This window comes from Bos taurus, unplaced genomic scaffold, assembly GCF_002263795.3.
Source record: "Bos taurus isolate L1 Dominette 01449 registration number 42190680 breed Hereford unplaced genomic scaffold, ARS-UCD2.0 Leftover_ScbfJmS_2049, whole genome shotgun sequence".
NCBI classification, from domain to species: Eukaryota; Metazoa; Chordata; class Mammalia; order Artiodactyla; family Bovidae; genus Bos; species Bos taurus.
The window spans coordinates 1-51,748 of NW_020191141.1; the positions used below are offsets into that span (position 1 = coordinate 1).

General features: G+C 55.6%; 13 pseudogenes; 9 read left to right on the forward strand and 4 right to left on the reverse strand.

Annotated features, from left to right (window-relative positions):
- The first annotated feature begins 3,046 nt into the window (after positions 1 to 3,046).
- LOC112445581 (uncharacterized) lies at positions 3,047 to 3,166 on the forward strand (annotated as a pseudogene).
- A 3,413-nt stretch (positions 3,167 to 6,579) lies between these two features.
- Positions 6,580 to 6,699, forward strand: LOC112445590 (uncharacterized; annotated as a pseudogene).
- A 3,414-nt stretch (positions 6,700 to 10,113) lies between these two features.
- On the forward strand, positions 10,114 to 10,233 carry LOC112445591 (uncharacterized; annotated as a pseudogene).
- Positions 10,234 to 13,646: 3,413 nt separating this feature from the next.
- LOC112445592 (uncharacterized) lies at positions 13,647 to 13,766 on the forward strand (annotated as a pseudogene).
- Positions 13,767 to 17,179: 3,413 nt separating this feature from the next.
- Positions 17,180 to 17,299, forward strand: LOC112445593 (uncharacterized; annotated as a pseudogene).
- Positions 17,300 to 20,712: 3,413 nt separating this feature from the next.
- LOC112445582 (uncharacterized) lies at positions 20,713 to 20,832 on the forward strand (annotated as a pseudogene).
- A 3,412-nt stretch (positions 20,833 to 24,244) lies between these two features.
- Positions 24,245 to 24,364, forward strand: LOC112445583 (uncharacterized; annotated as a pseudogene).
- Positions 24,365 to 27,778: 3,414 nt separating this feature from the next.
- On the forward strand, positions 27,779 to 27,898 carry LOC112445584 (uncharacterized; annotated as a pseudogene).
- A 3,412-nt stretch (positions 27,899 to 31,310) lies between these two features.
- On the forward strand, positions 31,311 to 31,430 carry LOC112445585 (uncharacterized; annotated as a pseudogene).
- A 5,147-nt stretch (positions 31,431 to 36,577) lies between these two features.
- Positions 36,578 to 36,697, reverse strand: LOC112445586 (uncharacterized; annotated as a pseudogene).
- Positions 36,698 to 40,110: 3,413 nt separating this feature from the next.
- On the reverse strand, positions 40,111 to 40,230 carry LOC112445587 (uncharacterized; annotated as a pseudogene).
- A 3,414-nt stretch (positions 40,231 to 43,644) lies between these two features.
- Positions 43,645 to 43,764, reverse strand: LOC112445588 (uncharacterized; annotated as a pseudogene).
- Positions 43,765 to 50,706: 6,942 nt separating this feature from the next.
- Positions 50,707 to 50,826, reverse strand: LOC112445589 (uncharacterized; annotated as a pseudogene).
- Positions 50,827 to 51,748: the final 922 nt, after the last annotated feature.

The following is a 51,748-nucleotide window of genomic DNA, read 5'->3' on the forward strand; positions in this document are numbered from 1 at the left end:
GTGTAATCTATGCCTGGGAGTCGGACTGCTGAACCATACGCTACTGTCCACTTCTTAGTTCCTTCGGGAACCTCCAGTATCTTCCATACCGCTCTCACCCACGCCCATCGTCCTACTCACCGTGGAGGGAGAGTTCCCTTTTGCCTCCACATCTTCTCCCAGGCATTGGTTATTGACAGACATCGCAGAATGAGGCCCAATCGGGACATCACGTGAAGTCGTTAGATCCCTCCTTGGAGTTTGGAGGTTTGAGCCTCTCCAATCATTAAGTGACTGTGGAGCAAGATGACCTTTGGAAATGCAGATGCAATGCTGTCACCTCCCCTGCTCCAACGGCTTCGTATTTTCCCAGCATATTGAAGATACGACCACTCCCTTCAGGCTTGCTCCTCACGTTCTTCTCTGATGTCTTTTGCCTGGAATGCCCTCTGCACTCTTTGGCTTCCATCCCATAGGGCATTTTTCGTTTCTTGAATGTCCTAAGTTTCCCTGGTCACCTAGCCTTCCAAGATGCTATTTTCCCTGCCTGAAATTCTTCCTGCATCTCACCCTGGTTTTACCTAGGTTCAACCTATGGACCTCAACGAAATGGTGCCTCTGGAAAGCCTTCCCTGACACCCAGGTTTTGTGGTGAGGGAAGAGGCCCCTCTATAGGTTCTCAAAGGATCTGCCTGTGATGTATCATTAGAGTCGTCTCAGTGAAAGCAGGAACTCTGTGTCTTCTTCTCTCCGCCTTCTATTCCCTGAAACTTATTACATGCCTCCTAGCTCATCGTAGGTGCTCAGTATTTACTTAGTGTGTGAAAGACAGAAAAGCTCTTGGACGCCTCAAGGGGTCACTTGGCTCGGCACTTTTGATCTCTTTGTCTATTTGGCGAGTCAATTCTTTCCTTTCCTGGGTTGATGTGTACACTATATTCGAGGCACAATCTAAGGCATGAAGACATATCCATACATAGAGGTTCTTGCTTTCAAGGAACTCGTACAGCAGATTTCTACAAGTTAGGGCTTTTCAAATGCTCTAGAAGCATGGGAACGTTCAGTATGCTCCATTTTCATTTCAAAGAAAGATCGTTTGACTTCCATAGCAAAGGTGGAGACCTTCCAACGTTGAGTCCAAGACTTATACCTTGACCATTTCAGGCAAGTCTTGTGGTTCCTTCTGGAGGTGTGTGGCTCTTGCAGAAATGTGAAGATCTTCCATCGTCCTCAGACTTTGGTGTCATTTGCAATCATCCAGAAAGCTTCCAGGTCTAGGTTCCAGACCACCACCACACACAGTCAGTAGCCAACGGAGTGCATTCCAGGAATACGTGTTGTTCACCCGCATTACCGTTGATATTGTTGCTGCACACTCAATGCAGTGGGCAGGGCCTGGATTGTCCACTGGGTCTCATGTGGAATGGAAAGAAGGGCTCCCCCCCCACACACACACACACCCACCCCCACTGTTGACAGCCTTGTGACGAGAAACGGTCCCCGAAACAACAATCAGACAAACCAGAGAAGCCCAGATGATAGTCCTTGAGATGAAGGAACTAAGCAGCTGGTTGCGATGGCACCAAGGGGAAAGGTTGCTCTTTTTGTCTGCCCCTCTACTCCTTTCTTCCTGGACGCCTTAGGGTTTTGTCATGGAGATTTGAAAGAAAGTGCACAAAAGTCATATGTGTTGAATCAAGATTTTCCATTTAACCATCTCTCAAAAAGGAAGAGAGCTTCACCTGCACATGTTTCTTTCAAAACCGTCAATTGCTTTTCAATTCTGGCGTTTCTCTCTTGCCTTGTTCAGTTAGCCTTAACAGTAAAAATCAACGAAAACTACATAAAGATTCAAAGATACCAACAAAGGACAGCTTCTGTTTTTGAAATCATCTTTCCATTTAGTAGAACACGAGCTCTATTCTTTGTATTTTGCCTAGGGAATTAGCAATGTCCTGGTTCAGATGGCAAGGCATCCGTGCGCAGGAGACTGGGGTTTGATCCCTGGGTCGGGAAGATCCCGCCGGAGAAGGAAATGGCAACCCACTCCCAGTATCCTCGCCTGGGAAATGCCACGGAGAGAGGAGCCTGAGGGGCCGCAGTCCATGGGTTGTATTAAAGTTGGGCTCAACCCAGCAACTACGAACACAAGTATTTCCAAAGACCACACTCAAGTGTGTGTGTGTGTGCGTGTGTGTGTGTGTGTGTATCTCCTCTTGCCGTCTTGGAGTCTGTCTCGGAATCTTCATGTATTTCTGCCTCTGTATCTCCTGACAGCCAGCCGCCGGCCCGTTCGTCTTGCCCCCGCCTCTCCCAGGCGCTCTGGCTCTGGCTCAGGAGCTTGCGCAGGCCAGCTGTCTCCCTTGGCGTGGGTGCGTGCGAGTGTCTGTGTGTCTGTCTGTGTGCCTGCCTGTGGCTCGTCTGCTCTCTCAGGAAGGTCGAGGGCTTGGCGTGGGGTCAAAGGGGGGGCCTCGGTAGTGCGAAGGGGAGGGGCTGAGGCGCTCCGGTCGACCGCGCCTCCCTGGCTTCTGCTGGGTTTGGGCACCGGACAGGTGCCGGGCAAGTTGGGCGCTCAAGTTTCGCTGCGCCTAGGCCCGCAGGAGGTTCAGAGGCCCCTGGGCCGCGGGGGTTGGGAGGCGGCGGGCGCCGAAGACCGACACCTCCGGGGCCGCGCGGGCCTGAGCAGCGAATGGGATCCGGGGGAGGCCCCGCTCAGCCAGCGCGGCCGGGTCTGGAGTTGCCGCGGGTGGGAGGGCGCCGAGACCTCCGCACCCCTCAGCCCAGCCCCCAGGCCCCGCGCGCACGCACGCACGCACGCCCTCCCGGTCAATGGGGGCTCCTGGAAGACCCTCGGGCCCCCGGGCCCGGCCAGGCGCTTGCTGGTCTGGTATTGGCGGTGTTCGGGGGGCGGGCCGGCGTCAGCAGGCCGGAGTCCGGTCGCCGGTCTTGCGGCTCAAGTACAGCACGCCCCCCGACGAGAGGTGCGGCCCGTTGGCCCGACCTGCAGGGCAGAGCGAAAGGGAGGCGAAGCCCAAGGCTCTTAGGGCGCCCCGCGCCAACCGCCTCCGGCTCCGGCCCTATCAGCCTGAAGGCGCCCGATCTCGTCTGATCTCGGAAGCTAAGCAGGGTCGGGCCTGGTTAGGATCTTGGATGGGAGACCACCTGGGAATCCCGGGTGCTCGAGGCTTTTTGCCTACCAGAAGAGGTCCTTTAGCCCCCGCCGCGCGTCCCGATTCTTGGATCCCCCCCGCAGCCCCAGCCCCTCCCGGGCCGCGGGGAGCGGCTGGCCGGGGCCCCGACTCCCGCTGCAGACCTGGGTTGCCTCCGCGCGGCCCGCGAGCCCCTCCGCATTCGCATTCGGCTTCCAGGACACCCGACGACCGGCAGTCCCGTCTCCATCTGGGGCTCCTTTGGCTTGCCTCAGGCAATCCCGGGGCTTGCACGGACTCCAGCCAGAGCCCCAGCCCCCGCCCCACCCCCTGCCTCGCAGGCCATCGCGCATGCGCATGTGCGCACGCACGCACAGATAGATGTGCCCAAACGGGGCATCTATCTTGTTCACTTATACCGTGGGTGTATCTATGCCTGGGAGTCGGACTGCTGAACCATACGCTACTTCCACTTTTAGTTCCTTCGGGAACCTCCATATTCTTTTCCATACCGGCTCTACCCATGCCCATTCCTACTCACCGTGGAGGAGAGTTCCCTTTGCTCCACATCTTCTCCAGCACTGGTTATTGACAGACATCGCAGTGAGGCCCAATCGGACTCATGTGAAGTGGTCCCTCCTTGGAGTTTGGAGTTGAGCCTCTCCAATCATTAGTGATGTGGAGCAAGATGACCTTTTGGAAATGCAGATGCAATGCTGTCACCTCCCTGCTCCAACGGCTCTCGTATTTTCCCAGCATATTGAAGATACGACCACTTCCCTTCAGGCTTGCTCCTCACGTTCTTCTCTGATGTCTTTTGCCTGGAATGCCCTCTGCACTCTTTGGCTTCCATCCCATAGGGCATTTTTCGTTTCTTGAATGTCCTAAGTTTCCCTGGTCACCTAGCCTTCCAAGATGCTATTTTCCCTGCCTGAAATTCTTCCTGCATCTCAACCCTGGTTTACCTAGGTTCAACCTATGGACCTCAACGAAATGGTGCCTCTGGAAAGCCTTCCCTGACACCCAGGTTTTGTGGTGAGGGAAGAGGCCCCTCTATAGGTTCTCAAAGGATCTGCCTGTGATGTATCATTAGAGTCGTCTCAGTGAAAGCAGGAACTCTGTGTCTTCTTCTCTCCGCCTTCTATTCCCTGAAACTTATTACATGCCTCCTAGCTCATCGTAGGTGCTCAGTATTTACTTAGTGTGTGAAAGACAGAAAAGCTCTTGGACGCCTCAAGGGGTCACTTGGCTCGGCACTTTTGATCTCTTTGTCTATTTGGCGAGTCAATTCTTTCCTTTCCTGGGTTGATGTGTACACTATATTCGAGGCACAATCTAAGGCATGAAGACATATCCATACATAGAGGTTCTTGCTTTCAAGGAACTCGTACAGCAGATTTCTACAAGTTAGGGCTTTTCAAATGCTCTAGAAGCATGTGAACGTTCAGTATGCTCCATTTTCATTTCAAAGAAAGATCGTTTGACTTCCATAGCAAAGGTGGAGACCTTCCAACGTTGAGTCCAAGACTTATACCTTGACCATTTCAGGCAAGTCTTGTGGTTCCTTCTGGAGGTGTGTGGCTCTTGCAGAAATGTGAAGATCTTCCATCGTCCTCAGACTTTGGTGTCATTTGCAATCATCCAGAAAGCTTCCAGGTCTAGGTTCCAGACCACCACCACACACAGTCAGTAGCCAACGGAGTGGATTCCAGGAATACGTGTTGTTCACCCGCATTACCGTTGATATTGTTGCTGCACACTCAATGCAGTGGGCAGGGCCTGGATTGTCCACTGGGTCTCATGTGGAATGGAAAGAAGGGCTCCCCCCCCACACACACACACCCCACCCCCACTGTTGACAGCCTTGTGACGAGAAACGGTCCCCGAAACAAGAATCAGACAAACCAGAGAAGCCCAGATGATAGTCCTTGAGATGAAGGAACTAAGCAGCTGGTTGCGATGGCACCAAGGGGAAAGGTTGCTCTTTTTGTCTGCCCCTCTACTCCTTTCTTCCTGGACGCCTTAGGGTTTTGTCATGGAGATTTGAAAGAAAGTGCACAAAAGTCATATGTGTTGAATCAAGATTTTCCATTTAACCATCTCTCAAAAAGGAAGAGAGCTTCACCTGCACATGTTTCTTTCAAAACCGTCAATTGCTTTTCAATTCTGGCGTTTCTCTCTTGCCTTGTTCAGTTAGCCTTAACAGTAAAAATCAACGAAAACTACATAAAGATTCAAAGATACCAACAAAGGACAGCTTCTGTTTTTGAAATCATCTTTCCATTTAGTAGAACACGAGCTCTATTCTTTGTATTTTGCCTAGGGAATTAGCAATGTCCTGGTTCAGATGGCAAGGCATCCGTGCGCAGGAGACTGGGGTTTGATCCCTGGGTCGGGAAGATCCCGCCGGAGAAGGAAATGGCAACCCACTCCAGTATCCTCGCCTGGGAAATGCCACGGAGAGAGGAGCCTGAGGGGCCGCAGTCCATGGGTTGTATTAAAGTTGGGCTCAACCCAGCAACTACGAACACAAGTATTTCCAAAGACCACACTCAAGTGTGTGTGTGTGTGCGTGTGTGTGTGTGTGTGTGTATCTCCTCTTGCCGTCTTGGAGTCTGTCTCGGAATCTTCATGTATTTCTGCCTCTGTATCTCCTGACAGCCAGCCGCCGGCCCGTTCGTCTTGCCCCCGCCTCTCCCAGGCGCTCTGGCTCTGGCTCAGGAGCTTGCGCAGGCCAGCTGTCTCCCTTGGCGTGGGTGCGTGCGAGTGTCTGTGTGTCTGTCTGTGTGCCTGCCTGTGGCTCGTCTGCTCTCTCAGGAAGGTCGAGGGCTTGGCGTGGGGTCAAAGGGGGGGCCTCGGTAGTGCGAAGGGGAGGGGCTGAGGCGCTCCGGTCGACCGCGCCTCCCTGGCTTCTGCTGGGTTTGGGCACCGGACAGGTGCCGGGCAAGTTGGGCGCTCAAGTTTCGCTGCGCCTAGGCCCGCAGGAGCTTCAGAGGCCCCTGGGCCGCGGGGGTTGGGAGGCGGCGGGCGCCGAAGACCGACACATCCGGGGCCGCGCGGGCCTGAGCAGCGAATGGGATCCGGGGGAGGCCCCGCTCAGCCAGCGCGGCCGGGTCTGGAGTTGCCGCGGGTGGGAGGGCGCCGAGACCTCCGCACCCCTCAGCCCAGCCCCCAGGCCCCGCGCGCACGCACGCACGCACGCCCTCCCGGTCAATGGGGGCTCCTGGAAGACCCTCGGGCCCCCGGGCCCGGCCAGGCGCTTGCTGGTCTGGTATTGGCGGTGTTCGGGGGGCGGGCCGGCGTCAGCAGGCCGGAGTCCGGTCGCCGGTCTTGCGGCTCAAGTACAGCACGCCCCCCGACGAGAGGTGCGGCCCGTTGGCCCGACCTGCAGGGCAGAGCGAAAGGGAGGCGAAGCCCAAGGCTCTTAGGGCGCCCCGCGCCAACCGCCTCCGGCTCCGGCCCTATCAGCCTGAAGGCGCCCGATCTCGTCTGATCTCGGAAGCTAAGCAGGGTCGGGCCTGGTTAGGATCTTGGATGGGAGACCACCTGGGAATCCCGGGTGCTCGAGGCTTTTTGCCTACCAGAAGAGGTCCTTTAGCCCCCGCCGCGCGTCCCGATTCTTGGATCCCCCCCGCAGCCCCAGCCCCTCCCGGGCCGCGGGGAGCGGCTGGCCGGGGCCCCGACTCCCGCTGCAGACCTGGGTTGCCTCCGCGCGGCCCGCGAGCCCCTCCGCATTCGCATTCGGCTTCCAGGACACCCGACGACCGGCAGTCCCGTCTCCATCTGGGGCTCCTTTGGCTTGCCTCAGGCAATCCCGGGGCTTGCACGGACTCCAGCCAGAGCCCCAGCCCCCGCCCCACCCCCTGCCTCGCAGGCCATCGCGCATGCGCATGTGCGCACGCACGCACAGATAGATGTGCCCAAACGGGGCATCTATCTTGTTCACTTATACCGTGGGTGTATCTATGCCTGGGAGTCGGACTGCTGAACCATACGCTACTTCCACTTTTAGTTCCTTCGGGAACCTCCATATTCTTTTCCATACCGGCTCTACCCATGCCCATTCCTACTCACCGTGGAGGAGAGTTCCCTTTGCTCCACATCTTCTCCAGCACTGGTTATTGACAGACATCGCAGTGAGGCCCAATCGGACTCATGTGAAGTGGTCCCTCCTTGGAGTTTGGAGTTGAGCCTCTCCAATCATTAGTGATGTGGAGCAAGATGACCTTTTGGAAATGCAGATGCAATGCTGTCACCTCCCTGCTCCAACGGCTCTCGTATTTTCCCAGCATATTGAAGATACGACCACTTCCCTTCAGGCTTGCTCCTCACGTTCTTCTCTGATGTCTTTTGCCTGGAATGCCCTCTGCACTCTTTGGCTTCCATCCCATAGGGCATTTTTCGTTTCTTGAATGTCCTAAGTTTCCCTGGTCACCTAGCCTTCCAAGATGCTATTTTCCCTGCCTGAAATTCTTCCTGCATCTCAACCCTGGTTTACCTAGGTTCAACCTATGGACCTCAACGAAATGGTGCCTCTGGAAAGCCTTCCCTGACACCCAGGTTTTGTGGTGAGGGAAGAGGCCCCTCTATAGGTTCTCAAAGGATCTGCCTGTGATGTATCATTAGAGTCGTCTCAGTGAAAGCAGGAACTCTGTGTCTTCTTCTCTCCGCCTTCTATTCCCTGAAACTTATTACATGCCTCCTAGCTCATCGTAGGTGCTCAGTATTTACTTAGTGTGTGAAAGACAGAAAAGCTCTTGGACGCCTCAAGGGGTCACTTGGCTCGGCACTTTTGATCTCTTTGTCTATTTGGCGAGTCAATTCTTTCCTTTCCTGGGTTGATGTGTACACTATATTCGAGGCACAATCTAAGGCATGAAGACATATCCATACATAGAGGTTCTTGCTTTCAAGGAACTCGTACAGCAGATTTCTACAAGTTAGGGCTTTTCAAATGCTCTAGAAGCATGTGAACGTTCAGTATGCTCCATTTTCATTTCAAAGAAAGATCGTTTGACTTCCATAGCAAAGGTGGAGACCTTCCAACGTTGAGTCCAAGACTTATACCTTGACCATTTCAGGCAAGTCTTGTGGTTCCTTCTGGAGGTGTGTGGCTCTTGCAGAAATGTGAAGATCTTCCATCGTCCTCAGACTTTGGTGTCATTTGCAATCATCCAGAAAGCTTCCAGGTCTAGGTTCCAGACCACCACCACACACAGTCAGTAGCCAACGGAGTGGATTCCAGGAATACGTGTTGTTCACCCGCATTACCGTTGATATTGTTGCTGCACACTCAATGCAGTGGGCAGGGCCTGGATTGTCCACTGGGTCTCATGTGGAATGGAAAGAAGGGCTCCCCCCCCACACACACACACACCCACCCCCACTGTTGACAGCCTTGTGACGAGAAACGGTCCCCGAAACAAGAATCAGACAAACCAGAGAAGCCCAGATGATAGTCCTTGAGATGAAGGAACTAAGCAGCTGGTTGCGATGGCACCAAGGGGAAAGGTTGCTCTTTTTGTCTGCCCCTCTACTCCTTTCTTCCTGGACGCCTTAGGGTTTTGTCATGGAGATTTGAAAGAAAGTGCACAAAAGTCATATGTGTTGAATCAAGATTTTCCATTTAACCATCTCTCAAAAAGGAAGAGAGCTTCACCTGCACATGTTTCTTTCAAAACCGTCAATTGCTTTTCAATTCTGGCGTTTCTCTCTTGCCTTGTTCAGTTAGCCTTAACAGTAAAAATCAACGAAAACTACATAAAGATTCAAAGATACCAACAAAGGACAGCTTCTGTTTTTGAAATCATCTTTCCATTTAGTAGAACACGAGCTCTATTCTTTGTATTTTGCCTAGGGAATTAGCAATGTCCTGGTTCAGATGGCAAGGCATCCGTGCGCAGGAGACTGGGGTTTGATCCCTGGGTCGGGAAGATCCCGCCGGAGAAGGAAATGGCAACCCACTCCAGTATCCTCGCCTGGGAAATGCCACGGAGAGAGGAGCCTGAGGGGCCGCAGTCCATGGGTTGTATTAAAGTTGGGCTCAACCCAGCAACTACGAACACAAGTATTTCCAAAGACCACACTCAAGTGTGTGTGTGTGTGCGTGTGTGTGTGTGTGTGTGTATCTCCTCTTGCCGTCTTGGAGTCTGTCTCGGAATCTTCATGTATTTCTGCCTCTGTATCTCCTGACAGCCAGCCGCCGGCCCGTTCGTCTTGCCCCCGCCTCTCCCAGGCGCTCTGGCTCTGGCTCAGGAGCTTGCGCAGGCCAGCTGTCTCCCTTGGCGTGGGTGCGTGCGAGTGTCTGTGTGTCTGTCTGTGTGCCTGCCTGTGGCTCGTCTGCTCTCTCAGGAAGGTCGAGGGCTTGGCGTGGGGTCAAAGGGGGGGCCTCGGTAGTGCGAAGGGGAGGGGCTGAGGCGCTCCGGTCGACCGCGCCTCCCTGGCTTCTGCTGGGTTTGGGCACCGGACAGGTGCCGGGCAAGTTGGGCGCTCAAGTTTCGCTGCGCCTAGGCCCGCAGGAGGTTCAGAGGCCCCTGGGCCGCGGGGGTTGGGAGGCGGCGGGCGCCGAAGACCGACACATCCGGGGCCGCGCGGGCCTGAGCAGCGAATGGGATCCGGGGGAGGCCCCGCTCAGCCAGCGCGGCCGGGTCTGGAGTTGCCGCGGGTGGGAGGGCGCCGAGACCTCCGCACCCCTCAGCCCAGCCCCCAGGCCCCGCGCGCACGCACGCACGCACGCCCTCCCGGTCAATGGGGGCTCCTGGAAGACCCTCGGGCCCCCGGGCCCGGCCAGGCGCTTGCTGGTCTGGTATTGGCGGTGTTCGGGGGGCGGGCCGGCGTCAGCAGGCCGGAGTCCGGTCGCCGGTCTTGCGGCTCAAGTACAGCACGCCCCCCGACGAGAGGTGCGGCCCGTTGGCCCGACCTGCAGGGCAGAGCGAAAGGGAGGCGAAGCCCAAGGCTCTTAGGGCGCCCCGCGCCAACCGCCTCCGGCTCCGGCCCTATCAGCCTGAAGGCGCCCGATCTCGTCTGATCTCGGAAGCTAAGCAGGGTCGGGCCTGGTTAGGATCTTGGATGGGAGACCACCTGGGAATCCCGGGTGCTCGAGGCTTTTTGCCTACCAGAAGAGGTCCTTTAGCCCCCGCCGCGCGTCCCGATTCTTGGATCCCCCCCGCAGCCCCAGCCCCTCCCGGGCCGCGGGGAGCGGCTGGCCGGGGCCCCGACTCCCGCTGCAGACCTGGGTTGCCTCCGCGCGGCCCGCGAGCCCCTCCGCATTCGCATTCGGCTTCCAGGACACCCGACGACCGGCAGTCCCGTCTCCATCTGGGGCTCCTTTGGCTTGCCTCAGGCAATCCCGGGGCTTGCACGGACTCCAGCCAGAGCCCCAGCCCCCGCCCCACCCCCTGCCTCGCAGGCCATCGCGCATGCGCATGTGCGCACGCACGCACAGATAGATGTGCCCAAACGGGGCATCTATCTTGTTCACTTATACCGTGGGTGTATCTATGCCTGGGAGTCGGACTGCTGAACCATACGCTACTTCCACTTTTAGTTCCTTCGGGAACCTCCATATTCTTTTCCATACCGGCTCTACCCATGCCCATTCCTACTCACCGTGGAGGAGAGTTCCCTTTGCTCCACATCTTCTCCAGCACTGGTTATTGACAGACATCGCAGTGAGGCCCAATCGGACTCATGTGAAGTGGTCCCTCCTTGGAGTTTGGAGTTGAGCCTCTCCAATCATTAGTGATGTGGAGCAAGATGACCTTTTGGAAATGCAGATGCAATGCTGTCACCTCCCTGCTCCAACGGCTCTCGTATTTTCCCAGCATATTGAAGATACGACCACTTCCCTTCAGGCTTGCTCCTCACGTTCTTCTCTGATGTCTTTTGCCTGGAATGCCCTCTGCACTCTTTGGCTTCCATCCCATAGGGCATTTTTCGTTTCTTGAATGTCCTAAGTTTCCCTGGTCACCTAGCCTTCCAAGATGCTATTTTCCCTGCCTGAAATTCTTCCTGCATCTCAACCCTGGTTTACCTAGGTTCAACCTATGGACCTCAACGAAATGGTGCCTCTGGAAAGCCTTCCCTGACACCCAGGTTTTGTGGTGAGGGAAGAGGCCCCTCTATAGGTTCTCAAAGGATCTGCCTGTGATGTATCATTAGAGTCGTCTCAGTGAAAGCAGGAACTCTGTGTCTTCTTCTCTCCGCCTTCTATTCCCTGAAACTTATTACATGCCTCCTAGCTCATCGTAGGTGCTCAGTATTTACTTAGTGTGTGAAAGACAGAAAAGCTCTTGGACGCCTCAAGGGGTCACTTGGCTCGGCACTTTTGATCTCTTTGTCTATTTGGCGAGTCAATTCTTTCCTTTCCTGGGTTGATGTGTACACTATATTCGAGGCACAATCTAAGGCATGAAGACATATCCATACATAGAGGTTCTTGCTTTCAAGGAACTCGTACAGCAGATTTCTACAAGTTAGGGCTTTTCAAATGCTCTAGAAGCATGTGAACGTTCAGTATGCTCCATTTTCATTTCAAAGAAAGATCGTTTGACTTCCATAGCAAAGGTGGAGACCTTCCAACGTTGAGTCCAAGACTTATACCTTGACCATTTCAGGCAAGTCTTGTGGTTCCTTCTGGAGGTGTGTGGCTCTTGCAGAAATGTGAAGATCTTCCATCGTCCTCAGACTTTGGTGTCATTTGCAATCATCCAGAAAGCTTCCAGGTCTAGGTTCCAGACCACCACCACACACAGTCAGTAGCCAACGGAGTGGATTCCAGGAATACGTGTTGTTCACCCGCATTACCGTTGATATTGTTGCTGCACACTCAATGCAGTGGGCAGGGCCTGGATTGTCCACTGGGTCTCATGTGGAATGGAAAGAAGGGCTCCCCCCCCACACACACACACACCCACCCCCACTGTTGACAGCCTTGTGACGAGAAACGGTCCCCGAAACAAGAATCAGACAAACCAGAGAAGCCCAGATGATAGTCCTTGAGATGAAGGAACTAAGCAGCTGGTTGCGATGGCACCAAGGGGAAAGGTTGCTCTTTTTGTCTGCCCCTCTACTCCTTTCTTCCTGGACGCCTTAGGGTTTTGTCATGGAGATTTGAAAGAAAGTGCACAAAAGTCATATGTGTTGAATCAAGATTTTCCATTTAACCATCTCTCAAAAAGGAAGAGAGCTTCACCTGCACATGTTTCTTTCAAAACCGTCAATTGCTTTTCAATTCTGGCGTTTCTCTCTTGCCTTGTTCAGTTAGCCTTAACAGTAAAAATCAACGAAAACTACATAAAGATTCAAAGATACCAACAAAGGACAGCTTCTGTTTTTGAAATCATCTTTCCATTTAGTAGAACACGAGCTCTATTCTTTGTATTTTGCCTAGGGAATTAGCAATGTCCTGGTTCAGATGGCAAGGCATCCGTGCGCAGGAGACTGGGGTTTGATCCCTGGGTCGGGAAGATCCCGCCGGAGAAGGAAATGGCAACCCACTCCCAGTATCCTCGCCTGGGAAATGCCACGGAGAGAGGAGCCTGAGGGGCCGCAGTCCATGGGTTGTATTAAAGTTGGGCTCAACCCAGCAACTACGAACACAAGTATTTCCAAAGACCACACTCAAGTGTGTGTGTGTGTGCGTGTGTGTGTGTGTGTGTATCTCCTCTTGCCGTCTTGGAGTCTGTCTCGGAATCTTCATGTATTTCTGCCTCTGTATCTCCTGACAGCCAGCCGCCGGCCCGTTCGTCTTGCCCCCGCCTCTCCCAGGCGCTCTGGCTCTGGCTCAGGAGCTTGCGCAGGCCAGCTGTCTCCCTTGGCGTGGGTGCGTGCGAGTGTCTGTGTGTCTGTCTGTGTGCCTGCCTGTGGCTCGTCTGCTCTCTCAGGAAGGTCGAGGGCTTGGCGTGGGGTCAAAGGGGGGGCCTCGGTAGTGCGAAGGGGAGGGGCTGAGGCGCTCCGGTCGACCGCGCCTCCCTGGCTTCTGCTGGGTTTGGGCACCGGACAGGTGCCGGGCAAGTTGGGCGCTCAAGTTTCGCTGCGCCTAGGCCCGCAGGAGGTTCAGAGGCCCCTGGGCCGCGGGGGTTGGGAGGCGGCGGGCGCCGAAGACCGACACATCCGGGGCCGCGCGGGCCTGAGCAGCGAATGGGATCCGGGGGAGGCCCCGCTCAGCCAGCGCGGCCGGGTCTGGAGTTGCCGCGGGTGGGAGGGCGCCGAGACCTCCGCACCCCTCAGCCCAGCCCCCAGGCCCCGCGCGCACGCACGCACGCACGCCCTCCCGGTCAATGGGGGCTCCTGGAAGACCCTCGGGCCCCCGGGCCCGGCCAGGCGCTTGCTGGTCTGGTATTGGCGGTGTTCGGGGGGCGGGCCGGCGTCAGCAGGCCGGAGTCCGGTCGCCGGTCTTGCGGCTCAAGTACAGCACGCCCCCCGACGAGAGGTGCGGCCCGTTGGCCCGACCTGCAGGGCAGAGCGAAAGGGAGGCGAAGCCCAAGGCTCTTAGGGCGCCCCGCGCCAACCGCCTCCGGCTCCGGCCCTATCAGCCTGAAGGCGCCCGATCTCGTCTGATCTCGGAAGCTAAGCAGGGTCGGGCCTGGTTAGGATCTTGGATGGGAGACCACCTGGGAATCCCGGGTGCTCGAGGCTTTTTGCCTACCAGAAGAGGTCCTTTAGCCCCCGCCGCGCGTCCCGATTCTTGGATCCCCCCCGCAGCCCCAGCCCCTCCCGGGCCGCGGGGAGCGGCTGGCCGGGGCCCCGACTCCCGCTGCAGACCTGGGTTGCCTCCGCGCGGCCCGCGAGCCCCTCCGCATTCGCATTCGGCTTCCAGGACACCCGACGACCGGCAGTCCCGTCTCCATCTGGGGCTCCTTTGGCTTGCCTCAGGCAATCCCGGGGCTTGCACGGACTCCAGCCAGAGCCCCAGCCCCCGCCCCACCCCCTGCCTCGCAGGCCATCGCGCATGCGCATGTGCGCACGCACGCACAGATAGATGTGCCCAAACGGGGCATCTATCTTGTTCACTTATACCGTGGGTGTATCTATGCCTGGGAGTCGGACTGCTGAACCATACGCTACTTCCACTTTTAGTTCCTTCGGGAACCTCCATATTCTTTTCCATACCGGCTCTACCCATGCCCATTCCTACTCACCGTGGAGGAGAGTTCCCTTTGCTCCACATCTTCTCCAGCACTGGTTATTGACAGACATCGCAGTGAGGCCCAATCGGACTCATGTGAAGTGGTCCCTCCTTGGAGTTTGGAGTTGAGCCTCTCCAATCATTAGTGATGTGGAGCAAGATGACCTTTTGGAAATGCAGATGCAATGCTGTCACCTCCCTGCTCCAACGGCTCTCGTATTTTCCCAGCATATTGAAGATACGACCACTTCCCTTCAGGCTTGCTCCTCACGTTCTTCTCTGATGTCTTTTGCCTGGAATGCCCTCTGCACTCTTTGGCTTCCATCCCATAGGGCATTTTTCGTTTCTTGAATGTCCTAAGTTTCCCTGGTCACCTAGCCTTCCAAGATGCTATTTTCCCTGCCTGAAATTCTTCCTGCATCTCAACCCTGGTTTACCTAGGTTCAACCTATGGACCTCAACGAAATGGTGCCTCTGGAAAGCCTTCCCTGACACCCAGGTTTTGTGGTGAGGGAAGAGGCCCCTCTATAGGTTCTCAAAGGATCTGCCTGTGATGTATCATTAGAGTCGTCTCAGTGAAAGCAGGAACTCTGTGTCTTCTTCTCTCCGCCTTCTATTCCCTGAAACTTATTACATGCCTCCTAGCTCATCGTAGGTGCTCAGTATTTACTTAGTGTGTGAAAGACAGAAAAGCTCTTGGACGCCTCAAGGGGTCACTTGGCTCGGCACTTTTGATCTCTTTGTCTATTTGGCGAGTCAATTCTTTCCTTTCCTGGGTTGATGTGTACACTATATTCGAGGCACAATCTAAGGCATGAAGACATATCCATACATAGAGGTTCTTGCTTTCAAGGAACTCGTACAGCAGATTTCTACAAGTTAGGGCTTTTCAAATGCTCTAGAAGCATGTGAACGTTCAGTATGCTCCATTTTCATTTCAAAGAAAGATCGTTTGACTTCCATAGCAAAGGTGGAGACCTTCCAACGTTGAGTCCAAGACTTATACCTTGACCATTTCAGGCAAGTCTTGTGGTTCCTTCTGGAGGTGTGTGGCTCTTGCAGAAATGTGAAGATCTTCCATCGTCCTCAGACTTTGGTGTCATTTGCAATCATCCAGAAAGCTTCCAGGTCTAGGTTCCAGACCACCACCACACACAGTCAGTAGCCAACGGAGTGGATTCCAGGAATACGTGTTGTTCACCCGCATTACCGTTGATATTGTTGCTGCACACTCAATGCAGTGGGCAGGGCCTGGATTGTCCACTGGGTCTCATGTGGAATGGAAAGAAGGGCTCCCCCCCCACACACACACACCCACCCCCACTGTTGACAGCCTTGTGACGAGAAACGGTCCCCGAAACAAGAATCAGACAAACCAGAGAAGCCCAGATGATAGTCCTTGAGATGAAGGAACTAAGCAGCTGGTTGCGATGGCACCAAGGGGAAAGGTTGCTCTTTTTGTCTGCCCCTCTACTCCTTTCTTCCTGGACGCCTTAGGGTTTTGTCATGGAGATTTGAAAGAAAGTGCACAAAAGTCATATGTGTTGAATCAAGATTTTCCATTTAACCATCTCTCAAAAAGGAAGAGAGCTTCACCTGCACATGTTTCTTTCAAAACCGTCAATTGCTTTTCAATTCTGGCGTTTCTCTCTTGCCTTGTTCAGTTAGCCTTAACAGTAAAAATCAACGAAAACTACATAAAGATTCAAAGATACCAACAAAGGACAGCTTCTGTTTTTGAAATCATCTTTCCATTTAGTAGAACACGAGCTCTATTCTTTGTATTTTGCCTAGGGAATTAGCAATGTCCTGGTTCAGATGGCAAGGCATCCGTGCGCAGGAGACTGGGGTTTGATCCCTGGGTCGGGAAGATCCCGCCGGAGAAGGAAATGGCAACCCACTCCCAGTATCCTCGCCTGGGAAATGCCACGGAGAGAGGAGCCTGAGGGGCCGCAGTCCATGGGTTGTATTAAAGTTGGGCTCAACCCAGCAACTACGAACACAAGTATTTCCAAAGACCACACTCAAGTGTGTGTGTGTGTGTGCGTGTGTGTGTGTGTGTGTATCTCCTCTTGCCGTCTTGGAGTCTGTCTCGGAATCTTCATGTATTTCTGCCTCTGTATCTCCTGACAGCCAGCCGCCGGCCCGTTCGTCTTGCCCCCGCCTCTCCCAGGCGCTCTGGCTCTGGCTCAGGAGCTTGCGCAGGCCAGCTGTCTCCCTTGGCGTGGGTGCGTGCGAGTGTCTGTGTGTCTGTCTGTGTGCCTGCCTGTGGCTCGTCTGCTCTCTCAGGAAGGTCGAGGGCTTGGCGTGGGGTCAAAGGGGGGGCCTCGGTAGTGCGAAGGGGAGGGGCTGAGGCGCTCCGGTCGACCGCGCCTCCCTGGCTTCTGCTGGGTTTGGGCACCGGACAGGTGCCGGGCAAGTTGGGCGCTCAAGTTTCGCTGCGCCTAGGCCCGCAGGAGGTTCAGAGGCCCCTGGGCCGCGGGGGTTGGGAGGCGGCGGGCGCCGAAGACCGACACATCCGGGGCCGCGCGGGCCTGAGCAGCGAATGGGATCCGGGGGAGGCCCCGCTCAGCCAGCGCGGCCGGGTCTGGAGTTGCCGCGGGTGGGAGGGCGCCGAGACCTCCGCACCCCTCAGCCCAGCCCCCAGGCCCCGCGCGCACGCACGCACGCACGCCCTCCCGGTCAATGGGGGCTCCTGGAAGACCCTCGGGCCCCCGGGCCCGGCCAGGCGCTTGCTGGTCTGGTATTGGCGGTGTTCGGGGGGCGGGCCGGCGTCAGCAGGCCGGAGTCCGGTCGCCGGTCTTGCGGCTCAAGTACAGCACGCCCCCCGACGAGAGGTGCGGCCCGTTGGCCCGACCTGCAGGGCAGAGCGAAAGGGAGGCGAAGCCCAAGGCTCTTAGGGCGCCCCGCGCCAACCGCCTCCGGCTCCGGCCCTATCAGCCTGAAGGCGCCCGATCTCGTCTGATCTCGGAAGCTAAGCAGGGTCGGGCCTGGTTAGGATCTTGGATGGGAGACCACCTGGGAATCCCGGGTGCTCGAGGCTTTTTGCCTACCAGAAGAGGTCCTTTAGCCCCCGCCGCGCGTCCCGATTCTTGGATCCCCCCCGCAGCCCCAGCCCCTCCCGGGCCGCGGGGAGCGGCTGGCCGGGGCCCCGACTCCCGCTGCAGACCTGGGTTGCCTCCGCGCGGCCCGCGAGCCCCTCCGCATTCGCATTCGGCTTCCAGGACACCCGACGACCGGCAGTCCCGTCTCCATCTGGGGCACCTTTGGCTTGCCTCAGGCAATCCCGGGGCTTGCACGGACTCCAGCCAGAGCCCCAGCCCCCGCCCCACCCCCTGCCTCGCAGGCCATCGCGCATGCGCATGTGCGCACGCACGCACAGATAGATGTGCCCAAACGGGGCATCTATCTTGTTCACTTATACCGTGGGTGTATCTATGCCTGGGAGTCGGACTGCTGAACCATACGCTACTTCCACTTTTAGTTCCTTCGGGAACCTCCATATTCTTTTCCATACCGGCTCTACCCATGCCCATTCCTACTCACCGTGGAGGAGAGTTCCCTTTGCTCCACATCTTCTCCAGCACTGGTTATTGACAGACATCGCAGTGAGGCCCAATCGGACTCATGTGAAGTGGTCCCTCCTTGGAGTTTGGAGTTGAGCCTCTCCAATCATTAGTGATGTGGAGCAAGATGACCTTTTGGAAATGCAGATGCAATGCTGTCACCTCCCTGCTCCAACGGCTCTCGTATTTTCCCAGCATATTGAAGATACGACCACTTCCCTTCAGGCTTGCTCCTCACGTTCTTCTCTGATGTCTTTTGCCTGGAATGCCCTCTGCACTCTTTGGCTTCCATCCCATAGGGCATTTTTCGTTTCTTGAATGTCCTAAGTTTCCCTGGTCACCTAGCCTTCCAAGATGCTATTTTCCCTGCCTGAAATTCTTCCTGCATCTCAACCCTGGTTTACCTAGGTTCAACCTATGGACCTCAACGAAATGGTGCCTCTGGAAAGCCTTCCCTGACACCCAGGTTTTGTGGTGAGGGAAGAGGCCCCTCTATAGGTTCTCAAAGGATCTGCCTGTGATGTATCATTAGAGTCGTCTCAGTGAAAGCAGGAACTCTGTGTCTTCTTCTCTCCGCCTTCTATTCCCTGAAACTTATTACATGCCTCCTAGCTCATCGTAGGTGCTCAGTATTTACTTAGTGTGTGAAAGACAGAAAAGCTCTTGGACGCCTCAAGGGGTCACTTGGCTCGGCACTTTTGATCTCTTTGTCTATTTGGCGAGTCAATTCTTTCCTTTCCTGGGTTGATGTGTACACTATATTCGAGGCACAATCTAAGGCATGAAGACATATCCATACATAGAGGTTCTTGCTTTCAAGGAACTCGTACAGCAGATTTCTACAAGTTAGGGCTTTTCAAATGCTCTAGAAGCATGTGAACGTTCAGTATGCTCCATTTTCATTTCAAAGAAAGATCGTTTGACTTCCATAGCAAAGGTGGAGACCTTCCAACGTTGAGTCCAAGACTTATACCTTGACCATTTCAGGCAAGTCTTGTGGTTCCTTCTGGAGGTGTGTGGCTCTTGCAGAAATGTGAAGATCTTCCATCGTCCTCAGACTTTGGTGTCATTTGCAATCATCCAGAAAGCTTCCAGGTCTAGGTTCCAGACCACCACCACACACAGTCAGTAGCCAACGGAGTGCATTCCAGGAATACGTGTTGTTCACCCGCATTACCGTTGATATTGTTGCTGCACACTCAATGCAGTGGGCAGGGCCTGGATTGTCCACTGGGTCTCATGTGGAATGGAAAGAAGGGCTCCCCCCCCCACACACACACACCCACCCCCACTGTTGACAGCCTTGTGACGAGAAACGGTCCCCGAAACAACAATCAGACAAACCAGAGAAGCCCAGATGATAGTCCTTGAGATGAAGGAACTAAGCAGCTGGTTGCGATGGCACCAAGGGGAAAGGTTGCTCTTTTTGTCTGCCCCTCTACTCCTTTCTTCCTGGACGCCTTAGGGTTTTGTCATGGAGATTTGAAAGAAAGTGCACAAAAGTCATATGTGTTGAATCAAGATTTTCCATTTAACCATCTCTCAAAAAGGAAGAGAGCTTCACCTGCACATGTTTCTTTCAAAACCGTCAATTGCTTTTCAATTCTGGCGTTTCTCTCTTGCCTTGTTCAGTTAGCCTTAACAGTAAAAATCAACGAAAACTACATAAAGATTCAAAGATACCAACAAAGGACAGCTTCTGTTTTTGAAATCATCTTTCCATTTAGTAGAACACGAGCTCTATTCTTTGTATTTTGCCTAGGGAATTAGCAATGTCCTGGTTCAGATGGCAAGGCATCCGTGCGCAGGAGACTGGGGTTTGATCCCTGGGTCGGGAAGATCCCGCCGGAGAAGGAAATGGCAACCCACTCCAGTATCCTCGCCTGGGAAATGCCACGGAGAGAGGAGCCTGAGGGGCCGCAGTCCATGGGTTGTATTAAAGTTGGGCTCAACCCAGCAACTACGAACACAAGTATTTCCAAAGACCACACTCAAGTGTGTGTGTGTGTGCGTGTGTGTGTGTGTGTGTGTATCTCCTCTTGCCGTCTTGGAGTCTGTCTCGGAATCTTCATGTATTTCTGCCTCTGTATCTCCTGACAGCCAGCCGCCGGCCCGTTCGTCTTGCCCCCGCCTCTCCCAGGCGCTCTGGCTCTGGCTCAGGAGCTTGCGCAGGCCAGCTGTCTCCCTTGGCGTGGGTGCGTGCGAGTGTCTGTGTGTCTGTCTGTGTGCCTGCCTGTGGCTCGTCTGCTCTCTCAGGAAGGTCGAGGGCTTGGCGTGGGGTCAAAGGGGGGGCCTCGGTAGTGCGAAGGGGAGGGGCTGAGGCGCTCCGGTCGACCGCGCCTCCCTGGCTTCTGCTGGGTTTGGGCACCGGACAGGTGCCGGGCAAGTTGGGCGCTCAAGTTTCGCTGCGCCTAGGCCCGCAGGAGGTTCAGAGGCCCCTGGGCCGCGGGGGTTGGGAGGCGGCGGGCGCCGAAGACCGACACATCCGGGGCCGCGCGGGCCTGAGCAGCGAATGGGATCCGGGGGAGGCCCCGCTCAGCCAGCGCGGCCGGGTCTGGAGTTGCCGCGGGTGGGAGGGCGCCGAGACCTCCGCACCCCTCAGCCCAGCCCCCAGGCCCCGCGCGCACGCACGCACGCACGCCCTCCCGGTCAATGGGGGCTCCTGGAAGACCCTCGGGCCCCCGGGCCCGGCCAGGCGCTTGCTGGTCTGGTATTGGCGGTGTTCGGGGGGCGGGCCGGCGTCAGCAGGCCGGAGTCCGGTCGCCGGTCTTGCGGCTCAAGTACAGCACGCCCCCCGACGAGAGGTGCGGCCCGTTGGCCCGACCTGCAGGGCAGAGCGAAAGGGAGGCGAAGCCCAAGGCTCTTAGGGCGCCCCGCGCCAACCGCCTCCGGCTCCGGCCCTATCAGCCTGAAGGCGCCCGATCTCGTCTGATCTCGGAAGCTAAGCAGGGTCGGGCCTGGTTAGGATCTTGGATGGGAGACCACCTGGGAATCCCGGGTGCTCGAGGCTTTTTGCCTACCAGAAGAGGTCCTTTAGCCCCCGCCGCGCGTCCCGATTCTTGGATCCCCCCCGCAGCCCCAGCCCCTCCCGGGCCGCGGGGAGCGGCTGGCCGGGGCCCCGACTCCCGCTGCAGACCTGGGTTGCCTCCGCGCGGCCCGCGAGCCCCTCCGCATTCGCATTCGGCTTCCAGGACACCCGACGACCGGCAGTCCCGTCTCCATCTGGGGCACCTTTGGCTTGCCTCAGGCAATCCCGGGGCTTGCACGGACTCCAGCCAGAGCCCCAGCCCCCGCCCCACCCCCTGCCTCGCAGGCCATCGCGCATGCGCATGTGCGCACGCACGCACAGATAGATGTGCCCAAACGGGGCATCTATCTTGTTCACTTATACCGTGGGTGTATCTATGCCTGGGAGTCGGACTGCTGAACCATACGCTACTTCCACTTTTAGTTCCTTCGGGAACCTCCATATTCTTTTCCATACCGGCTCTACCCATGCCCATTCCTACTCACCGTGGAGGAGAGTTCCCTTTGCTCCACATCTTCTCCAGCACTGGTTATTGACAGACATCGCAGTGAGGCCCAATCGGACTCATGTGAAGTGGTCCCTCCTTGGAGTTTGGAGTTGAGCCTCTCCAATCATTAGTGATGTGGAGCAAGATGACCTTTTGGAAATGCAGATGCAATGCTGTCACCTCCCTGCTCCAACGGCTCTCGTATTTTCCCAGCATATTGAAGATACGACCACTTCCCTTCAGGCTTGCTCCTCACGTTCTTCTCTGATGTCTTTTGCCTGGAATGCCCTCTGCACTCTTTGGCTTCCATCCCATAGGGCATTTTTCGTTTCTTGAATGTCCTAAGTTTCCCTGGTCACCTAGCCTTCCAAGATGCTATTTTCCCTGCCTGAAATTCTTCCTGCATCTCAACCCTGGTTTACCTAGGTTCAACCTATGGACCTCAACGAAATGGTGCCTCTGGAAAGCCTTCCCTGACACCCAGGTTTTGTGGTGAGGGAAGAGGCCCCTCTATAGGTTCTCAAAGGATCTGCCTGTGATGTATCATTAGAGTCGTCTCAGTGAAAGCAGGAACTCTGTGTCTTCTTCTCTCCGCCTTCTATTCCCTGAAACTTATTACATGCCTCCTAGCTCATCGTAGGTGCTCAGTATTTACTTAGTGTGTGAAAGACAGAAAAGCTCTTGGACGCCTCAAGGGGTCACTTGGCTCGGCACTTTTGATCTCTTTGTCTATTTGGCGAGTCAATTCTTTCCTTTCCTGGGTTGATGTGTACACTATATTCGAGGCACAATCTAAGGCATGAAGACATATCCATACATAGAGGTTCTTGCTTTCAAGGAACTCGTACAGCAGATTTCTACAAGTTAGGGCTTTTCAAATGCTCTAGAAGCATGTGAACGTTCAGTATGCTCCATTTTCATTTCAAAGAAAGATCGTTTGACTTCCATAGCAAAGGTGGAGACCTTCCAACGTTGAGTCCAAGACTTATACCTTGACCATTTCAGGCAAGTCTTGTGGTTCCTTCTGGAGGTGTGTGGCTCTTGCAGAAATGTGAAGATCTTCCATCGTCCTCAGACTTTGGTGTCATTTGCAATCATCCAGAAAGCTTCCAGGTCTAGGTTCCAGACCACCACCACACACAGTCAGTAGCCAACGGAGTGCATTCCAGGAATACGTGTTGTTCACCCGCATTACCGTTGATATTGTTGCTGCACACTCAATGCAGTGGGCAGGGCCTGGATTGTCCACTGGGTCTCATGTGGAATGGAAAGAAGGGCTCCCCCCCCACACACACACACCCCACCCCCACTGTTGACAGCCTTGTGACGAGAAACGGTCCCCGAAACAAGAATCAGACAAACCAGAGAAGCCCAGATGATAGTCCTTGAGATGAAGGAACTAAGCAGCTGGTTGCGATGGCACCAAGGGGAAAGGTTGCTCTTTTTGTCTGCCCCTCTACTCCTTTCTTCCTGGACGCCTTAGGGTTTTGTCATGGAGATTTGAAAGAAAGTGCACAAAAGTCATATGTGTTGAATCAAGATTTTCCATTTAACCATCTCTCAAAAAGGAAGAGAGCTTCACCTGCACATGTTTCTTTCAAAACCGTCAATTGCTTTTCAATTCTGGCGTTTCTCTCTTGCCTTGTTCAGTTAGCCTTAACAGTAAAAATCAACGAAAACTACATAAAGATTCAAAGATACCAACAAAGGACAGCTTCTGTTTTTGAAATCATCTTTCCATTTAGTAGAACACGAGCTCTATTCTTTGTATTTTGCCTAGGGAATTAGCAATGTCCTGGTTCAGATGGCAAGGCATCCGTGCGCAGGAGACTGGGGTTTGATCCCTGGGTCGGGAAGATCCCGCCGGAGAAGGAAATGGCAACCCACTCCCAGTATCCTCGCCTGGGAAATGCCACGGAGAGAGGAGCCTGAGGGGCCGCAGTCCATGGGTTGTATTAAAGTTGGGCTCAACCCAGCAACTACGAACACAAGTATTTCCAAAGACCACACTCAAGTGTGTGTGTGTGTGCGTGTGTGTGTGTGTGTGTATCTCCTCTTGCCGTCTTGGAGTCTGTCTCGGAATCTTCATGTATTTCTGCCTCTGTATCTCCTGACAGCCAGCCGCCGGCCCGTTCGTCTTGCCCCCGCCTCTCCCAGGCGCTCTGGCTCTGGCTCAGGAGCTTGCGCAGGCCAGCTGTCTCCCTTGGCGTGGGTGCGTGCGAGTGTCTGTGTGTCTGTCTGTGTGCCTGCCTGTGGCTCGTCTGCTCTCTCAGGAAGGTCGAGGGCTTGGCGTGGGGTCAAAGGGGGGGCCTCGGTAGTGCGAAGGGGAGGGGCTGAGGCGCTCCGGTCGACCGCGCCTCCCTGGCTTCTGCTGGGTTTGGGCACCGGACAGGTGCCGGGCAAGTTGGGCGCTCAAGTTTCGCTGCGCCTAGGCCCGCAGGAGGTTCAGAGGCCCCTGGGCCGCGGGGGTTGGGAGGCGGCGGGCGCCGAAGACCGACACATCCGGGGCCGCGCGGGCCTGAGCAGCGAATGGGATCCGGGGGAGGCCCCGCTCAGCCAGCGCGGCCGGGTCTGGAGTTGCCGCGGGTGGGAGGGCGCCGAGACCTCCGCACCCCTCAGCCCAGCCCCCAGGCCCCGCGCGCACGCACGCACGCACGCCCTCCCGGTCAATGGGGGCTCCTGGAAGACCCTCGGGCCCCCGGGCCCGGCCAGGCGCTTGCTGGTCTGGTATTGGCGGTGTTCGGGGGGCGGGCCGGCGTCAGCAGGCCGGAGTCCGGTGACCGGTCTTGCGGCTCAAGTACAGCACGCCCCCCGACGAGAGGTGCGGCCCGTTGGCCCGACCTGCAGGGCAGAGCGAAAGGGAGGCGAAGCCCAAGGCTCTTAGGGCGCCCCGCGCCAACCGCCTCCGGCTCCGGCCCTATCAGCCTGAAGGCGCCCGATCTCGTCTGATCTCGGAAGCTAAGCAGGGTCGGGCCTGGTTAGGATCTTGGATGGGAGACCACCTGGGAATCCCGGGTGCTCGAGGCTTTTTGCCTACCAGAAGAGGTCCTTTAGCCCCCGCCGCGCGTCCCGATTCTTGGATCCCCCCCGCAGCCCCAGCCCCTCCCGGGCCGCGGGGAGCGGCTGGCCGGGGCCCCGACTCCCGCTGCAGACCTGGGTTGCCTCCGCGCGGCCCGCGAGCCCCTCCGCATTCGCATTCGGCTTCCAGGACACCCGACGACCGGCAGTCCCGTCTCCATCTGGGGCACCTTTGGCTTGCCTCAGGCAATCCCGGGGCTTGCACGGACTCCAGCCAGAGCCCCAGCCCCCGCCCCACCCCCTGCCTCGCAGGCCATCGCGCATGCGCATGTGCGCACGCACGCACAGATAGATGTGCCCAAACGGGGCATCTATCTTGTTCACTTATACCGTGGGTGTATCTATGCCTGGGAGTCGGACTGCTGAACCATACGCTACTTCCACTTTTAGTTCCTTCGGGAACCTCCATATTCTTTTCCATACCGGCTCTACCCATGCCCATTCCTACTCACCGTGGAGGAGAGTTCCCTTTGCTCCACATCTTCTCCAGCACTGGTTATTGACAGACATCGCAGTGAGGCCCAATCGGACTCATGTGAAGTGGTCCCTCCTTGGAGTTTGGAGTTGAGCCTCTCCAATCATTAGTGATGTGGAGCAAGATGACCTTTTGGAAATGCAGATGCAATGCTGTCACCTCCCTGCTCCAACGGCTCTCGTATTTTCCCAGCATATTGAAGATACGACCACTTCCCTTCAGGCTTGCTCCTCACGTTCTTCTCTGATGTCTTTTGCCTGGAATGCCCTCTGCACTCTTTGGCTTCCATCCCATAGGGCATTTTTCGTTTCTTGAATGTCCTAAGTTTCCCTGGTCACCTAGCCTTCCAAGATGCTATTTTCCCTGCCTGAAATTCTTCCTGCATCTCAACCCTGGTTTACCTAGGTTCAACCTATGGACCTCAACGAAATGGTGCCTCTGGAAAGCCTTCCCTGACACCCAGGTTTTGTGGTGAGGGAAGAGGCCCCTCTATAGGTTCTCAAAGGATCTGCCTGTGATGTATCATTAGAGTCGTCTCAGTGAAAGCAGGAACTCTGTGTCTTCTTCTCTCCGCCTTCTATTCCCTGAAACTTATTACATGCCTCCTAGCTCATCGTAGGTGCTCAGTATTTACTTAGTGTGTGAAAGACAGAAAAGCTCTTGGACGCCTCAAGGGGTCACTTGGCTCGGCACTTTTGATCTCTTTGTCTATTTGGCGAGTCAATTCTTTCCTTTCCTGGGTTGATGTGTACACTATATTCGAGGCACAATCTAAGGCATGAAGACATATCCATACATAGAGGTTCTTGCTTTCAAGGAACTCGTACAGCAGATTTCTACAAGTTAGGGCTTTTCAAATGCTCTAGAAGCATGTGAACGTTCAGTATGCTCCATTTTCATTTCAAAGAAAGATCGTTTGACTTCCATAGCAAAGGTGGAGACCTTCCAACGTTGAGTCCAAGACTTATACCTTGACCATTTCAGGCAAGTCTTGTGGTTCCTTCTGGAGGTGTGTGGCTCTTGCAGAAATGTGAAGATCTTCCATCGTCCTCAGACTTTGGTGTCATTTGCAATCATCCAGAAAGCTTCCAGGTCTAGGTTCCAGACCACCACCACACACAGTCAGTAGCCAACGGAGTGCATTCCAGGAATACGTGTTGTTCACCCGCATTACCGTTGATATTGTTGCTGCACACTCAATGCAGTGGGCAGGGCCTGGATTGTCCACTGGGTCTCATGTGGAATGGAAAGAAGGGCTCCCCCCCCACACACACACACCCCACCCCCACTGTTGACAGCCTTGTGACGAGAAACGGTCCCCGAAACAAGAATCAGACAAACCAGAGAAGCCCAGATGATAGTCCTTGAGATGAAGGAACTAAGCAGCTGGTTGCGATGGCACCAAGGGGAAAGGTTGCTCTTTTTGTCTGCCCCTCTACTCCTTTCTTCCTGGACGCCTTAGGGTTTTGTCATGGAGATTTGAAAGAAAGTGCACAAAAGTCATATGTGTTGAATCAAGATTTTCCATTTAACCATCTCTCAAAAAGGAAGAGAGCTTCACCTGCACATGTTTCTTTCAAAACCGTCAATTGCTTTTCAATTCTGGCGTTTCTCTCTTGCCTTGTTCAGTTAGCCTTAACAGTAAAAATCAACGAAAACTACATAAAGATTCAAAGATACCAACAAAGGACAGCTTCTGTTTTTGAAATCATCTTTCCATTTAGTAGAACACGAGCTCTATTCTTTGTATTTTGCCTAGGGAATTAGCAATGTCCTGGTTCAGATGGCAAGGCATCCGTGCGCAGGAGACTGGGGTTTGATCCCTGGGTCGGGAAGATCCCGCCGGAGAAGGAAATGGCAACCCACTCCCAGTATCCTCGCCTGGGAAATGCCACGGAGAGAGGAGCCTGAGGGGCCGCAGTCCATGGGTTGTATTAAAGTTGGGCTCAACCCAGCAACTACGAACACAAGTATTTCCAAAGACCACACTCAAGTGTGTGTGTGTGTGCGTGTGTGTGTGTGTGTGTGTATCTCCTCTTGCCGTCTTGGAGTCTGTCTCGGAATCTTCATGTATTTCTGCCTCTGTATCTCCTGACAGCCAGCCGCCGGCCCGTTCGTCTTGCCCCCGCCTCTCCCAGGCGCTCTGGCTCTGGCTCAGGAGCTTGCGCAGGCCAGCTGTCTCCCTTGGCGTGGGTGCGTGCGAGTGTCTGTGTGTCTGTCTGTGTGCCTGCCTGTGGCTCGTCTGCTCTCTCAGGAAGGTCGAGGGCTTGGCGTGGGGTCAAAGGGGGGGCCTCGGTAGTGCGAAGGGGAGGGGCTGAGGCGCTCCGGTCGACCGCGCCTCCCTGGCTTCTGCTGGGTTTGGGCACCGGACAGGTGCCGGGCAAGTTGGGCGCTCAAGTTTCGCTGCGCCTAGGCCCGCAGGAGGTTCAGAGGCCCCTGGGCCGCGGGGGTTGGGAGGCGGCGGGCGCCGAAGACCGACACATCCGGGGCCGCGCGGGCCTGAGCAGCGAATGGGATCCGGGGGAGGCCCCGCTCAGCCAGCGCGGCCGGGTCTGGAGTTGCCGCGGGTGGGAGGGCGCCGAGACCTCCGCACCCCTCAGCCCAGCCCCCAGGCCCCGCGCGCACGCACGCACGCACGCCCTCCCGGTCAATGGGGGCTCCTGGAAGACCCTCGGGCCCCCGGGCCCGGCCAGGCGCTTGCTGGTCTGGTATTGGCGGTGTTCGGGGGGCGGGCCGGCGTCAGCAGGCCGGAGTCCGGTCGCCGGTCTTGCGGCTCAAGTACAGCACGCCCCCCGACGAGAGGTGCGGCCCGTTGGCCCGACCTGCAGGGCAGAGCGAAAGGGAGGCGAAGCCCAAGGCTCTTAGGGCGCCCCGCGCCAACCGCCTCCGGCTCCGGCCCTATCAGCCTGAAGGCGCCCGATCTCGTCTGATCTCGGAAGCTAAGCAGGGTCGGGCCTGGTTAGGATCTTGGATGGGAGACCACCTGGGAATCCCGGGTGCTCGAGGCTTTTTGCCTACCAGAAGAGGTCCTTTAGCCCCCGCCGCGCGTCCCGATTCTTGGATCCCCCCCGCAGCCCCAGCCCCTCCCGGGCCGCGGGGAGCGGCTGGCCGGGGCCCCGACTCCCGCTGCAGACCTGGGTTGCCTCCGCGCGGCCCGCGAGCCCCTCCGCATTCGCATTCGGCTTCCAGGACACCCGACGACCGGCAGTCCCGTCTCCATCTGGGGCACCTTTGGCTTGCCTCAGGCAATCCCGGGGCTTGCACGGACTCCAGCCAGAGCCCCAGCCCCCGCCCCACCCCCTGCCTCGCAGGCCATCGCGCATGCGCATGTGCGCACGCACGCACAGATAGATGTGCCCAAACGGGGCATCTATCTTGTTCACTTATACCGTGGGTGTATCTATGCCTGGGAGTCGGACTGCTGAACCATACGCTACTTCCACTTTTAGTTCCTTCGGGAACCTCCATATTCTTTTCCATACCGGCTCTACCCATGCCCATTCCTACTCACCGTGGAGGAGAGTTCCCTTTGCTCCACATCTTCTCCAGCACTGGTTATTGACAGACATCGCAGTGAGGCCCAATCGGACTCATGTGAAGTGGTCCCTCCTTGGAGTTTGGAGTTGAGCCTCTCCAATCATTAGTGATGTGGAGCAAGATGACCTTTTGGAAATGCAGATGCAATGCTGTCACCTCCCTGCTCCAACGGCTCTCGTATTTTCCCAGCATATTGAAGATACGACCACTTCCCTTCAGGCTTGCTCCTCACGTTCTTCTCTGATGTCTTTTGCCTGGAATGCCCTCTGCACTCTTTGGCTTCCATCCCATAGGGCATTTTTCGTTTCTTGAATGTCCTAAGTTTCCCTGGTCACCTAGCCTTCCAAGATGCTATTTTCCCTGCCTGAAATTCTTCCTGCATCTCAACCCTGGTTTACCTAGGTTCAACCTATGGACCTCAACGAAATGGTGCCTCTGGAAAGCCTTCCCTGACACCCAGGTTTTGTGGTGAGGGAAGAGGCCCCTCTATAGGTTCTCAAAGGATCTGCCTGTGATGTATCATTAGAGTCGTCTCAGTGAAAGCAGGAACTCTGTGTCTTCTTCTCTCCGCCTTCTATTCCCTGAAACTTATTACATGCCTCCTAGCTCATCGTAGGTGCTCAGTATTTACTTAGTGTGTGAAAGACAGAAAAGCTCTTGGACGCCTCAAGGGGTCACTTGGCTCGGCACTTTTGATCTCTTTGTCTATTTGGCGAGTCAATTCTTTCCTTTCCTGGGTTGATGTGTACACTATATTCGAGGCACAATCTAAGGCATGAAGACATATCCATACATAGAGGTTCTTGCTTTCAAGGAACTCGTACAGCAGATTTCTACAAGTTAGGGCTTTTCAAATGCTCTAGAAGCATGGGAACGTTCAGTATGCTCCATTTTCATTTCAAAGAAAGATCGTTTGACTTCCATAGCAAAGGTGGAGACCTTCCAACGTTGAGTCCAAGACTTATACCTTGACCATTTCAGGCAAGTCTTGTGGTTCCTTCTGGAGGTGTGTGGCTCTTGCAGAAATGTGAAGATCTTCCATCGTCCTCAGACTTTGGTGTCATTTGCAATCATCCAGAAAGCTTCCAGGTCTAGGTTCCAGACCACCACCACACACAGTCAGTAGCCAACGGAGTGGATTCCAGGAATACGTGTTGTTCACCCGCATTACCGTTGATATTGTTGCTGCACACTCAATGCAGTGGGCAGGGCCTGGATTGTCCACTGGGTCTCATGTGGAATGGAAAGAAGGGCTCCCCCCCCACACACACACACCCCACCCCCACTGTTGACAGCCTTGTGACGAGAAACGGTCCCCGAAACAAGAATCAGACAAACCAGAGAAGCCCAGATGATAGTCCTTGAGATGAAGGAACTAAGCAGCTGGTTGCGATGGCACCAAGGGGAAAGGTTGCTCTTTTTGTCTGCCCCTCTACTCCTTTCTTCCTGGACGCCTTAGGGTTTTGTCATGGAGATTTGAAAGAAAGTGCACAAAAGTCATATGTGTTGAATCAAGATTTTCCATTTAACCATCTCTCAAAAAGGAAGAGAGCTTCACCTGCACATGTTTCTTTCAAAACCGTCAATTGCTTTTCAATTCTGGCGTTTCTCTCTTGCCTTGTTCAGTTAGCCTTAACAGTAAAAATCAACGAAAACTACATAAAGATTCAAAGATACCAACAAAGGACAGCTTCTGTTTTTGAAATCATCTTTCCATTTAGTAGAACACGAGCTCTATTCTTTGTATTTTGCCTAGGGAATTAGCAATGTCCTGGTTCAGATGGCAAGGCATCCGTGCGCAGGAGACTGGGGTTTGATCCCTGGGTCGGGAAGATCCCGCCGGAGAAGGAAATGGCAACCCACTCCCAGTATCCTCGCCTGGGAAATGCCACGGAGAGAGGAGCCTGAGGGGCCGCAGTCCATGGGTTGTATTAAAGTTGGGCTCAACCCAGCAACTACGAACACAAGTATTTCCAAAGACCACACTCAAGTGTGTGTGTGTGTGCGTGTGTGTGTGTGTGTGTATCTCCTCTTGCCGTCTTGGAGTCTGTCTCGGAATCTTCATGTATTTCTGCCTCTGTATCTCCTGACAGCCAGCCGCCGGCCCGTTCGTCTTGCCCCCGCCTCTCCCAGGCGCTCTGGCTCTGGCTCAGGAGCTTGCGCAGGCCAGCTGTCTCCCTTGGCGTGGGTGCGTGCGAGTGTCTGTGTGTCTGTCTGTGTGCCTGCCTGTGGCTCGTCTGCTCTCTCAGGAAGGTCGAGGGCTTGGCGTGGGGTCAAAGGGGGGGCCTCGGTAGTGCGAAGGGGAGGGGCTGAGGCGCTCCGGTCGACCGCGCCTCCCTGGCTTCTGCTGGGTTTGGGCACCGGACAGGTGCCGGGCAAGTTGGGCGCTCAAGTTTCGCTGCGCCTAGGCCCGCAGGAGGTTCAGAGGCCCCTGGGCCGCGGGGGTTGGGAGGCGGCGGGCGCCGAAGACCGACACATCCGGGGCCGCGCGGGCCTGAGCAGCGAATGGGATCCGGGGGAGGCCCCGCTCAGCCAGCGCGGCCGGGTCTGGAGTTGCCGCGGGTGGGAGGGCGCCGAGACCTCCGCACCCCTCAGCCCAGCCCCCAGGCCCCGCGCGCACGCACGCACGCACGCCCTCCCGGTCAATGGGGGCTCCTGGAAGACCCTCGGGCCCCCGGGCCCGGCCAGGCGCTTGCTGGTCTGGTATTGGCGGTGTTCGGGGGGCGGGCCGGCGTCAGCAGGCCGGAGTCCGGTCGCCGGTCTTGCGGCTCAAGTACAGCACGCCCCCCGACGAGAGGTGCGGCCCGTTGGCCCGACCTGCAGGGCAGAGCGAAAGGGAGGCGAAGCCCAAGGCTCTTAGGGCGCCCCGCGCCAACCGCCTCCGGCTCCGGCCCTATCAGCCTGAAGGCGCCCGATCTCGTCTGATCTCGGAAGCTAAGCAGGGTCGGGCCTGGTTAGGATCTTGGATGGGAGACCACCTGGGAATCCCGGGTGCTCGAGGCTTTTTGCCTACCAGAAGAGGTCCTTTAGCCCCCGCCGCGCGTCCCGATTCTTGGATCCCCCCCGCAGCCCCAGCCCCTCCCGGGCCGCGGGGAGCGGCTGGCCGGGGCCCCGACTCCCGCTGCAGACCTGGGTTGCCTCCGCGCGGCCCGCGAGCCCCTCCGCATTCGCATTCGGCTTCCAGGACACCCGACGACCGGCAGTCCCGTCTCCATCTGGGGCACCTTTGGCTTGCCTCAGGCAATCCCGGGGCTTGCACGGACTCCAGCCAGAGCCCCAGCCCCCGCCCCACCCCCTGCCTCGCAGGCCATCGCGCATGCGCATGTGCGCACGCACGCACAGATAGATGTGCCCAAACGGGGCATCTATCTTGTTCACTTATACCGTGGGTGTATCTATGCCTGGGAGTCGGACTGCTGAACCATACGCTACTTCCACTTTTAGTTCCTTCGGGAACCTCCATATTCTTTTCCATACCGGCTCTACCCATGCCCATTCCTACTCACCGTGGAGGAGAGTTCCCTTTGCTCCACATCTTCTCCAGCACTGGTTATTGACAGACATCGCAGTGAGGCCCAATCGGACTCATGTGAAGTGGTCCCTCCTTGGAGTTTGGAGTTGAGCCTCTCCAATCATTAGTGATGTGGAGCAAGATGACCTTTTGGAAATGCAGATGCAATGCTGTCACCTCCCTGCTCCAACGGCTCTCGTATTTTCCCAGCATATTGAAGATACGACCACTTCCCTTCAGGCTTGCTCCTCACGTTCTTCTCTGATGTCTTTTGCCTGGAATGCCCTCTGCACTCTTTGGCTTCCATCCCATAGGGCATTTTTCGTTTCTTGAATGTCCTAAGTTTCCCTGGTCACCTAGCCTTCCAAGATGCTATTTTCCCTGCCTGAAATTCTTCCTGCATCTCAACCCTGGTTTACCTAGGTTCAACCTATGGACCTCAACGAAATGGTGCCTCTGGAAAGCCTTCCCTGACACCCAGGTTTTGTGGTGAGGGAAGAGGCCCCTCTATAGGTTCTCAAAGGATCTGCCTGTGATGTATCATTAGAGTCGTCTCAGTGAAAGCAGGAACTCTGTGTCTTCTTCTCTCCGCCTTCTATTCCCTGAAACTTATTACATGCCTCCTAGCTCATCGTAGGTGCTCAGTATTTACTTAGTGTGTGAAAGACAGAAAAGCTCTTGGACGCCTCAAGGGGTCACTTGGCTCGGCACTTTTGATCTCTTTGTCTATTTGGCGAGTCAATTCTTTCCTTTCCTGGGTTGATGTGTACACTATATTCGAGGCACAATCTAAGGCATGAAGACATATCCATACATAGAGGTTCTTGCTTTCAAGGAACTCGTACAGCAGATTTCTACAAGTTAGGGCTTTTCAAATGCTCTAGAAGCATGTGAACGTTCAGTATGCTCCATTTTCATTTCAAAGAAAGATCGTTTGACTTCCATAGCAAAGGTGGAGACCTTCCAACGTTGAGTCCAAGACTTATACCTTGACCATTTCAGGCAAGTCTTGTGGTTCCTTCTGGAGGTGTGTGGCTCTTGCAGAAATGTGAAGATCTTCCATCGTCCTCAGACTTTGGTGTCATTTGCAATCATCCAGAAAGCTTCCAGGTCTAGGTTCCAGACCACCACCACACACAGTCAGTAGCCAACGGAGTGGATTCCAGGAATACGTGTTGTTCACCCGCATTACCGTTGATATTGTTGCTGCACACTCAATGCAGTGGGCAGGGCCTGGATTGTCCACTGGGTCTCATGTGGAATGGAAAGAAGGGCTCCCCCCCCCACACACACACACCCCACCCCCACTGTTGACAGCCTTGTGACGAGAAACGGTCCCCGAAACAAGAATCAGACAAACCAGAGAAGCCCAGATGATAGTCCTTGAGATGAAGGAACTAAGCAGCTGGTTGCGATGGCACCAAGGGGAAAGGTTGCTCTTTTTGTCTGCCCCTCTACTCCTTTCTTCCTGGACGCCTTAGGGTTTTGTCATGGAGATTTGAAAGAAAGTGCACAAAAGTCATATGTGTTGAATCAAGATTTTCCATTTAACCATCTCTCAAAAAGGAAGAGAGCTTCACCTGCACATGTTTCTTTCAAAACCGTCAATTGCTTTTCAATTCTGGCGTTTCTCTCTTGCCTTGTTCAGTTAGCCTTAACAGTAAAAATCAACGAAAACTACATAAAGATTCAAAGATACCAACAAAGGACAGCTTCTGTTTTTGAAATCATCTTTCCATTTAGTAGAACACGAGCTCTATTCTTTGTATTTTGCCTAGGGAATTAGCAATGTCCTGGTTCAGATGGCAAGGCATCCGTGCGCAGGAGACTGGGGTTTGATCCCTGGGTCGGGAAGATCCCGCCGGAGAAGGAAATGGCAACCCACTCCCAGTATCCTCGCCTGGGAAATGCCACGGAGAGAGGAGCCTGAGGGGCCGCAGTCCATGGGTTGTATTAAAGTTGGGCTCAACCCAGCAACTACGAACACAAGTATTTGGCAGACGGAACGGGCCGCGGGGCTGTCAGGAGATACAGAGGCAGAAAATACATGAAGATCCAGAGACAGACTCCAAAACGGCAAGAGGAAGATACACACACACACACACACACACACACACACACACTTGAGTGTGGTCTTTGGAATACTTGTGTTCGTAGTTGCTGGGTTGAGCCCAACTTTAATACAACCCATGGACTGCGGCCCATCAGGCTCCTCTGTCCGTGGCATTTCCCAGGCGAGGATACTGGAGTGGGTTGCCATTTCCTTCTCCGGCGGGATCTTCCCGACCCAGGGATCAAACCCCAGTCTCCTGCGCGCGGATGCCTTGCCATCTGAACCAGGACATTGCTAATTCCCTAGGCAAAATACAAAGAATAGAGCTCGTGTTCTACTAAATGGAAAGATGATTTCAAAAACAGAAGCTGTCCTTTGTTGGTATCTTTGAATCTTTATGTAGTTTTCGTTGATTTTTACTGTTAAGGCTAACTGAACAAGGCAAGAGAGAAACCCAGAATTGAAAAGCAATTGACGGTTTTGAAAGAAACATGTGCAGGTGAAGCTCTCTTCCTTTTTGAGAGATGGTTAAATGCAAAATCTTGATTCAACACATATGACTTTTGTGCACTTTCTTTCAAATCTCCATGACAAAACCCTAAGGCGTCCAGGAAGAAAGGAGTAGAGGGGCAGACAAAAAGAGCAACCTTTCCCCTTGGTGCCATCGCAACCAGCTGCTTAGTTCCTTCATCTCAAGGACTATCATCTGGGCTTCTCTGGTTTGTCTGATTCTTGTTTCGGGGACCGTTTCTCGTCACAAGGCTGTCAACAGTGGGGGTGGGGTGTGTGTGTGTGGGGGGGGAGCCCTTCTTTCCATTCCACATGAGACCCAGTGGACAATCCAGGCCCTGCCCACTGCATTGAGTGTGCAGCAACAATATCAACGGTAATGCGGGTGAACAATGCGTATTCCTGGAATCCACTCCGTTGGCTACTGACTGTGTGTGGTGGTGGTCTGGAACCTAGACCTGGAAGCTTTCTGGATGATTGCAAATGACACCAAAGTCTGAGGACGATGGAAGATCTTCACATTTCTGCAAGAGCCACACACCTCCAGAAGGAACCACAAGACTTGCCTGAAATGGTCAAGGTATAAGTCTTGGACTCAACGTTGGAAGGTCTCCACCTTTGCTATGGAAGTCAAACGATCTTTCTTTGAAATGAAAATGGAGCATACTGAACGTTCCCATGCTTCTAGAGCATTTGAAAAGCCCTAACTTGTAGAAATCTGCTGTACGAGTTCCTTGAAAGCAAGAACCTCTATGTATGGATATGTCTTCATGCCTTAGATTGTGCCTCGAATATAGTGTACACATCAACCCAGGAAAGGAAAGAATTGACTCGCCAAATAGACAAAGAGATCAAAAGTGCCGAGCCAAGTGACCCCTTGAGGCTTCCAAGAGCTTTTCTGTCTTTCACACACTAAGTAAATACTGAGCACCTACGATGAGCTAGGAGGCATGTAATAAGTTTCAGGGAATAGAAGGCGGAGAGAAGAAGACACAGAGTTCCTGCTTTCACTGAGACGACTCTAATGATACATCACAGGCAGATCCTTTGAGAACCTATAGAGGGGCCTCTTCCCTCACCACAAAACCTGGGTGTCAGGGAAGGCTTTCCAGAGGCACCATTTCGTTGAGGTCCATAGGTTGAACCTAGGTAAACCAGGGTTGAGATGCAGGAAGAATTTCAGGCAGGGAAAATAGCATCTTGGAAGGCTAGGTGACCAGGGAAACTTAGGACATTCAAGAAACGAAAAATGCCCTATGGGATGGAAGCCAAAGAGTGCAGAGGGCATTCCAGGCAAAAGACATCAGAGAAGAACGTGAGGAGCAAGCCTGAAGGGAAGTGGTCGTATCTTCAATATGCTGGGAAAATACGAGAGCCGTTGGAGCAGGGAGGTGACAGCATTGCATCTGCATTTCCAAAAGGTCATCTTGCTCCACATCACTAATGATTGGAGAGGCTCAACTCCAAACTCCAAGGAGGGACCACTTCACATGAGTCCGATTGGGCCTCACTGCGATGTCTGTCAATAACCAGTGCTGGAGAAGATGTGGAGCAAAGGGAACTCTCCTCCACGGTGAGTAGGAATGGGCATGGGTAGAGCCGGTATGGAAAAGAATATGGAGGTTCCCGAAGGAACTAAAAGTGGAAGTAGCGTATGGTTCAGCAGTCCGACTCCCAGGCATAGATACACCCACGGTATAAGTGAACAAGATAGATGCCCCGTTTGGGCACATCTATCTGTGCGTGCGTGCGCACATGCGCATGCGCGATGGCCTGCGAGGCAGGGGGTGGGGCGGGGGCTGGGGCTCTGGCTGGAGTCCGTGCAAGCCCCGGGATTGCCTGAGGCAAGCCAAAGGTGCCCCAGATGGAGACGGGACTGCCGGTCGTCGGGTGTCCTGGAAGCCGAATGCGAATGCGGAGGGGCTCGCGGGCCGCGCGGAGGCAACCCAGGTCTGCAGCGGGAGTCGGGGCCCCGGCCAGCCGCTCCCCGCGGCCCGGGAGGGGCTGGGGCTGCGGGGGGGATCCAAGAATCGGGACGCGCGGCGGGGGCTAAAGGACCTCTTCTGGTAGGCAAAAAGCCTCGAGCACCCGGGATTCCCAGGTGGTCTCCCATCCAAGATCCTAACCAGGCCCGACCCTGCTTAGCTTCCGAGATCAGACGAGATCGGGCGCCTTCAGGCTGATAGGGCCGGAGCCGGAGGCGGTTGGCGCGGGGCGCCCTAAGAGCCTTGGGCTTCGCCTCCCTTTCGCTCTGCCCTGCAGGTCGGGCCAACGGGCCGCACCTCTCGTCGGGGGGCGTGCTGTACTTGAGCCGCAAGACCGGCGACCGGACTCCGGCCTGCTGACGCCGGCCCGCCCCCCGAACACCGCCAATACCAGACCAGCAAGCGCCTGGCCGGGCCCGGGGGCCCGAGGGTCTTCCAGGAGCCCCCATTGACCGGGAGGGCGTGCGTGCGTGCGTGCGCGCGGGGCCTGGGGGCTGGGCTGAGGGGTGCGGAGGTCTCGGCGCCCTCCCACCCGCGGCAACTCCAGACCCGGCCGCGCTGGCTGAGCGGGGCCTCCCCCGGATCCCATTCGCTGCTCAGGCCCGCGCGGCCCCGGATGTGTCGGTCTTCGGCGCCCGCCGCCTCCCAACCCCCGCGGCCCAGGGGCCTCTGAACCTCCTGCGGGCCTAGGCGCAGCGAAACTTGAGCGCCCAACTTGCCCGGCACCTGTCCGGTGCCCAAACCCAGCAGAAGCCAGGGAGGCGCGGTCGACCGGAGCGCCTCAGCCCCTCCCCTTCGCACTACCGAGGCCCCCCCTTTGACCCCACGCCAAGCCCTCGACCTTCCTGAGAGAGCAGACGAGCCACAGGCAGGCACACAGACAGACACACAGACACTCGCACGCACCCACGCCAAGGGAGACAGCTGGCCTGCGCAAGCTCCTCAGCCAGAGCCAGAGCGCCTGGGAGAGGCGGGGGCAAGACGAACGGGCCGGCGGCTGGCTGTCAGGAGATACAGAGGCAGAAATACATGAAGATTCCGAGACAGACTCCAAGACGGCAAGAGGAGATACACACACACACACACACACGCACACACACACACACTTGAGTGTGGTCTTTGGAAATACTTGTGTTCGTAGTTGCTGGGTTGAGCCCAACTTTAATACAACCCATGGACTGCGGCCCATCAGGCTCCTCTGTCCGTGGCATTTCCCAGGCGAGGATACTGGAGTGGGTTGCCATTTCCTTCTCCGGCGGGATCTTCCCGACCCAGGGATCAAACCCCAGTCTCCTGCGCGCGGATGCCTTGCCATCTGAACCAGGACATTGCTAATTCCCTAGGCAAAATACAAAGAATAGAGCTCGTGTTCTACTAAATGGAAAGATGATTTCAAAAACAGAAGCTGTCCTTTGTTGGTATCTTTGAATCTTTATGTAGTTTTCGTTGATTTTTACTGTTAAGGCTAACTGAACAAGGCAAGAGAGAAACCCCAGAATTGAAAAGCAATTGACGGTTTTGAAAGAAACATGTGCAGGTGAAGCTCTCTTCCTTTTTGAGAGATGCTTAAATGCAAAATCTTGATTCAACACATATGACTTTTGTGCACTTTCTTTCAAATCTCCATGACAAAACCCTAAGGCGTCCAGGAAGAAAGGAGTAGAGGGGCAGACAAAAAGAGCAACCTTTCCCCTTGGTGCCATCGCAACCAGCTGCTTAGTTCCTTCATCTCAAGGACTATCATCTGGGCTTCTCTGGTTTGTCTGATTCTTGTTTCGGGGACCGTTTCTCGTCACAAGGCTGTCAACAGTGGGGGTGGGGTGTGTGTGTGTGGGGGGGGAGCCCTTCTTTCCATTCCACATGAGACCCAGTGGACAATCCAGGCCCTGCCCACTGCATTGAGTGTGCAGCAACAATATCAACGGTAATGCCGGTGAACAATGCGTATTCCTGGAATCCACTCCGTTGGCTACTGACTGTGTGTGGTGGTGGTCTGGAACCTAGACCTGGAAGCTTTCTGGATGATTGCAAATGACACCAAAGTCTGAGGACGATGGAAGATCTTCACATTTCTGCAAGAGCCACACACCTCCAGAAGGAACCACAAGACTTGCCTGAAATGGTCAAGGTATAAGTCTTGGACTCAACGTTGGAAGGTCTCCACCTTTGCTATGGAAGTCAAACGATCTTTCTTTGAAATGAAAATGGAGCATACTGAACGTTCCCATGCTTCTAGAGCATTTGAAAAGCCCTAACTTGTAGAAATCTGCTGTACGAGTTCCTTGAAAGCAAGAACCTCTATGTATGGATATGTCTTCATGCCTTAGATTGTGCCTCGAATATAGTGTACACATCAACCCAGGAAAGGAAAGAATTGACTCGCCAAATAGACAAAGAGATCAAAAGTGCCGAGCCAAGTGACCCCTTGAGGCGTCCAAGAGCTTTTCTGTCTTTCACACACTAAGTAAATACTGAGCACCTACGATGAGCTAGGAGGCATGTAATAAGTTTCAGGGAATAGAAGGCGGAGAGAAGAAGACACAGAGTTCCTGCTTTCACTGAGACGACTCTAATGATACATCACAGGCAGATCCTTTGAGAACCTATAGAGGGGCCTCTTCCCTCACCACAAAACCTGGGTGTCAGGGAAGGCTTTCCAGAGGCACCATTTCGTTGAGGTCCATAGGTTGAACCTAGGTAAACCAGGGTTGAGATGCAGGAAGAATTTCAGGCAGGGAAAATAGCATCTTGGAAGGCTAGGTGACCAGGGAAACTTAGGACATTCAAGAAACGAAAAATGCCCTATGGGATGGAAGCCAAAGAGTGCAGAGGGCATTCCAGGCAAAAGACATCAGAGAAGAACGTGAGGAGCAAGCCTGAAGGGAAGTGGTCGTATCTTCAATATGCTGGGAAAATACGAGAGCCGTTGGAGCAGGGAGGTGACAGCATTGCATCTGCATTTCCAAAAGGTCATCTTGCTCCACATCACTAATGATTGGAGAGGCTCAACTCCAAACTCCAAGGAGGGACCACTTCACATGAGTCCGATTGGGCCTCACTGCGATGTCTGTCAATAACCAGTGCTGGAGAAGATGTGGAGCAAAGGGAACTCTCCTCCACGGTGAGTAGGAATGGGCGTGGGTAGAGCCGGTATGGAAAAGAATATGGAGGTTCCCGAAGGAACTAAAAGTGGAAGTAGCGTATGGTTCAGCAGTCCGACTCCCAGGCATAGATACACCCACGGTATAAGTGAACAAGATAGATGCCCCGTTTGGGCACATCTATCTGTGCGTGCGTGCGCACATGCGCATGCGCGATGGCCTGCGAGGCAGGGGGTGGGGCGGGGGCTGGGGCTCTGGCTGGAGTCCGTGCAAGCCCCGGGATTGCCTGAGGCAAGCCAAAGGTGCCCCAGATGGAGACGGGACTGCCGGTCGTCGGGTGTCCTGGAAGCCGAATGCGAATGCGGAGGGGCTCGCGGGCCGCGCGGAGGCAACCCAGGTCTGCAGCGGGAGTCGGGGCCCCGGCCAGCCGCTCCCCGCGGCCCGGGAGGGGCTGGGGCTGCGGGGGGGATCCAAGAATCGGGACGCGCGGCGGGGGCTAAAGGACCTCTTCTGGTAGGCAAAAAGCCTCGAGCACCCGGGATTCCCAGGTGGTCTCCCATCCAAGATCCTAACCAGGCCCGACCCTGCTTAGCTTCCGAGATCAGACGAGATCGGGCGCCTTCAGGCTGATAGGGCCGGAGCCGGAGGCGGTTGGCGCGGGGCGCCCTAAGAGCCTTGGGCTTCGCCTCCCTTTCGCTCTGCCCTGCAGGTCGGGCCAACGGGCCGCACCTCTCGTCGGGGGGCGTGCTGTACTTGAGCCGCAAGACCGGTCACCGGACTCCGGCCTGCTGACGCCGGCCCGCCCCCCGAACACCGCCAATACCAGACCAGCAAGCGCCTGGCCGGGCCCGGGGGCCCGAGGGTCTTCCAGGAGCCCCCATTGACCGGGAGGGCGTGCGTGCGTGCGTGCGCGCGGGGCCTGGGGGCTGGGCTGAGGGGTGCGGAGGTCTCGGCGCCCTCCCACCCGCGGCAACTCCAGACCTGGCCGCGCTCGCTGAGCGGGGCCTCCCCCCGATCCCATTCGCTGCTCAGGCCCGCGCGGCCCCGGAGGTGTCGGTCTTCGGCGCCCGCCGCCTCCCAACCCCCGCGGCCCAGGGGCCTCTGAACCTCCTGCGGGCCTAGGCGCAGCGAAACTTGAGCGCCCAACTTGCCCGGCACCTGTCCGGTGCCCAAACCCAGCAGAAGCCAGGGAGGCGCGGTCGACCGGAGCGCCTCAGCCCCTCCCCTTCGCACTACCGAGGCCCCCCCTTTGACCCCACGCCAAGCCCTCGACCTTCCTGAGAGAGCAGACGAGCCACAGGCAGGCACACAGACAGACACACAGACACTCGCACGCACCCACGCCAAGGGAGACAGCTGGCCTGCGCAAGCTCCTCAGCCAGAGCCAGAGCGCCTGGGAGAGGCGGGGGCAAGACGAACGGGCCGGCGGCTGGCTGTCAGGAGATACAGAGGCAGAAATACATGAAGATTCCGAGACAGACTCCAAGACGGCAAGAGGAGATACACACACACACACACACACGCACACACACACACACTTGAGTGTGGTCTTTGGAAATACTTGTGTTCGTAGTTGCTGGGTTGAGCCCAACTTTAATACAACCCATGGACTGCGGCCCCTCAGGCTCCTCTCTCCGTGGCATTTCCCAGGCGAGGATACTGGGAGTGGGTTGCCATTTCCTTCTCCGGCGGGATCTTCCCGACCCAGGGATCAAACCCCAGTCTCCTGCGCACGGATGCCTTGCCATCTGAACCAGGACATTGCTAATTCCCTAGGCAAAATTCAAAGAATAGAGCTCGTGTTCTACTAAATGGAAAGATGATTTCAAAAACAGAAGCTGTCCTTTGTTGGTATCTGTGAATCTTTATGTAGTTTTCGTTGATTTTTACTGTTAAGGCTAACTGAACAAGGCAAGAGAGAAACGCCAGAATTGAAAAGCAATTGACGGTTTTGAAAGAAACATGTGCAGGTGAAGCTCTCTTCCTTTTTGAGAGATGCTTAAATGCAAAATCTTGATTCAACACATATGACTTTTGTGCACTTTCTTTCAAATCTCCATGACAAAACCCTAAGGCGTCCAGGAAGAAAGGAGTAGAGGGGCAGACAAAAAGAGCAACCTTTCCCCTTGGTGCCATCGCAACCAGCTGCTTAGTTCCTTCATCTCAAGGACTATCATCTGGGCTTCTCTGGTTTGTCTGATTCTTGTTTCGGGGACCGTTTCTCGTCACAAGGCTGTCAACAGTGGGGGTGGGGTGTGTGTGTGTGGGGGGGGAGCCCTTCTTTCCATTCCACATGAGACCCAGTGGACAATCCAGGCCCTGCCCACTGCATTGAGTGTGCAGCAACAATATCAACGGTAATGTGGGTGAACAACACGTATTCCTGGAATCCACTCCGTTGGCTACTGACTGTGTGTGGTGGTGGTCTGGAACCTAGACCTGGAAGCTTTCTGGATGATTGCAAATGACACCAAAGTCTGAGGACGATGGAAGATCTTCACATTTCTGCAAGAGCCACACACCTCCAGAAGGAACCACAAGACTTGCCTGAAATGGTCAAGGTATAAGTCTTGGACTCAACGTTGGAAGGTCTCCACCTTTGCTATGGAAGTCAAACGATCTTTCTTTGAAATGAAAATGGAGCATACTGAACGTTCCCATGCTTCTAGAGCATTTGAAAAGCCCTAACTTGTAGAAATCTGCTGTACGAGTTCCTTGAAAGCAAGAACCTCTATGTATGGATATGTCTTCATGCCTTAGATTGTGCCTCGAATATAGTGTACACATCAACCCAGGAAAGGAAAGAATTGACTCGCCAAATAGACAAAGAGATCAAAAGTGCCGAGCCAAGTGACCCCTTGAGGCGTCCAAGAGCTTTTCTGTCTTTCACACACTAAGTAAATACTGAGCACCTACGATGAGCTAGGAGGCATGTAATAAGTTTCAGGGAATAGAAGGCGGAGAGAAGAAGACACAGAGTTCCTGCTTTCACTGAGACGACTCTAATGATACATCACAGGCAGATCCTTTGAGAACCTATAGAGGGGCCTCTTCCCTCACCACAAAACCTGGGTGTCAGGGAAGGCTTTCCAGAGGCACCATTTCGTTGAGGTCCATAGGTTGAACCTAGGTAAACCAGGGTTGAGATGCAGGAAGAATTTCAGGCAGGGAAAATAGCATCTTGGAAGGCTAGGTGACCAGGGAAACTTAGGACATTCAAGAAACGAAAAATGCCCTATGGGATGGAAGCCAAAGAGTGCAGAGGGCATTCCAGGCAAAAGACATCAGAGAAGAACGTGAGGAGCAAGCCTGAAGGGAAGTGGTCGTATCTTCAATATGCTGGGAAAATACGAGAGCCGTTGGAGCAGGGAGGTGACAGCATTGCATCTGCATTTCCAAAAGGTCATCTTGCTCCACATCACTAATGATTGGAGAGGCTCAACTCCAAACTCCAAGGAGGGACCACTTCACATGAGTCCGATTGGGCCTCACTGCGATGTCTGTCAATAACCAGTGCTGGAGAAGATGTGGAGCAAAGGGAACTCTCCTCCACGGTGAGTAGGAATGGGCGTGGGTAGAGCCGGTATGGAAAAGAATATGGAGGTTCCCGAAGGAACTAAAAGTGGAAGTAGCGTATGGTTCAGCAGTCCGACTCCCAGGCATAGATACACCCACGGTATAAGTGAACAAGATAGATGCCCCGTTTGGGCACATCTATCTGTGCGTGCGTGCGCACATGCGCATGCGCGATGGCCTGCGAGGCAGGGGGTGGGGCGGGGGCTGGGGCTCTGGCTGGAGTCCGTGCAAGCCCCGGGATTGCCTGAGGCAAGCCAAAGGTGCCCCAGATGGAGACGGGACTGCCGGTCGTCGGGTGTCCTGGAAGCCGAATGCGAATGCGGAGGGGCTCGCGGGCCGCGCGGAGGCAACCCAGGTCTGCAGCGGGAGTCGGGGCCCCGGCCAGCCGCTCCCCGCGGCCCGGGAGGGGCTGGGGCTGCGGGGGGGATCCAAGAATCGGGACGCGCGGCGGGGGCTAAAGGACCTCTTCTGGTAGGCAAAAAGCCTCGAGCACCCGGGATTCCCAGGTGGTCTCCCATCCAAGATCCTAACCAGGCCCGACCCTGCTTAGCTTCCGAGATCAGACGAGATCGGGCGCCTTCAGGCTGATAGGGCCGGAGCCGGAGGCGGTTGGCGCGGGGCGCCCTAAGAGCCTTGGGCTTCGCCTCCCTTTCGCTCTGCCCTGCAGGTCGGGCCAACGGGCCGCACCTCTCGTCGGGGGGCGTGCTGTACTTGAGCCGCAAGACCGGCGACCGGACTCCGGCCTGCTGACGCCGGCCCGCCCCCCGAACACCGCCAATACCAGACCAGCAAGCGCCTGGCCGGGCCCGGGGGCCCGAGGGTCTTCCAGGAGCCCCCATTGACCGGGAGGGCGTGCGTGCGTGCGTGCGCGCGGGGCCTGGGGGCTGGGCTGAGGGGTGCGGAGGTCTCGGCGCCCTCCCACCCGCGGCAACTCCAGACCCGGCCGCGCTGGCTGAGCGGGGCCTCCCCCGGATCCCATTCGCTGCTCAGGCCCGCGCGGCCCCGGAGGTGTCGGTCTTCGGCGCCCGCCGCCTCCCAACCCCCGCGGCCCAGGGGCCTCTGAACCTCCTGCGGGCCTAGGCGCAGCGAAACTTGAGCGCCCAACTTGCCCGGCACCTGTCCGGTGCCCAAACCCAGCAGAAGCCAGGGAGGCGCGGTCGACCGGAGCGCCTCAGCCCCTCCCCTTCGCACTACCGAGGCCCCCCCTTTGACCCCACGCCAAGCCCTCGACCTTCCTGAGAGAGCAGACGAGCCACAGGCAGGCACACAGACAGACACACAGACACTCGCACGCACCCACGCCAAGGGAGACAGCTGGCCTGCGCAAGCTCCTCAGCCAGAGCCAGAGCGCCTGGGAGAGGCGGGGGCAAGACGAACGGGCCGGCGGCTGGCTGTCAGGAGATACAGAGGCAGAAATACATGAAGATTCCGAGACAGACTCCAAGACGGCAAGAGGAGATACACACACACACACACACACGCACACACACACACACTTGAGTGTGGTCTTTGGAAATACTTGTGTTCGTAGTTGCTGGGTTGAGCCCAACTTTAATACAACCCATGGACTGCGGCCCCTCAGGCTCCTCTCTCCGTGGCATTTCCCAGGCGAGGATACTGGGAGTGGGTTGCCATTTCCTTCTCCGGCGGGATCTTCCCGACCCAGGGATCAAACCCCAGTCTCCTGCGCACGGATGCCTTGCCATCTGAACCAGGACATTGCTAATTCCCTAGGCAAAATACAAAGAATAGAGCTCGTGTTCTACTAAATGGAAAGATGATTTCAAAAACAGAAGCTGTCCTTTGTTGGTATCTTTGAATCTTTATGTAGTTTTCGTTGATTTTTACTGTTAAGGCTAACTGAACAAGGCAAGAGAGAAACGCCAGAATTGAAAAGCAATTGACGGTTTTGAAAGAAACATGTGCAGGTGAAGCTCTCTTCCTTTTTGAGAGATGCTTAAATGCAAAATCTTGATTCAACACATATGACTTTTGTGCACTTTCTTTCAAATCTCCATGACAAAACCCTAAGGCGTCCAGGAAGAAAGGAGTAGAGGGGCAGACAAAAAGAGCAACCTTTCCCCTTGGTGCCATCGCAACCAGCTGCTTAGTTCCTTCATCTCAAGGACTATCATCTGGGCTTCTCTGGTTTGTCTGATTCTTGTTTCGGGGACCGTTTCTCGTCACAAGGCTGTCAACAGTGGGGGTGGGGTGTGTGTGTGTGGGGGGGGAGCCCTTCTTTCCATTCCACATGAGACCCAGTGGACAATCCAGGCCCTGCCCACTGCATTGAGTGTGCAGCAACAATATCAACGGTAATGCGGGTGAACAACACGTATTCCTGGAATCCACTCCGTTGGCTACTGACTGTGTGTGGTGGTGGTCTGGAACCTAGACCTGGAAGCTTTCTGGATGATTGCAAATGACACCAAAGTCTGAGGACGATGGAAGATCTTCACATTTCTGCAAGAGCCACACACCTCCAGAAGGAACCACAAGACTTGCCTGAAATGGTCAAGGTATAAGTCTTGGACTCAACGTTGGAAGGTCTCCACCTTTGCTATGGAAGTCAAACGATCTTTCTTTGAAATGAAAATGGAGCATACTGAACGTTCCCATGCTTCTAGAGCATTTGAAAAGCCCTAACTTGTAGAAATCTGCTGTACGAGTTCCTTGAAAGCAAGAACCTCTATGTATGGATATGTCTTCATGCCTTAGATTGTGCCTCGAATATAGTGTACACATCAACCCAGGAAAGGAAAGAATTGACTCGCCAAATAGACAAAGAGATCAAAAGTGCCGAGCCAAGTGACCCCTTGAGGCTCCAAGAGCTTTTCTGTCTTTCACACACTAAGTAAATATGAGCACCTACGATGAGCTAGGAGGCATGTAATAAGTTTCAGGGGAATAGAAGGCGGAGAGAAGAAGACACAGAGTCCTGCTTTCACTGAGACGACTCTAATGATACATCACAGGCAGATCCTTTGAGAACCTATAGAGGGCCTCTTCCCTCACCACAAAACCTGGGTGTCAGGGAAGGCTTCCAGAGGCCACCATTTCGTTGAGGTCCATAGGTTGAACCTAGGTAAACCAGGGGTTGAGATGCAGAAGAATTTCAGGCAGGGGAAATAGCATCTTGGAAGCTAGGTGACAGGGAAACTTAGGACATTCAAGAAACGAAAAATGCCCTATGGGGATGGAAGCCAAGGTGCAGGAGGGCATTCCAGGCAAAAGACATCAGAGAAGAACGTGAGGAGCAAGCCTGAAGGGAAGTGGTCGTATCATTCAATATGCTGGGAAAATACCGAGAGCCTTGGAGCAGGGAGGTGACAGCATTGCTCTGCATTTCCAAAAGGTCATCTTGCTCCACATCACTAATGATTGGAGAGCGCTCAACTCCAAACTCCAAGAGGGACCAACTCACGTGAGTTCCGATTGGGCCGTCACTGCGATGTCTGTCAATAACCAGATGCCTGGAGAGAGATGTGAGCAAAGGGAAACTCGTCCTCCACAGTGAGTAAATGGGTCCATGGTTAGAGACCGGTATGGAAAAAGAATATGGAGGTTCTCCGAAGGAAACTAAAAGGTGAAGTAGCGTATGGTTTCGAGCAGTCCGACTCCCAGGCATAGATTACACCCACGGTATAAGTGAACAAGATAGATGCCCGTTTGGCACATCTATCTGCTGCTGTGCAGTGGCGCACTATGCGCATGCGCGATGGCCTGCGAGGCGGGGGTGGGGGGGGGCTGGGGATCTGGCTGGAGTGGTGCAAGCCCCGGGATTGCATGAAGGGCAAGCCAAAGGGCAGCCACCAGATGGAAGACGGGACTGCCGGTCGGTCGGGTGTTCCTGGAAGCCCCGACTGAATGCGAATGCGGAGGGGCTCGCGGGCCGCGCGAGGCAACCCAGGTCTGCAGCGGAGTCGGGGCCCCGGCCAGCCGCTCCCCGCGGCCGGGGAGGGGCTGGGGGCTCGGGGGGATCCAAGAATCGGGACGCGCGGCGGGGGCTAAAGACCTCTTCTGGTAGGCAAAAAAGCCTCGAGCACCCGGGATCCCAGGTGTCTCCATCCAAGATCCTAACAGGCCCGACCCCTGCTTAGCTTCCGAGATCAGACAGATCGGGCGCCTTCAGGCTGATAGGCCGGAGCCGGAGCGGTTGGCCGGGGCGCCCTAAGAGCCTTGGGCTTCGCCTCCCTTTCGCTCTGCCCTGCAGGTCGGGCCAACGGGCCGCACTCTCCTCGGGGGGCGTGCTGTACTTGAGCCGCAAGACCCGGCACCGGACTTCCGGCCTGCTGACGCGCCCGCCCCCCCGAAACCGCCAATACAGACCAGCAAGCGCCTGGCCGGCCCGGGGGCCCGAGGTCTTCCAGAGCCCCCATTGACCGTGAGGGCGTGCGTGCGTGCGTGCGCGCGGGCCTGGGGCTGGGCTGAGGAGTGCGGAGGTCTCGGCGCCCTCCCACCCGCGGCAACTCCAGACCCGCCGCGCTCGCTGAGCGGGGCCTCCCCCGATCCCATTCGCTGCTCAGCCCCGCGGGCCCCGGAGGTGTCGGTCTTCGGCGCCCGCCGCCTCCCAACCCCCCGGCCCAGGGGCCTCTGAACTCCTGCGGCCTAGGCCAGCGAAACTTGAGCCCAACTTGCCCGGCACCTGTCCGGTGCCCAAACCCACAGCAGAGCCAGGGAGGCGCGGTCGACCGGAGCGCCTCAGCCCTCCCCTTCGCAACTACCTGATGGCCCCCCCTATTGACCCCCACGCCAAGCCCATCGACCTTTCCTGTAGAGAGCAGACGAGCCACAGGAGGCACACAGGACAGACACACAGACAACTCGCACGCACCCACGCCCAAGGAGACAGCTGGCCTGCGGCAAAGCTCCTGAAGCCAGAGCCCAAGCGCCTGGGAGAGGCGCGGGGCCAGACGAAACGGGGGCGGCGGCTGGGCCTGTAAGCGAGATACAGAGGCAGAAATACATGCAAGATTCCGCAGACAGAACCTCCAAGACGGCAAGAGGAGATACACACACACCACACACAACACGCACACACCACACACACCTTGAATGTGGTCTTGGAAATACTTCGTGTTCGTCAGTTGCCTGGGTTGACCCAACTTATACAACCCATGACTGCGGCCCATCAGGCTCCTCTCTCCGTGGCATTTCCAGGGCGAGGATACTGGGAGTGGGTTGCCCATTCCTTCTCCCGGCGGGATCTTCCCGACCCAGGGGATCAACCCCGTCTCCTGCGCACGGATGCCTTGCCATCTGAACCAGGACATGCTTAATTCCCTAGGCAAAATACAAGATAGAGCTCTTGTTCTACCTAAATGGAAAGATGATTTCAAACAGAGCTGTCCTTTGTTGGTATCTTTGAATCTTTATGTAGTTTTCGTTGATTTTTACTGTTAAGGCTAACTGAACAAGGCAAGAGAGAAACCCAGGAATTGAAAAGCAATTGACGTTTGAAAGAAACATGTGCAGGTGAATCTCTTCCTTTTTGAGAGATGGTTAATGAAATCTTGATTCAACACATTGACTTTTGTGCACTTTCTTTCAATTCCATGACAAAACCCTAAGGGCTTCAGAAGAAGGAGTAGAGGGGCAGACAAAAAGAGCAACCTTTCCCCTTGGTGCCATCGCAACCAGCTGCTTAGTTCCTTCATCTCAAGGACTATCATCTGGGCTTCTCTGGTTTGTCTGATTTTGTTTCGGGGACCGTTTCTCGTCACAAGGCTGTCAACAGTGGGGTGGTTGTGTGTGTGTGTGGGGGGGGAGCCCTTCTTCCATTCCACATGAGACCAGTGGACAATCCAGGCCCTGCCCACTGCATTGAGTGTGCAGCAACAATATCAACGGTAATGCGGTGTGAACAACACTATTCCTGGAATGCACTCCGTTGGCTACTGACTGTGTGTGGTGGTGGTCTGGAACCTAGACCTGGAAGCTTTCTGGATGATTGCAAATGACACCAAAGTCTGAGGACGATGGAAGATCTTCACATTTCTGCAAGAGCCCACACCCTCCAGAAGGAACCACAAGACTTGCCTGAAATGGTCAAGGTATAAGTCTTGGACTCAACGTTGGAAGGTCTCCACCTTTGCTATGGAAGTCAAACGATCTTTCTTTGAAATGAAAATGGAGCATACTGAACGTTCACATGCTTCTAGAGCATTTTAAAGCCCTAACTTGTAGAAATCTGCTGTACGAGTTCCTTGAAAGCAAGAACCTCTATGTATGGATATGTCTTCATGCCTTAGATTGTGCCTCGAATATAGTACACATCAACCCAGGAAAGGAAAGAATTGACTCGCCAAATAGACAAAGAGATCAAAAGTGCCGAGCCAAGTGACCCCTTGAGCGTCCAAGAGCTTTTCTGTCTTTCACACACTAAGTAAATACTGAGCACCTACGATGAGCTAGGAGGCATGTAATAAGTTTCAGGGAATAGAAGGCGGAGAGAAGAAGACACAGGTTCCTGCTTTCACTGAGACGACTCTAATGTACATCACAGGCAGATCCTTTGAGAACCTATAAGAGGGGCCTCTTCCCTCACCACAAAACCTGGGTGTCAGGGAGGCTTTCCAGAGGCACCATTTCGTTGAGGTCCATAGGTTGAACCTAGGTAAACCAGGGTTGAGATGCAGGAAGAATTTCAGGCAGGGAAAATAGCATCTTGGAAGGCTAGGTGACCAGGGAACTTAGGACATTCAAGAAACGAAAATGCCCTATGGGATGGAAGCCAAAGAGTGCAGAGGGCATTCCAGGCAAAAGACATCAGAGAAGAACGTGAGGAGCAAGCCTGAAGGGAAGTGGTCGTATCTTCAATATGCTGGAAAATACGAGAGCCGTTGGAGCAGGGAGGTGACAGCATTGCATCTGCATTCCAAAAGGTCATCTGCTCCACATCACTAATGATTGGAGAGGCTCAACTCCAAACTCCAAGGAGGGACCACTTCACATGAGTCCGGTGGCCTCACTGCGATGTCTGTCAATAACCAGTGCTGGAAAGGATGTGGAGCAAAGGAACTCTCCTTCACGGTGAGTAGGGAATGGGCATGGGTTAGAGCCGGTATGGAAAAGAATATGGAGGTTCCCGAAGGAACTAAAAGTGGAGAAGTAGCTATGGTTCAGCAGTCCGACTCCCAGGCATAGATACACCCACGGTATAAGTGAACAAGGTAGATGCCCGTTTTGGGCACATCTATCTGTGCGTGCGTGCGCACATGCGCATGGCGCGATGGCCTGCGAGGCAGGGGGTGGGGCGGGGGCTGGGGCTCTGGCTGGAGTCCGTGCAAGCCCCGGGATTGCCTGAGGCAAGCCAAAGGATGCCCCAGATGGAGACTGGGACTGCAGCGTCGTCGGGTGTCCTGGAAGCCGAATGCGAATGCGGAGGGGCTCGCGGGCGCGCGCGAGCAACCCAGGTCTGCAGCGGGAGTCGGGGCCCCGGGCCAGCCGCTCCCCGCGGCCCGGGGAGGGCTGGGGCTGCGGGGGGGATCCAAGAATCGGGCCGCGCGGCGGGGGCTAAAGGACCTCTTTCTGGTAGGCAAAAAGCCTCGAGCACCCGGGATTCCCAGGTGGTCTCCCATCCAAGATCCTAACCAGGCCCGACCCTGCTTAGCTTCCGAGATCAGACGAGATCGGGCGCCTTCAGGCTGATAGGGCCGGAGCCGGAGGCGGTTGGCGCGGGCGCCCTAAGAGCCTTGGGCTTCACCTCCCTTTCGCTTGCCCTGCAGGTCGGGCCAACGGGCCGCACCTCTCGTCGGGGGCGTGCTGTACTGAGCCGCCAAGACCGGCGACCGGACTCCGGCCTGCTGACGCCGGCCCGCCCCCCGAACACCGCCAATAACCAGAGCCAGCAAGCCGCCTGGCCGGGCCCGGGGCCCGAGGGTCTTCCAGGAGCCCCCATTGACCGGGAGGCGCGTGCGGTGCGTGCGTGCGCGCGGGGCCTGGGGGCTGGGCTGAGGGGTGCGGAGGTCCGGCGCCCTCCCACCCGCGGCAACTCCAGACCCGGCCGCGCGCGGCTGAGCGGGGCCCCCCCGATCCCATTCGCTGCCTCAGGCCCGCGCGGCCCCGGATGTGTCGGTCTTCGGCGCCCGCCGCCTCCCAACCCCCGCGGCCCAGGGGCCTCTGAACCTCCTGCGGGCCTAGGCGCAGCGAAACTTGAGCGCCCAACTGCCCCGGCACCTGTCCGGTGCCCAAACCCAGCAGAAGCCAGGAGGCGCGGTCGACCGGAGCGCCTCAGCCCCTCCCCTTCGCACTACCGAGGCCCCCCCTTGACCCCACGCCAAGCCCTCGACCTTCCTGAGAGAGCAGACGAGCCACAGGCAGGCACACAGACAGACACACAGACACTCGCACGCACCCACGCCAAGGAGACAGCTGGCCTGCGCAAGCTCCTGAGCCAGAGCCAGAGCGCCTGGGAGAGGCGGGCGGCAAGACGAACGGAGGCCGGCGAGCTGGCTGTCAGGAGATACAGAGGCAGAAAATACATGAAGATTCCGAGACAGACTCCAAGACGGCAAGAGGAGAGTACACACACACACACACACCACACACACACACACACACTTGAGGTTGGTCCTTTGGAAAAT